The following is a 72,089-nucleotide window of genomic DNA, read 5'->3' on the forward strand; positions in this document are numbered from 1 at the left end:
TAATTAAAGTCTCTATTTAAATTAATAAACAAACCCTTATTTGGAATGTTAATATTAGGCAATATTCAGATACACAAGAGATGTGGTCTCAGGAAAAATAATTTTGCTGAAAGTCTGAGGATTAAAACTGTTCCCCTGCCCCTCCCAAAAGGAGAGTTTTATATTGCTCATTCGTTTGTCGGAGAAAAACAATTTCAAATGATTTCCCTACAGCAACAGTGCAGCTGGACAATGCAAAATGTGTGGGCTCATCTTTCCTAAAGCTACCTGGAATGATCTCACCATTGAGCTGTCATCAGCCATTTGCAAAGTGATTTATCTTCTTCTTCTAAAACCCACTCTGACATACAGTACACCATGGTCTTCCGTTCAGGCAGTAATCTAAGGGTGGCTTAGATCCTTCTTTCGTCTAGAACAGGGGTGTCAAAATCAATTTCATTGGGGGGTCGCATCAGGGTTGTGGTGAGGGCTGGATTTAGATGAAAAGAGGCCCTAGGCTATTCCACTTATGAGGCCCTTTCACCTCCCATTTTTAAGTTTGTAAATTACATGAGAGACAATAAAATACATCATTACTATGATATATATCAATATAGATCAATATATATATATAGCTGGCCTCCCGACGGAGGGCGGCTCTGCTCTGCGGCAAAGTCAGCGAGGCCAGCCGTCTCCCCTGCTGCGCTCAGCTGCCCGGCTCGGCCCCCTCGCCCTCACCTGCCTGGCCGCTGGTGGGCTCCGCGTCGACGGGGCGGCTACTGGGAGCGGCCACGCCTCTCGCCCGACCGCCGGTGCCGGGAACATGGGCGGGCTCCCCAACTGCCGCGGCGCTGGAACGATCTTAACCAATACATTTTTATGTTTGTTTATTAGTCATATGCGTAGAATTTCTCCTTATTTTCGGTTCAGTGTTTTAGTGTTCACGGTTTTTAGAATAGTGTAATTTTAATTTTGCTAACAATTTGAATGTAGGCCCCTCTTGATCTTGAGGCCCTAGGCTGAAGCCTAGTTAGCCTATAGGAAAATCCAGCCCTGGTTGTGGTTCTCTTCAGGGGGCCATCCGGACATGGCCAACTGGGTGGGCATGGCCAGCTTGACGCCACTGCCCAAACTGCTGGCATGTTTCCTCTTCTAACAAGCAGAATTCTAATGCTTTTTATGTTGTAGATTTGTGTCTGTGACAACTGTTCCCACAAGGAAACAACAGCATTTCCATAGGTGTTCTTGTCTGCAAAAGAACTTTGAAATGGGACTCAAGGAACAGACTATATGAACCGCATAGAAAAAGGCCCCTGATTTCCTGTTATAATATCTCCAGTTAGTTTACCATGTACATGAATTAAAAACAAGTAAATTTTGAATAAGAGATTTCATGTACAATTGTTCGGGGAAAAAAAAGTTATGTTTTTTTGAAAGGGTGGGGGAAGAAACTTCTCCCACGCAGGGAGCACAGCTGTGTGATGGTGCAACTCTAAATCATTTCAGTTTGCGGGACAGTTTTACTCTTGTGAAACTTTCATGGGGAGGATTTGAGACTTGTGCAAGAAGAGTGCTAATGGATGGATGAAGAAAGAAAGAGGAATGAGGAGAGGCAAGAGGATGTCGGTGGGCTGAATTGCTCGGATCTGTTTGATTCAGTGTGAACTCCCCAAAGTCCCTCAGCCAGTCCCCAATCACTGCAGAGAATTCTGTGGGCATCTGGGTTGGGAATGTATCAGCGGTGGGTTCCTACCAGTATGCACCTATTCGGTAGAACCGGTTCGTCAAATCTACCAACCCGGTTAGAAGAGGTTCCACCAGTGGACCTGGAAAGCAGGCCACACCTACGGAAGAGGTTCCAAAAATTTTTGAAACCCACCACTGAGAGAGAGAGAGAGAGGAGGAGAGAGAGAGGAGCGAGAGAGAGAGAGAGAGCGACAGACAGACAGACAGACTGACAGGAGGAGAGAGGAGAGAGAGAGAAAGGAAGGAAGAAAGAAGAAAGAAGAGAGGAGAGAGACAGTCAGACTGACAGAGAGAGAGAGAGAGAGAGAGAAAGAAGGAAGAAATAAATAAAGAAAGGAGAGAGAGAGAGAGAGAGAGACAGAGAGAGAGAGAGAGAGAGAGAGAGAAACACATGGCCCGGCAAGCCACTCCCACAGGTCACATGGCCGGCAAGCCACTCCCACAAAGGAGGCCAACATCCACAGAGTAGGTTCCAATTTTTTTGAAACCCACCACTGGAATTATGCTTTGAGGGGTTCCTCTATTCCTTAATCTACAAGTGAGTTATACCTTTTCAATTTTGGTAAGGTAATCAAGATTTTCTTTGATTCCAAGTATGTGTAATCGAGCAAGAGCCATTCAATGAATGAAAAGGACAGTGGTTGCCCTTGAAGTCTTGTAGACTTCAAAAATTGGTTCAGACATGTTGTAAGAGATTCTCCGTTGAGCATGGATTTACCCTAATGCTAACTGAAAGTATTTTCTCCATGTCCAGCACACATTATCAGTTAAAAGCAGGCAGGCTGCCTATAAACATGCCTTCTTTAAGGCTGTAATCATATACTGAACCTAGAGTTTAAATTGGTTACAAAACAGGCCTTATCAAGAATTATAGCTCTCCCTGTCTAATTTGAAGATTAACTAAAATCTTTCCTGATTTGACAGTGAGAAACAGAACAGCAATAGAAGTTAGACTTATATACCGCTTCATAGGGCTTTCAGCCCTCTCTAAGCGGTTTACAGAGTCAGCATATTGCTCCCACAGTCTGGGTCCTCATTTTACCCACCTCGGAAGGATGGAAGGCTGAGTCAACCTTGAGCCGGTGAGATTTGAACCGCCGAACTGCAGCTAACAGTCAGCTGAAGTGGCCTGTAGTACTGCACTCTAACCACCGCGCCACCTCGGCTCAGAAAAAGACATGTAACATAAACATCAAATCTAGATAATTTGGGATTCTTTGACATTTGTATTTCTATACATATTTGATTCCTTGAAAAACAAATAATGTATACCCACGGTGGAGGATTGGTTTATAAAAAGGATGACAGTTGAAGAAATGGCGAAAAAGCAATAAAGACCGTTTTGAAAGACTGGAAATTTTATATGGACTTTTTGTTGAAAGAATAAAGACTGAATTCATGATTATGGGACTACATAGGGTAAAAGAAAGAAGGGGGAAGGGAATGATATTATATCGAATACAGCTCGTCTGCCTGGAATCTACACTGTATATCGGACATTAATACGATCGAGTGGGTCCAGAGCAGGGGTGGGTTTCTCGCCCCGTTCCAACTGGTTCGGTTGGAACGGGGCCGGCGGCGTCCTCGTGCACGCGCGCGGTGCACGCATGCGTACTAGCATCTGCACGACACTCCAGCTGCTCTTGGAGGATCGCGCAGGTGCTGTATGCGTCCTGCGCATGTGTGGAAGCGCAGAACTCGTCAAAACCGGGTAAGGACCGCGGGCAAGCGGGCCCTTCGCCGTTCCCGGAAGTTACTTACTTTCGGGTTCGCCGACCAACCGGTTCGCAGAGACCGCCGCGAACCGGTTGAAACCCACCCCTTGTCCAGAGATATTTCACTAGAAGAATACTCCACTCCTCTGCTCACAATAGAATCCGTTATGCCACCTCGGAAGGATGGAAGGCTGAGTCGAACTTGAGCCGGTGAGATTTGAACCGCTGAACTGCAGATCACAGTCAGCTAAAGTGGCCTGTAGTACTGCACCCTAACCACTGTGCCACCTCGGCTCTTGAAAGTTAATCCCGAGAGAAATCCAAATCCAATTTTCAAGCATCAGGAAAATAAAGTTAAAAAGAAAGAGAAAGAAAATAGTTTTATCAGGGTGGGGATTGAGGAATTGCACAGCAACTTTCAGCACAGCGGTGCTATTAAGTATATTTAGCCCTGAGAAGAAAATTAAAAATAAGGGAGGAATAAGAGCTCAACCTGAAGGCTGTCAAACAGAAGGAAACCACAACCTATTTAATAAAAATATCAAAAAAAGAAGAAACCACAAGCAGTTAGGAATGCAGTACTTAAGTTATAGGAAGGCAGATTCTAATAGAATACAGGCAAAAATATCCTAAAATAAGATTAGTTCAGTGACCCAGGAAGGAGTTGGCTTCCCCATCACTGACTGTGTTCATAGGAATGCTAGGCAGGGGATTTTTTTAAATATATATTTTTATTCTTTTTCTTAAAAAAACAAAACAACACATACAAAACAAGAGCAAGAAAAAAAAAACCCAACTTTCTTCCATTTCATCAAGAATGTTGTTTGGCATTATGGTCAATTGAAAATATGAATGTATATATTATAAATCAATGGGAATTCTTTGTTCTGATCTCCGCCTTTTCTCCTTGGAGATAGGTGATATTATAATACTTTAAAGACTTATTGTTATTTGATAGATAATTATGAATTCAAGGGAACAAGGATTGTTACAAATGAAAGAATATTAATGGTAATTTGTACACATGACAGCGAAATATTCAGTTATATTCAATGCAAAAGCAGCTGGCTGGCCGGAGGCGCACGGACATGTGTGGTGGAGTTGGGCTGGGGTGACGGCTCGGGTGCCCGCAGAGAGGTCTCTGCGTGCCACCTGTGGCACACATGCCATAGGTTTGTCATCACAGCCCGGTACGCCCCGTATAATGGTGCCTGGTGGGAGCACCAAGTACTGTTCCAGTACGGTGCTCCGGAGGGCCCACCTGACCGCCCTCCTTACCTGTATTTGAGCTGATTGGGGCTTATGCACATGCACATGGAGTGTATGGAGCCTGCGTGATGCTCCACTGAGCAGCTAGAGCGTTGCAGAGCCGAGGTGGCGCAGTGGTTAAATGCAGCACTGCAGGCTACTTCAGTTGACTGCAGTTCTGCAGTTCGGCGGTTCAAATCTCACCGGCTCAGGGTTGACTCAGCCTTCCATCCATCCGAGGTGGGTAAAATGAGGACCCGGATTGTTGTTGGGGTCAATATGCTGACTCTGTAAACCGCTTAGAGAGGGCTGAAAGCCCTATGAAGCGGTACATAAGTCTAACTGCTATTGCTATTGCAGGCGGCAAGTATGCATGCATGCGTTGCATTGCATGCTGCCCACATGCATGTGGTGGACGCCATACCGGTTGCAACAGGATGCAGAACCCACCACTGTAACCATGACAACTTTGCAACCGGTGGACTTCAATTCCCAGAATTCCCGAGAATTCCATGCTGACCGAGGAATTCTGGGAATTGAAATCACAAGTCGCAAAGTTTGCCATAGTTCCCCCATCCTTTCCCTGTGCCAAGTCTCTTCTTTTAGGCACCCTTTGTAGTATGAACCCATTCCTCCCTGCTCAGAGGACAGGCTGAAATAATTTCAGATATTCTTCCATTACAAAGAAGGTACAATCCTTTATTGCAACCAAACACTCCTCTGCATCTTCATTCAGGGGATAGGAGATGCTGAACTCCAGCTACCCAAGGCAGAAAAATGTATTAAAATATTTTGAGCCTACTCTAGGTTGACAACCTTGTGGTTTGATATACCTGGCGTTGAAAATAAAGTGCTCAGGAACCAAAGGAGGGGGACAAAGGTATGAATGGCAACACTGAAGGATATCCTGAAAATATCGAACCTGTTGATGTGTGAAAAGCTTAGGATTGAGGCAGGAGTGGAGAAGACTCTGTTTTACTCCAGTGGAAAATCTTCTGTGGAGCTGACTTGAAGTGGATGGAAGATTTATATGGTTTTTTTTTAAAAAAGTGATTATTATTTATTAGATATTTATCCTAACTTTACTATTTTATAAGTAACTCAAGGCAGTGAACATACTTAATACTTCTCTGATTTTCGTTCAACAACAATCTTGTGAGGCGGGTTAAGCTAAAATTATATTAGATGATAGATAGATAGATAGATAGATAGATAGATAGATAGATAGATAGATAGATAGATAGACAGACAGACAGACAGACAGACAGACAGACAGACAGAGACAGAGACAGATATAGATTATAGAGATAGAGATAGAGATAGCGATAGCGATAGATAGATAGATAGATAGATAGATAGATAGATAGATAGATAGATAGATAGATAGATAGATATAGATATAGATATAGATAGATAGAGATAGAGATAGAGATAGAGATAGAGATATATAGATATAGATATAGATATGTAGAGATAGAGATAGATATATAGAGATAGAGATAGAGATAGAGATAGATAGATAGATAGATAGATAGATAGATAGATAGATAGATAGATAGATAGATAGATATAGAGAGAGAGATAGAAAGATAGATAGATAGATAGATAGATAGATAGATAGATATAGATAGATGTAGATGTAGATGTAGATGTAGATGTAGATGTAGATATAGATATATAGAGATAGAGATAGAGATAGAGATAGAGATAGATAGATAGATAGATGATAGATAGATAGATGATAGATAGATGATAGATAGATAGATAGATGATAGATAGATAGATAGATAGATAGATAGATAGATAGATAGATAGATAGATAGATAGATAGATAGATAGATGATAGATAGATGATAGGTAGATAGGTAGATAGGTAGATGATAGATAGATAGATAGATAGATAGATAGATAGATAGATAGATAGATAGATAGATAGATAGATAGATAGATAGATAGATAATTTTCTTTTTTTCCCTATTTTATATTTTATGGGGGCGGGCTTTTTATCAATTATTATCTTTCATTATTTTTTTCTTTCTGGAGAGAGAGGGAGGGAGGGAGGGAGGGAGGGAGGGAGGGAGGGAGGGAGAGAGAGAGAGAGAGAGAGAGAGAGAGAGAGAGAGAGAGAGAGAGAGAATAAACTGTTAATGACTTTTTCCTATTCTTCTCTAGTTAAATCTAAAGTGGTTTCTTGCTGCCACCTAGTGATAGCCAACTAAATTTCTTGAATCTCTCTGAACAAAAGTAGAGTTCCAGAGAATTGGTACAACATGGAATTAATATGAATTAAATAGTAGTCCGGTCCAGTATTGATAAGCAAACAGGTGCTTGCCATGCAGATCAGAACTCTGAACAATCTGTTGCTATCATAACAGAGCAGAAGGAAATGTTGGCCAATTCCCATGGCTAACTGGAAGATCTGTGTTTTAGTCCTGCTTTATGCACGAAAGCTGGTCAGTCCGTATCAGGGCTGGGTTTCGACCGGTTCGCACCGGTCCCTGCGATCCTGTTGGTCGCCGAACCCGGAAGTAAGTAACTTCCGGGAATGGCGAAGCCCCCCCCCGCGCCCGCGCGCGCCCGCACACCCACGCCCTCTCCTTACCCGGTTTTTTTGAATTTCGCGCTTTCCACGCATGCGCAGAATGCCTGCGCGATCCTCCAGGAGCAGCTGGAGCATCGCGCAGACGCTAGTACGCATGCGCGCGCCGATCCGGTTGGAACGGGGCGAGAAACCCACCCCTGGTCCGTATATCTCTCAGCCTAACCCACTCACAGGTTTGTTGTTGTGGGAAAAAGAGGAGGAGAAAAGAGGTTTAGGTATGTCGGATGCCTTGAGTTATTTATAAAAATTAGGGTGAGATATAAATAAATAAATAAAAATATGAATTGTTTAAAACCACTCTCATGTTTTCTTTTATTTAGAAAATAAAATAGGGTGTTACAGTCCTATTTTATTAATCTGTTATTCATACACACACACACACACACACACATACATATATACACACACACACACACACACATCCATCCATCCATCCATCCATACATACTTACATACATATACAGAGAGAGAGAGAGAGAGAGAGAGAGAGAGAGAATGACATAAATTTTACATTTTTTAAATTAAAGTTTACAAATATAAAGATAGAAGAGTAATGCAAACTACAGAAAATATTGTAGGAAGTTATCACCCAGCCCTCTCCCAGAAAAATGAAATATCCTAGGAAATATTGAAAAGGCAGAATATTTCTCTGGATGTGAAAAGAAAGAAACATGTTTTAAAAGACAGTATAGCTTCCTGTAGCTTCCTGCCCATCCCCACTTTGTTAATGGGCCATTAAGAAGACTAAGCTAGTCCACTTTACATAATAAAGATGTCTTCACTTCAGCTACAGGAAAGCATGATAATATTGGCCCCAACTGACCACATGGCATCTGAGAACTCAATCAAACCTGGATTCAAAACACAGCCTAGAGAGTTGCCCCTGCATGGCCCCATGGGAGTCTGACAACCAATCAGAATACATTTGTTACACAGGAACAGGAATCAGAGAGGTGGGACTAAACAGGGTATAAAAAGCCTAGCAAGCCCTTCCCTCAGCCCTTCTCTTCTTCTCCACCAACATTGAAGCATGTGATCACCTTTTCTGTTCAGGGCTCAAGCCATGTGGTCCTGTCCACCATTAAAACCATCTTTCCAAGCAGCCTCCATGTCTCCAGTGTCTTTTTCCCCACTTGGAGCCGAACCCAGAAGGACATTCCTTTCATCAATATGAAAAAGAAAAAAAATACAGAAAAGATTGAGAGAGGGTGAAAAAGGAAAACAAAAGATACACGACTCCTCCTCACTTCAGACAAGTATACACAATTTCAGTAGCTTAAAACTGTCTCTAGTATTTCAACAATAACAATAATGAAAAAGATATTTTCTTCCCAAATCTCATCCCTTATGAATAGTCAAATTATAGAAAAAAATTCAGTCCTAATCAGGAAAGGTTTATTAAGTGCTATCAGGAATACTAATATAAATATTTACCCTTAATCAAATAAATCTGATTTTCAGTCCAATTTATTACTTCCTCTAAAATATAAAACAAAAGAATTCTTTATAAACCATTCTTTAAAGCTTTGTTATTCAATCCAATATTCAGAAAGTGGAATTGCATGAATACCTACCAGAAACTCCAACATATACATTTTACCCTGGTGAGATAAATGCACTTTATAAATCTTTGTTTTCTTTTGAAAAGCTTGATCTTTGATACTGTCAAATAATGAGCCAGAAGTTGATTTCTTATCTTTTTTCTCTTTGTCTTCTTTCAGGAACAGCTTACTAAATTTAACACCTTATTTTGTAAATCCAAGATTTCCAAGCCACTCCTTTGATTTATCATTTGCATGTACCTTTTAATTATTAAAACATTAATAATTTAATGGTTTAATTTGCAAAATCCATTTTGGCATAATTTCCCATGTCGCTTTTACACGCTGGCATTTTAAAATCCATTTTCAGATCTTTCTACATCACTTTTGTAATCTATCATTTTTTTAATTGAAATCCACATTCAAATCAATCTCAGTCTTTGTTTTCATCGATTGTTTTCCTTCTGTAGTATCAGAGGTTCCTACCAGTTCGCACCTATTCGGTAGAACCGGTTCGTCAAATCTATCGAACCGGTTAGAAGAGGTTCCACCAGTGGACCCGGAAAGCAGGCCACACCTACAGAAGAGGTTCCAAAATTTTTTGAAACCCACCAGTGGTCCTTGGATATGATTATTCTACACTATCACGCTCATATTTATAAAACTCAGTGCCTCTGTGAAAGGTAAGGATGACTACTGCGTTTGTGGTGCAATCAGAACATTGCGTGTGTTGAAGCTGTTTTAACGCAAACCAAAGATGCCTTTTAAAAAACAAGTTTACATCATATTCTTATGCATGCCAGTGCTGTGTGTGGGAGGTAATTTAAGGTGGTTCTGACAAGTGTCGTCGGCATCTTCATATGGGGTCACATGGGCAGCAAGCCACTCCCATCCGGTCACATGGGCAGCAAGCCACTCCCATCCGGTCACATGGGCAGCAAGCCACTCCCACAAAGGAGACCACATCTACAGAGTAGGTTCAAACAATTTTTGAAACCCACCACTGGCACGCGCTCACAGCGTGCATCAAGCGCTCATGTGCAGCATTCTCACAAGCGAACCGGCAGTAGTGCCTGCTGGAATCCACCCCGATGCTTTGATGCTGGAACTAGTTGGGAGATATTATCCGTATGCTTTAACCTGGCCATTGCAGGGGAAAGGAGGACCAAAAGTTGGTCGACCTTCCTTCCTTTCCGATTTTAATCTAAACAATGAAATCAAAGCAGCGGCAAAGGGCAGCCCTCCAACCTAAAGGTCCTTTTTCCAATGCCAGGTCAGTTGCGTTTGATCAAACTCCATCTGATGCATCTGGCAATTTTTTTAATGAAAATTTTGAAGAAAAAAACTTTTACAAATATTTACTTCCCTCCCCCCCTCCAACCCCCCCCAACCCTCCCCCTCCCCAACTTCCCAGAACCAATACAGGGTATAGATCTTTAACAAAAACATTCTAAAATAAACTTTAAAAAAAAGTTAATATCATCTTTCATTTGAGCTTTAACTCCTCCGTGCTAGGCTAGCTCTAAACAAATTATATCATTCCTTGTTTCTTCAGTCATAAGCTATCTGGAATTTCTTAGTCCCATATTTATTTTGAGTATAGTCAATCCATCTTCTCCACTCCGTTTGAATGGTCCTTGAGATACGCTGATATTTTAGCCATCTCTGCTAACTTTGTTACTTTCAATGTCCATTCTTGAATAGTAAGCATCTGCCATTTTTTGAACCCTTGCTAAGTACAGGACTGTATGGGGATGCAAATCGGATCTGACATTTTGTAACAGCTGGAGATAGTGATCGGAAAGTGGATCAGCTCTCAGGAGTCTCACTGTCATAGAGGATCACCCTCTGGTCAGTTTTTTTGGTCTGGTGGCTGCTCTAAACATTTCCAGAGGGGGAGAACCAATTAAAACTGTCCAATTGTCCTGATGGATTTGAATGGTTTCCTGAATATGCTTAGCATCTCATTTCTCAGTGACACAATTGGCTAGCTGGTCTGAAAAAAAAAAGCATTGCCTTGATTTAGCAGGGAACAGAGAACCATGGGAGGAAAGGCAAAGGGATAATATAGAAATAGAGAAACTCTTGGGAGCAGTCAGGTCAAACACAGAGAAAGTCACATTTTAAGGCCTCTCCGGAATTTTCATTCATGACCATGAATGCCACAAGGAGAGCTCACTTCTCTGCCTCCATTGCAACTACATAGAACAGACCTGTGTTGGGATTCATATAATTTACCAACCAGTTCTCTGCCCTAATGACCAGCTGGGTGGGAGGGGCTCAGTGGTCATGTGATCATGTGGGCACGGCCAAGTCAATGTCACTCAGGTCGATGGGCACTTCGCCTTAGTTGTTACAATGGTAATAAGAGAGGCAGTTTCTGTAAGCAGGGCAATGAAGATGAGGCTAGAAACAACACCAGAATGTTTCCTTCCTGCCTTCCTTACAGGATTAGCCCTGGAAAGTGGGAAAAAACAAAAGGAGATTTCTTCCAACAATCGGTTCTCCGAACTGCTTAGAAAGTTGCCAACCGGTTCTCCCGAATAGGCGCGAACTGGCTGAATCCCACCACTGGAACAGACTGATAAAGCATCATCTCTAGCAGAAGGTGGGAGAGACGTCAGAGGTTTTCTGTAAGCAGGTTTCATTACCTTTTCAAACCAAGTTAAATCCATCGGGTCAGAACTCTGACAGTCTCACTTGGCTGGTCAGTAACTCCCCCCCCCCAAAAAACTAATATTGACTGGAACCAACCAAGAGGCCAAATTCTAAAAGGAATATAATTGCAGGCCTGACACTTGGCCTCAAACTTGACTGAATGGGACTAGATAATCCATTTCCTCCAGAGTTCTCATCAGCTTCAGGTTGATCACCTTCTCAAGAATCTTCCTGAAAATTGGATAGTTGGAGACTGGTGTTTGAAAACTGTTAGGCTCAAGGTCAGCCTCTTGAGGAAGGAACACTTGATCACATCTTTCAAGGCCAGTGGGTATCACTTTCTCCTTCAGAGTGGCTGACATCACAGCATGGATCGAACCACAGGTAACTTCTAGTACCTGGCCACTTTTAAGAGGGACCCAGATACAGTAAACAGATGGTCAGACTGCTGGCACATAGAACTCTCTTTGCTTCCATGGAAGTCAACATCTCAAACTCACACCAGATGACACCCTGGGACTGTGCCCCAGGAACCCCAGCCAGCTATGGCTGCCAGAGTCCCATTGACCTTACCGGCTGATAAATATGACAAGGTTGGAACTGGCTTCATGGTTAAGAAATTCCCGAATATTTTGGCTGGCAGCTTTTTAAACTAACTGTAACTGTGGCATGTTTTGGCCTTTGGAACACTACTTCACAATGGCTGTAGGGATTATCTGGCAATTTATTAGGGTGACCTGGTCAAGACCTTTATAGTTGGTAGATAAGATGAAGCAGCGAAATCAAGGGCTGTGAATTTTGCCCCAGAGCCTCTGGGTTGACTATGAGCACGAGGAGATTGAGGCAGGAGTGAGTTAAGAAAGGAAGAGATTTCTAAATGGCACCAGGAGGCCTTTAAAACTGCTGGCCTTAGTAAGGGATTTATGAGGTGAGGAAGGCTTTGGTTCAGGCAGCAAAATTTCTAACATTCCTCTCCGGATAAGAATTATGTCAAACAGCTGCGGTCTTGACTAAAAGCCTCAGATTCAGGAAATAGATACCCTTTGCTAAGTCTTGATATGCTTAACAAGGCATTCACTGGCACACGAACAATACAGGTCACTATATTAAAACTGTACCGATTAACGGTACAGTTCCTTATACAGGAGCAGAGGTGGGTTCCTACCAGTTCGCACCTATTCGGTAGAACCGGTTCGTCAAATCTACCGGATACCTGCAAGACCGCCTACTGCCACATACCTCCCAACGGCTGGTGAGATCCCACAAAGCGGGCCTCCTTCAGATGCCGTCAGCCAGACAGTGTCGGCTGGCGGCTCCCCGGAGGAGGGCCTTCTCCATGGCTACTCCGGCCCTTTGGAATGAGCTACCCCCAGAGATCCGGACCTCGCCCATTCTCATGGCCTTCCGAAAAGCTGTTAAAACCTGACTATTCCGGCAGGCCTGGGGCTGTTGACCTCACTGCTGAGGTCCAGCCCCAATCAGATTGGGTGTACGGGTGATGTTTTAAATTGTTTTCCTTATTTTTTCTTAATTAGTTTTCTTTTCACTTTGTAAGCCGCCCGGAGTCCTCCAGGATTGGGCGGCCTATAAATCTATTAAATAAATAATAAAATAAATAAAATAAATAAAATAAATAAAATGAATAAAATGAATAAAATAAATAAAATAAATAAAATAAATAAAATAAATAAAATAAATAAAATAAATAAAATAAATAAAATAAATAAAATAAATAAAATAAATAAAATAATAAATAAAATAAATAAAATAAATAAAATAAATAAAATAAATAAAATAAATAAAATAAATAAAATAAATAAAATAAATAAAATAAATAAAATAATAAATAAAATAAATAAAATAAATAAAATAAATAAAATAAATAAAATAAATAAAATAAATAAAATAATAAATAAAATAAATAAAATAATAAATAAAATAAATAAAATAAATAAAATAAATAAAATAAATAAAATAAATAAAATAAATAAATAAAATAAATAAAATAATACTTGTTACATCTACTTCTAAAATATCTTTTCTATCAGTAGATGGCGCTGTTTGCTAAACTGATTAATTTCTTTTTTTAATGTTCTATGAAAAGTTTGGGTAATATGTAGTCTGGTAGAATTTTATGGAGAGAATAGCCGAAACTTCTAGGGGCTTTAAAACAGTGGGGACACAATTAGAAAGGATTTGAACAGCAAATTATCTCCTGTGGTGGAGAGAAACTCATGTATGCCAAAATTTCCCTTAAGATTTAGTAAAATCCTGTGGATGTATATCCCTCTTATATACATCTATCTTTTTTGCGAAAGAGATTACTTTTCCTCTCAAGTTTTTTGCTAAGGTTATAACAAACGCTGCACTGAGTGCTAAATGACAACAAACTCCAGGTAGTGCTTGACTTACAAGAGTCCATTTAGTGACCATTCAGTTACAACGGCATCGAAAAATGTGACGTATGACCATTTTTCATAGTTATGACCTTTGCAGCCTCCTCATGATGCTGTGATCAAAATTCAGATGCTTGAAAAATGTCCTACTTACGTTTTAACTGAATGAGCTAAGTGATAATACAATTATGCTGTGAAATAGATTAACAACAATACAATGAAAGACTGATACATATATGAATTGAATACTTTAGAACTTTTTGTTTTAAAATGGATAACAATGAATGTATGTATACTTGATAGAGGATTGGTGATATAATGTATAACCCTAAGAATATATTATAAAGATATTTTGTTGTTGATAAATAATTTTAATAAGGAAGCAATTAAAAATTGGTATATATATATAAAGTGACTATTTAGGATACCTTGTTGAAAAATGAAGGAATATCCTTTTTGTTTGAAGGTGTGATGTACAAGGACAATAATGAACATAAGCATACTCGATAGTTGATTGGTGGAATTACACATAATTGAAAACAGTGATATACAAATATATAAGAATAAGAAATGTATTAGAGGTGAGAACTCACCTACAAGTAATATCAATAGACTACAGTGTTGAAAAAAACTTTGATGATCTGATAGGAGAAATCCGTTATGAATACCTGCATAGAATTAGTAACCTAGTTTTATGCTAGGCAAGGTGAGATGAACTATGTATACATATGTATGAATTTTTGCCGTTTGCGCTGTAAATATGTAATGAGTTCTATTTCTTTCTTTTTTTTGTATTTTGCAAATCTTGCCTTTTTTTATAACCTTCAATAAAAAATTATATATATAAAAAAACACCAAATATAAATGGTTGGTAAATCTTTTTCATATTGGGAACTGTGATTATATAAAGGTATATTGTTATTAAACAGACAATCAAGAATGTAAGGGAATTAGGTTTATTGGAAAAAAAAATTTAATTGCAATTGAATATACGTTGTACAATGAAAGTGGGGTATTTAGTTATATTAGATGAAAAATCTGTGATTGTAAATGTAATTGAGAATATGGATGCAAAAACACTTGTAACCAAACGACATGCTGTATGTAATGGATGAGATCATTTTTTAAAATATTGTTTTTCTTTTTAATGTTTAAAAATAAATAAAAAAACAGATGTGGAAAAAAAATCAGGTGCTTGGAAATGGGTTTGTATTTATGACCCCTGCAGTGCCCCGGGGTCATGTGATCCCCTTTTGTGAACTTTTGACAAGCAAAGTCAATGGGGAAGCCAGATTGACAGGTTATCAGTGATTCACTTCACAAGCTTGGCAAGGAAGGTCATAAAATGGGGCAAAACTCACTTAACGAATGTCTCACTTGACCACATAAATTTTGGGCTCAATTGTGGTCGTAAGTCAAGGACTACCTGTATTAACAAGACTCATCAGCCCTGTAGCTGGGTAGAGGGCAGTGGTGGGATTCAAATAATTTAACAACCGGTTCTCTGCCCTAATGACCAGCTGGGTAGGTGGGCTTGGTGGTCATGTGACTGGGTGGGCGTGGCCAACTCAATGTCAGTCACATTGATGGGCGCTTCGCCTTAGCTGTTACAATGTCATAAGGGTTAACCGGGGAGGCAGTTTCTGTAAGCAGGTCAATAAAGATTAGGCTAGAAACAACACCAGAATGTTTCCTTCCTTCCTGCCTTCCTTACAGGATTAGCTCTGGAAAGTGGGGAAAAATAAATTGAGATTTCTTCCAAAAACCAGTTCTCCGAACTGCTGAGAAAGTTACCAACCAGTTCTCCCGAATAGGTGCGAACTGGCTGAATCCCACCACTGGTGGAGGGTATATTTACCTTTTTTGCGGGGGAGGGGGCTCATATTATGGTTTATTACATAAGCCAGATAATTCGACAGGATTTGGAATTTTTATCAGCATATCAAGTCCTTCCCAAAGACTTTGGATAAGTAGATGTTGTTGTTTGACGGCGTTAAAAATATAATGGGAGGATGTAAGTTGTTCCAAGTTAAGATGCCTTTCGCAATTGACTGATGAGGATCTTGTCAATGGTGTTCAAGTGGAGCTTCAGAGGTTTCGGGATTGCACCCAAGGGGCCCATTACTGTTGGCACTGTCTTTGCTGTATTACATACAACGATGCGAAGCCACAACTGCCAGCTCTTCATAGCATCGAGTTTATCACAATAAGGGTGTCTTAATGTATTGGCTTAGGATATGTGCAGACTCAAGCGGCGTGGCCTTTTGTAATTGACAGATGGATATTTTGTCAGTGCATAGATTTTTCTAAGTGACATCCAAGATTTTTTTTTGGCTATGGCTCCCAGTACGTCAATGACCGCTGGGACTCCCCAAGGCCATTTTATGTATTTATGTAATTTTCCATTTTTAACTTGCATCAGTGCGTGTGCTTAGCTGTCTTTTACATAACCAGCCCAACTCCTGCTTTTTTCTTCTTTGACAGTTCGTTTGATCTCAAGTAAACCTCTGCCTCCATTTCTGCAGGGCAGGTGTAATCTATCAATATCATTATTGCAATTATCCCACGTATTTTAAACTAGCTGATAACCTGGCATTGCCCGGGTATTTATTTATCCTAATCCATACATCTGTCCTCAAAAATAATCCCAGAGCAAACGTAATTTCTAATGTTGTGTTTTCTCCCTTACAAGAGGGAGCCCCCTTGTGGAGTACTGTGAAGCCGATACCATGGCAACTCCACTGTGCTGTACAGTAGAAGCCATTTTTAAGCAGTATGGTAGGATCCATTTTAAGGCACAGCAGGTTGCATCTTAACCGAACACACACACTGAGGGGTGTTAGGGGTGCCTTACCCCCTCATTATTTGTTTCCAGTGGGTAAGTAATCTGTGTACCAAGTTTGGTTGAAATTGCTTGAGGCGTTTCAGAGTTATGCTGGAACATACACGCACACAGAGTCATATTTATATATGAATATATAAATAGTTTGAAATAGATCTATACCAGTCTCCCTTCATTTATTTATCAGCAAAAAATGTGTGTGTGTGTGTGTGTGTGTGTGAGAGAGAGAGAGAGAGAGAGAGAGAGAATTACATTATAATTTCACATTCACAATATTCATAACTCACATACTGCTTTTTCTTCTTTCAAATCTCAATTAGGAAAAGGGGAGGCAGGATGTTATTCAGTGGTGGGTTTCAAAAAAGTTTGGAACCTCTTCTGCAGGTGTGGCCTGCTTTCCGGGTCCAGTGGTGGAACCTCTTCTAACCGGTTCGGTAGATTTGACGAACCGGTTCTATCGAACCGGTACGAACCGGTAGGAACCCACCTCTGATGTTATTCTACTTTTTGAAATAATCATCATCTTCACCAACCATTCTTCCATTGTGGTAGTGCTGGACTTTCCCACTTAGAGCACATAATACTGTAATCTCACTGCAGGGAGCACATCTACATTTTCAAAGACTTGTGGAAGTCTTGTAGGATGGGAGCTGTGCAAATTTCTGGGGAGCTGCTCCTCTAGTGGGAAGGTCCTGTTTCTAGCAGTCGTGGTTCACGCATGTCCCTGAAGAAATAAAAACAAGAGAAAGGATGTGTAGTCATTACAACACTGCTAAGTGGAAAGCCAGAACCGATTGTCTCAGCTATAATAGAAACAGAATGGCACTACGGATTAATTGTAGAGCATAATTTATTGAACAATGGTAGAATCTTCATTTATTAATCCAAAAGATTTATATCCTGCCTTTTAATTAAAAGCCGACAGTAATAACCAGTAAAGTCAAAAACACATCCTTCCTCTCTCTTCCTTCCTTTCTTGCTTGGCAAACTGGACCGATTGTATCGGAGAAATTAATGCTGGAACTTCTCCTTGCCAGTGGATGTCAGTATGAGCCTTAATGTTGATATAGCTGAACTGCCCTGCAGAGAGATTTTTGCATAGGAAACCAAAGGAGAAAGATCACTCTTGCTAGCTTCCCCTTGGATATGGCTCGCTGTTTTGCAGAAGACCAAGCATCAATGACTTTTCCTAGAGAGGCTTTTAAAATATAACCATATTCCATATATTTTCAGGGAAGTTCATCAGTATTCCAAAAAAATAAAACAAAACACACGGTTTAAAACAAAATCAAGCCAAGCCAAGCCTTTGGTTAGGATTGCCACAATTATTGAAGATTTGTGGCATTGTTGCTAAGGATGTAATAGATGCCCAAATATTTCCTAGAGCTCTTTGGAGTGAGATCCATGAAGCTGTCCTCCTGTTGGCATTCCATAAGACGCTGAAGATCTGATTGTTCTTCCAGATCTTGTGATGTGACAAATAAGGCTCCTTGGTATGTCAGATATTTTGGCTTTCTGTTTGTATATTGTGCCCAGTTAACCCTCTTGTTTCCGGTTTGCATTGTTTTTTATGCTACTAATATGTTATTGATGAACTACTCGAAGTCCATATTGAATTACATAAATACAGTAAATAAAAACTCAGTTTTCTTAATCTTTTAGACATACGAATGCAGCATCAGCTTCCACTGATTTTAGATCAGTTGTCTTTCTACTTGAATGTAGGCTGAATATAATTCATGACTGTCTAGATCCAGACCAGACCTTCTTCCAGATAACATCGCTCACCACAGATCTGTTTTATCAGGTATCGTGTCTCCCTGAAAATAAGACAGGGTCTTATTTTCTTTTGACCCACGAAATAAGTGCTTGGCGTTATTTTTGGGGAGGTCTTATTATTTTTGAGGGGCCGGAGGACCCTTAACCCCGGCCTGCGGCCCACGGATCAGATGAGCCAGAGAGGGCCAGATATTCTGTCTCTGTTTCTGGCACACTCTTGCCAGCCCTAGCGTCACTAGCCCTGCCACTAAGAGAAGGGGCATGGTAGCTAGGGTTTGGGGGAGCAGCCTTCATGAGGCCGTTCTGTGTGGTTGGCAAGTGCATGTGGGGCCCATGGAGCATGTTCCTCCTTCGCCACCCATGAAATGGTGGGGACTGGCTGTGCATGTGTTTAAATATTTTAGGGGAGGGCTTATTTTAGCTCATGCGCTCAAAAGCCTGATTGGGCTTATTATCCAGAGAGGTCTTATTTTCGGGAAAACAGGATAGTTCAGTTTGCCTTCACGTTTACTGTAAAGATTCACAGAATAGCCTCCAGCCGAAATGGAACACTCTAATTCAAGATTGCAATAATTGTTTTTTTCATGGTAAAGAAGAGGTGCTACATTCTCTGGCTGTCATGACATTTAGGAAGATTGGGTGAGAAAGTATAGTGGAGTGTCAGATGTTTCACCTCAAACTAACCGGCTGAAGGTAGTTTTCTTCTTTTCCTGTTTATTTGTACTTGGACTTCCTCCAATGTAGAAAACTAAGCTATATAAGTATATGATTCTTCTGCCCAAGTTGCTCCCTAATAGCATAACAATAGCAATAGCAATAGCACAGTGTTTCCCAAACTTTTGACATATGTGTACCCCTTCTATAATTTTCGTAACGCTGAGTACCCCTCATAAAAAATACTGAGTACCCCTCATAACTACATAAAAAAATGTAGTTAATGATTTTCACACTTTCATCCAGAACTTTCTGTAGATCAGTGTGCATCTTACATGTTGCCAAAGCCTCTCTGTGTATGCAACAAAGTGTGGATATGACATTTGGAGCAACATTTTGAATTCTTATAACGAGTCCTTTATTAATTCCGACCATACTTTTTGCTTCATCTGTGCTTATTTCAACACATCTATTCCAATCCATTTTGTTCTCTTGCATAAATGTATTCATAACATTAAAGATATCTTCTCCTGTTGTGATATTCCCACGTGATCCCCATCAAACTCCGGTGCATCGCGTACCCCCACCAAACTCTTCCCATACCCCTGGGGATACGCGTACCACACTTTGGGAAACACTGCAATAGCAGTTAGACTTATATACCGCTTCATAGGGCTTTCAGCCCTCTCTAAGCGGTTTAGAGAGTCAGCATATCGCCCCCACAGTCTGGGTCCTCATTTCACCCACCTCGGAAGGATGGAAGGCTGAGTCAACCTTGAGCCGGTGAGATTAGAACCGCTGAACTGCAGATCACAGTCAGCTGAAGTGGCCTGCAGTACTGCACCCTAACCACTGCGCCACCTCGGCTCATAACTCCAAAGACTCTGACATATCCAGATAAGGTTGTCCTTCACACATCACCCAAGGACAAGCTCATGATTAAAACCAATCAAATTTAAAATATAAAAGGCATTTGTTTATATATAAAGGCAGTTGGGGACAGATGTATTTTGCAAGACTTGTAGACAATCCAAAAGATCTTATGCTCCATGGAACCCAGCTGGTAGTGTCATCTGCTGCCTTGAAGGACTGGCATGTATTTGGATAATACAATGATTCCCTTATGCTTCTCCCTGTTCTTTCAGTCTTGCAGCCAAGAAACTTTTGTTGCATTGCCTATATTCCTTAGGTAAGCTCATTGCTTCTGAATCCCAAAAGGAACTTCTTGGCTCAGCTGACTATCGCTACCAGGCCAATGGCAGCATTCAATTTCCCTTTTTTAAGTGAAACTCTACAGTCCAGTGGTGGGATTCAAAGAAAATTACTGCTGCTTCTGTGCTCGTGGCTTGGTGGCCATGACATGGCTTGGTGGGTATGGCTTGGTGGGCGTGGCAGGGGAAGGATACTGTGAAATCTCCATTCCCTCCCCACTCCAGGGGAAGGTTACTGCAAAATCCCATTTCCTCCCTATTAGCTGGGACTCGGGAGGCAGAGAATAGAGGGGGGCAGGGCCAGTCAGAGGTGGTATTTACTGGTTCTCTGAACTACTCAAAATTTCTGCTACCGGTTCTCTAGAACTGGTCAGAACCTGCTGAATACCACCTCTGCTACAGTCACTTTAGAACACTGTTTCTGAAAGTGTGGTTCAAGGACCTTTGGGAATTCCCCAAGACTCTCTCAAGGGTCCACAAGTTGTTTGTTATTGTTATTGTTCTTGTTATTGTTGTTCTTGTTCTTGTTCTTGTTCTTGTTGCTATTGCTATTGCTATTGTTATTGTTATTGTTATTGTTACATTTTATGTTAGTTTTTACATATTTAATAAATATTCTACAAATGCATCAATTTAAATTTTTAACAAGGTAATAATAAATATAAGCCATACAAACAAAAGCTCTTTTTTGAGGTCCTCCATAATTTTTAAATGTGGGAGGGGTCCTGAGAAGAAAAAAGAAAGAAACACTGCTATCAAATACTGTAATTGGGAGTTGGCTGGCAGCAGTCAATCAATCCATCAAATATTTCTCTTTCTCTCTCTCCCACAACTGGGAGCGTTGCATCCAATCAAGTCAACAGAGATAGCTTTCACTGATACTTAACTGCCCGCCACCATCTTCTTTCTTTATCCCCCCCCACCCCCCCCCCCCAAATTAGGGAGATAGAAGCAAGACTGTGAGAAGGAAAACACCTTAACCTTCCTCCTAATAAAGAAAAACACAAGGTCATTTTACAGAAACGTACAGATTCCAACCAGATGAAAAAACCCTAAGGGCTGAAGCTGGTACACAAAATGGTTGTTTAAAATAACATTGGCTTTGTGAGGGCATGCACAACCACAGAAAGAACATCGAGCGCTACAAGTTTAGGCCTAAATACTCTAAAGAAGGTGATCTCTGAAGTGCTGTTAATTTAGTGGGTGTCCTCTTAAACGTAGTTACATGGAAGCATAAGAGCAATTTTTTTTAAAGAGTCATGCCTGGCAGGGAAATTCTTGATCTATATTAAGACCATGGCCTGATTTCACATCAGAGATGAGAAACTAGGCCTCCAGTGGAGAATGAGACTCAGAGGTGGGTCGCTACCGATTTGCACCGGTTCAAGCGAACCGGCAGTGGAAATTGGCACTTGCCCACCAAACCGGTAGGGACGACAGGCTGGCCATGCCCCTGAACCAGTTCCCCATTGCTGGCTTGGTTTTTGATCATTTCTTAATGACTACCAACAATGGTGCCTAGAAAGATCTGCAAGAAGTGTCATTTGTCTGCAAGCAAGAACTGGTAGGGCCACAAAATAAAGTAATAGAAAATGAAGAAGCTAAAGTGCTCTGGGAAATTAGAATTCAAACAGACAGGCACCTGCCACATAACACCTTAGCAATTGTCAACAAGAAAGACATAGAGGTTCTGAATAGGGGGCATGGCGTTACCTGGAGACAACAGAATAGAAGAGAAAGAACTGGTGAAGATAACAAAATGCAAAGACCTGCAAATAGAAATAGAACGACTGTGGCAAAGGCAAGCAAGGGTAGTACCAGTAGTAACAGGAGTCTTGGGTGCAGTGGTGGGTTTCAAAAATTGTTGGAACCTACTCTGTAGGTGTGGCCTCCTTTGTGGGAGTGGATTGCCACCCATGTGACCAGATGGGAGTGGCTTGATGCCCATGTGACCGGATGGGAGTGGCTTGCCGCCCATGTGGCCGGATATGAAATTATGAATTAGTACTTAGGTCGGTCCAAGTAGCTATTCAGAAGTTAGTGGTTAGAAGCAATCGTAAAGCAAGATATGGAATTAAAACCAGAAATATTTTGTTGGCTATTTGAAAGGGAGTATAATATATATTTAATTTTACACATGTTAGCAGCTGATGGAATTGTGTTTGCACAACAGTGGAAAAACAGAGATATGTAAATGAATAAATATTACAATGTGCAGGAATAAATAAATTGACAATTAAAATCAAGAAGGCTTTGAATACTTTTTCACGTGGGATTGGTTTTAGCAATTGCCAACTAACGGAAACAGAAATTAGAAATCCAAAAGTATGAAAGAAAACACCAATTATGTAAGGAAAGGTCCCTAAAATGTATAAGGAAATATTATTAGATCATTATTAATGCGTAGATAACTGCGGGACATTACACACCCACCAGTGGTGGTTTCAAAAAATTTTGGAACCTCTTCTGTAGGTGTGACCTGCTTTCTGGGTCCACTGGTGGAACCTTTTCTAACCGGTTCGATAGATTTGACGAACCGGTTCTACCGAATAGGTGCAAACTGGTAGGAACCCACCTCTGCTTGGGTGCCATCCTAAAAGAACCAGAGGAGTAACACCATCGGCATTGATTAAGCCACCATCACTCAATTGTAAAAGGCAGCTTTACTTGGAAGAGTCTACATTCAGTGATGATACCTTTAACACCACCAGACATCCACATCTGCCTATTCCAGGACCTTAGGAAGGACTCAACAGGTTGATAAAAATGACAAAGCCAGTCTAAACTTCTGAATGATTGTGGGAACGAGCATCCTACTAAAAGTCAATAAGGACCGTGCTGAGTGTTGGAGTTTCTGGACCTCTGCTGACAAGTGGATTTAGGAATCAGAGCCAATACCACGAGAAAAATTCTTTACCCATTGCAAATATACAAAGATGGAAAACAAGAGGCACCTTTGGTTTAATGTTAAAACACCCGGAGCATCACCTTAATATAATCAGCACTGACAAAATCACCAGTTACAAAAGGCAGTGTTAATGAGAACAGCTCATATCCTGTACGATACTTTTAACAACATCAGGCAACAACTATGTTTCTATGCCAGGTCTTTGGGAAGGACTCCGTTGATGAGTAAAAATGCCAAATCCAGTTTAAATCTCTGGCTGATTGTGCGATGGACCCTAATAAATAGAAGCCTCTGATTTGCTTAAACAGCGGAACAACCATACATCATGGCAATTCTTATGTTGTTAAGTTGCACCTAAAAAATGTCAGACAGTGATAAATTTACTCCAGCTTGAATTCAGCCTTGTTTGTCAAGAAACAAGGATAAACTGAAATCATTACATTTTTCAGAAGTTTAGGGCCCAAACCACCTTGAAGTTTAAATCCCCAGAGCCTCATAAAGACAGTGTCTGCTTTTAAAATAATGCCACCCTAGGCACCCATTATCTTGGGGATGACATGCTGTCATTCAAGTTAACATATAGGTTTATGTTGCTTTGTTTTGCCAACTGAGGTGAGTGGACACAGTTCAGATTCTGAAGAAGGAATGATTGGCAGGTGCCCAAATGAGCAAAATTAGAAAAAGATTCGTTGATCAATTCTGCATATTTGCCTACAAAGTGTTACCCAAACACCTGTAGTGGGTGCAAAAGATCAGAAAAGGCTAACCTTGGCAACAGCTTTGCCTTCAGAAGTTGTGGGTGCTTCATCACTGGAGGTCTTTAAGAAGAGATTGGGCAGCCAGTTGCCTGAAATGGTATAGTCTCCTGCTTGAGCAGGGGATTGAACTAGAAGAAGGGTGTCAAACTGAAGGCCCGCAGGGTGCTTAGATCTGGCCCATGGGGCCTCCTTGGAAATAACAAAGGACCAGCCTGCGGTGCAGTGGTGGGTTTCAAAAATTTTTCGAACCTACTCTGTGGGTGTGGCCTCCTTTGTGGGAGTGGCTTGCCGGCCATGTATTCTCTCTCTCTCTCTCTCTCTCTCTCTCTCTCTCTCTCTCTCTTTCTCTCTCTCTCTCTCTTTCCTTTCTTCCTTTTGTCTCTCTGTCCCTTTTTCCTTTTTTTCTTTCATCTCTCTCTCACCTTTTCTTTCTTTTTTTCTTTTTTCTTTTTTCTTTTTTCTTTTTTCTTTTTTCTTTTTTCTTTTTTCTTTTTTCTTTCTTTCTTTCTTTCTTTCTTTCTTTCTTTCTTTCTTTCTTTCTTTCTTTCTTCCTTCCTTCCTTCCTTTCCTTCTCTTTCTCTCTCTGTGTGAGTCTGTCTATCTCTCTGTGTGTGTGTGTGTGTGTGTGTGTGTGTGTGTGTGTGTGTGTGGTGGGTTTCAAAAATTTTTGGAACCTCTTCTGTAGGTGCGGCCTGCTTTCTGGGTCCACAGGTGGAACCTCTTCTAACCGGTTCGGTAGATTTGACGAACCGGTTCTACCGAACTGGTGCAAACTGGTAGGAACCCACCTCTGCTGCGGTGCCTCTGCCAGCGAAAATGGAGCTTGTGTGGGCCATGCGTGGCTCTCCCGAGTGCCATTTTTGCTGGCAGAGTGCTCAGGCCACCATAGGCGCCCCCCAACACATATGATGTCAAGCTGGCAATATCCACCCTGGCCATGCCCCCTGAGATCAAATACGACCCTGATGTGGCTCTCAATGAAATCGAGTTTGACATCCTTGAACTAGGAGACCTCTAAGTGCCTTCCAGCTCTATTCTGACACAGATCTCTTAGTTGGGCAAGTTTTATAGTCCTTCAGTCTCTTCCCCCCTCCCCACATGCTTAAATTGTTTGGGGAAAATTAAGTCAGAAAATAACGGCATGGGCATTAGCCATGTGGGAGGGTTCCTTGGAGGCAGGAGGAAGATCATGCCGCAATTTCATCAGCTTTCGTTGTTAAATTGCATTAAATTAGGATGCCAATAGTACTGAATCAGAGGTGGGTTCCTACCAGTTCGCACCTATTCGGTAGAACCGGTTCATCAAATCTACCGAACCGGTTAGAAGAGGTTCCACCAGTGGACCCGGAAAGCAGGCCACACCTACAGAAGAGGTTCCAAAAAATTTTGAAACCCACCACTGGTCCTTGGATATGATTATTCTACACTATCATGCTCCTATTTATAAAACTCAGTGCCTCTGTGAAAGGTAAGGATGACTACTGCGTTTGTGGTGCAATCAGAACATTGCGTGTGTTGATGTTGTTTTAACGCAAACCAAAGATGCCTTTTAAAAAACAAGTTTACATCATATTCTTATGAATGCCAGTGCTGTGTGTGAGGTAATTTAAGGTGGTTCTGACAAGTGTCGTCGGCATCTTCATATCCGGTCACATGGGCGGCAAGCCACTCCCATCCGGTCACATGGGCGGCAAGCCACTCCCACAAAGGAGGCCACACCCACAGAGTAGGTTCGAACAATTTTTGAAACCCACCACTGTACTGAATGCTTTCTTTTTTAGCAGTGGAGGGAAATGTTTTCCTGTATGATCTGGTAAATAAAAGTAACCCTCAGTTTTGACATCCTTTTCTAATTTCCTTCTGTGTGCACAACACTTCCATCATTACTTAATGGAGTGTTTCATCAGAAAGAAATGTCATCTCTCATCCTTTTACAATGTTCTGAATGCATCTTTCAGTTTTACTTCCCTTCATCCTTTTAACCATTCCTTCTTATTCTTATTTGATTGCTTTTCTTATGCCTAACTGGACTCTCATTGTGCCTATAAATTGACAGGCTCCAATGAGTGTAATCATTCATTTAAAAATGAAATTTCAAGGCCAATAAAAAATAATACCCCACCCATTCCCTTGTGATCCAACAGCAATATATGTGATCAGGGGGATATGATCCAAGGCAGACATAAACCTAAACCAATGTCCATTATTCCTAACTCTTCCCTAACTTTGCCAACTTTCAAATGTGTGGACATCATTGGCCAAAGATCTCCACCCATTAATCTTTTTTCAAATAAGCAGAGAGTGCTTTTGCTAACTTCCCATTGGGGTTGATATTTTTGTTCTGACCCTTAAAAACCAAGAAGCGGAGTCTTGGTTCTGGCAAAACCCGTTTTATTTACATGACTGTGAATGCCTTTCATTCACAGTCAGCAAGGCTTAGCACATAGTCTTTCTCAGGAATATTTATCAACACAAACCTTATCTCGCTTGGAGTGCTGCCAAATAACTAGTTTCCAAATGCAGGGGAAGGAAATACTCGGCGCAGAGTCTCTTATAGTCACAAAGAGAACTTTCCACTCTTGAAACAACCAAATGAACGAATTGTTTCCTGCAAAAGACACCCCCCCCGTTCACTCTTTTGTTTCCAATGGGAGGGGCCAATCACCTCCAAGATGTGGCTTTACTCCTAAGTCGACCCTGCCTTGTTAATTGTTCTTGTCTTCTGGAAGCTCTGTGCATGTGCACACTGGGAACAGGCTCCAGCTGTTCCTCTGCCTCACTGCTGTCTAGCTCCCCCTCTGCCTCTGACACAGAGACCTTGTCTGAGCTTTCCTCAGACCCCAGGACTGGCCCATGTTCCTCCCCAACCTCCTTACTGTCCGACTCTGCTCCACTGGCAGGCCACAACATTTTTTTCTTACTTGCTGCAATAACAAACCCAATGCACGTTTAGGTTGCAGGTGAGTTGTATGTGGTCCTTCTAATGACTACCATTCCAGTCCCCTCTCAGTTACCTGGTGGGAATCCTGACCAGCATATAGCTATTTCACGGCAATATAAGCATAACAACAGTTTGGACAATCTAGAGGTGGGTTCCTACCAGTTTGCACCAGTTCGGTAGAACCGGTTTGTCAAATCTACCAAACCGGTTAGAAGAGGTTCCATCAGAAAGCAGGCCACACCTACAGAAGAGGTTCCAAATTTTTTTGAAATCCATCACTGAAACACACACACACACACACACAGACTCACAGAGAGAGAGAGAAAGGGAAAGGGAAAGGAAGGAAGAAAGAAATAAAAAAGAAAGAAAAAGAGAGAGAGATGAAAGAAGAAAAGGAAAAAGGGACAGAGAAACAAAAGGAAGGAAAGAGAGAGAGAGAAAACACATGGCCGGCAAGCCACTCCCACCAGGTCACATGGCCAGCAAGCCACTCCCATAAAGTAGGCCACACCCACAGAATAGGTTTGAAAATTTTTTGAAACCCACCACTGGGACAATCACAGGATGCTCTAAATCAGGTTGTCGGTATTTGGTTGAGGCAAAAATCTTGGTTGCGTAATTTTATGGCATGCCAGGTGGGAAAGGAAGCTGGTGTACTCTAGGTGAAGACATGAGAAGGTACATAATGTATGGATCAGCTGTTTGGAGGGGGAAAATGTACCTTCAAGTCAATTTTGACTCTTGCAGCTTTCTTAGCAGCATTTCTATTTGAACAGATGAATCCTAGGTATGACAAGAACAACTGGCCCAAGCTCACTCAGCTGCTTTAGTGAGTAAGGTGGGACTAGAACTCACCATCACCTAGTTTCTAGTCTGTTGCTTTTGTTAAAATATCCATGACTGGGAGAGACATGGGAACCAGGTCAGCCAATGAATAGGCGTGTCAACTAAGTCAGCCAATGGGAGCTTAAAACCTGAGTCTGTGCAAGGAATTGAAATGGAAACTTAAGAAGAAAGCAGTCTGCTGCTGTGAGAAGTAAACAAGCAGTCTGTCTGTGCTTGGCTGCTGAAATGAAGCTAACTGCTATGTTTGCCTGTAAATCTTCCCCCTTGTGTTTACTTGGAAGAACCCCCTGTTGGTATTGTACATTTATTCACCTATTCTTATGTATATAAAGAAGTTAATGAATCCTGCTGCATCTGTTATCTGTGTGTGCTTCTGGATTTGAATTCATGCAACAAACTCTGACAGCTTTACCCACTAAATCAAAGTGGCTCTTAGCAACAAGGGAGGGGATCTTAAAAAAAGAGAGAGATCTGCTCAAGATATCAGATATGCTAAGTACTACTTCCATGAATCAATAATGTTATTAATATTTAGGGGGTCACAAAGCTCCAGGAACAACCCTGATTGGAATATAAAAGATAAGGCACAGAAATAATTGGACCTCGGAAAGAAGAAGAGAAAGGCAAACTCAGCTCCCCTCACTGTATTTATGCATGTATTTTTTTTAATTTTTTATTTCTCATATATACATTCACAATTATATGATCTCATAACTGTTATTAATAATATGTATTTGTAACAATTTTTCTCCTCTACAGTTGACAATATACTTGAAATTGCTTTCTTACCATCCCATAAACCATCTTATCTTACAATAATCCTACTTCTTCTTCCTTCCTTCCCTCCTACTTTCCCTCCTTTCTTCTCTCCTTCTCTCCTTCCTTCCCTCCTTCCTTCCCTCCTTCCTTCCCTCCTTCCTTCTCTCATTCCTTTCCTCCTTCCTTTCCTCCTTCCTTCCCCCTTCCTTCTCTCCTGCATTCCCTCCTTCCTTCCCTCCTTTCTACTCTCCTTCTCTCCTTCCTTCCCTCCTTCCTTCCCTCCCTCCTTCCCCCTTCCCTCCCTCCTTTCTTCTCTCCTTCTCTCCTTCCCTCCCTCCCTCCTTCCCTCCTTCCTTCCCTCCTTCTCTCCTTCCTTTCCTCCTTCCTTCCCCCCTTCCTTCTCTCCTGCATTCCCTCCTTCCTTCCCCCCTCTCTTCTCTTTCTTCTCTCCTTCCTTCCTTCCTCCTCTCCTTTCCCTTCTCTCCTTCCCCTTCCTCCCCTCTACCCTTCCCCTTTTCTTCCCTTTCCTGCATGTATTCATTTTAAATATTTAACTCGGCTTCAATAATTAGCTTCATTCACACTCTCACTTTAAGGCTCTGTAGATGTAATCCGAAGCCGAAGAAAATTGGCAATTTTAAAGCTCATCTAATTTCCATTCAATCAGAACTCGCATCAAGTACCCAGGGGTCAGAGAAGGACTCAACATGGGGGAAACAGCTGGGAGAGGATGCTTCGTAAGGTTTCTGATCTGTTGAACCAACAACCCTGGAACACGCCTGACTACACAAAAACATTTTTTTCAGCTGGGCTGCCTGGTTTCTAGTCACACCTGCAATAAATAGAGGCAGTAATTGTAAAGATAAAACCCGTAATAGAAATCTGCTACTTTACAATTAACATTTCACAAACAGCCGTGAGTAAACTGCCATGGCAGAGCAGGCAACCTTTTGAAGCTGGAGGGGGTAAGAGGTGTACGAGAAGCTCTTACCTGCACACCTGCCAATGTATGCATGTGTGAACACTTACAAACATTTTCCTCTATGCAGAAATATCTCTGTGTTCACATATTGCTGAAAGCACCCTCACCTCCATGGGCATATACTTTTTCACAGATAAATAATACCCTGTCTACGGCCATTTGCTCACTCATTCAGAAACCTCCATGTACATCTACGTACTGCCTTTTCCTGAATTTTCTTTGTTCTCAAAATATCCATCTGGTTCTGTTCCAAGCCGGGAGAAAGACACTGGAAACATGGAGGCTGATTGGGAAGATGGTTTATTGATGAAGCAAAACTACAAGCCATGATTTACAGTAGGTTAGAGACAGAGACGTGCAGTCACTAGAGGCAAGGGAGGCAGGGCCTCACTAGTCTCCTGAGGGAAAGGAAAGAATTTTGAAGAATTTTTTAAAAATAATTAAAGCGAGGATAGCAATAGCAATATAGCAATAGCAGTAGACTTATATACCTCTTCATAGGCCTTTCAGGCCTCTCTAAGCGGTTTACAGAGAGTCAGCATATTGCCCCCAACAATCTGGGTCCTCATTTTTCCCACCTCGGAAGGATGGAAGGCTGAGTCAACCCTGAGCCGGTGAGATTTGAACCGCTGACCTGCTGATCTAGCAGTAGCCTGCAGTGCTGCATTTAACCACTGCGCCACCTTGGCTCAGGATAGTTGCTACCAGATTTCAAGTCACAGTGGCTTGGTGTCTGCTCTCAGTGTTAACTATAGGAGGAGGCTAGAGAACTCGGGGCCTCCTTTGCATAAGGAATTTTTCACCTTTTAAAAGTTAAGAAAGAGTTAAAAAGCAAAAAATTTCATATGCAAAGGAGGCACTGACTCTCCCACCTCCTGATCTGGGAGCAGCAAATCATGCCTCTGCAAGGGCACTTAAGCGACTGCGCATTCTAGCAGTTTCCATCGAGGGTGATTCTGGAGAGATTGCTCTGGGCCGCCAGCCGCCATTTCTTCAGCAGCAATTTCTTCTCTGCCCGGCATTTTCTTCTGGGCGGCTTGCCCCAGCCTGCAACCAGCCCAGCACCAAGGGAGGAGGAGGAGGAGGAGGAGGAGGAGGAGAGCGGTGAGTCCTTGTGCCGGCTGGCCAGCCAGGCGGGGAGCAGGTTGGGTGGGGGAGGGGTGGGCTGGCTGGCTGGGGAGGGGGATCATGGCCACTCAGGTGGCCCCCGCCACTGCCGACAGCAGCTTGGGTGTCCCAGCACCATCTGAGCTGCTTCTTGCCGCCGTTGCGCTCCACTGCTTTGCCCCCGCCTCCTCCGACAAACAATCCTGCTGCCCCGGCCTGCAGCCAGCCCAGCACCGAGCGGGGAGGAGGAGGAGGAGGAGGAGGAGGAGGAGGAGGAGGAGGAGGAGAACGGTTAGTCCTTGTGCCGGCTGGCCGGCCGGCCAGGTGGAGACCAGGTTGGGCGGGGGGGTGGGTTGGCTGCCTGGGGAGGGGGCCACCTGAGCAGCCATGATCCCCCCTCCCCAGCCAGCCAGCCCACCCACCCCCCGCCCGACCTGCTCCCTGCCTGGCCGGCCGGCCGGCATAAAAACTCACCGCTCTCCTCCTCCTCCTCGTCCTCCTCCTCGTCCTCCTCCTCCTCCTCCTCCTCCTCCTCCTCCTCCTCCTCCTCCTCCCCGCTCGGTGCTGGGCTGGCTGCAGGCCGGGGCAGCAGGATTATTCGTCAGAGGAGGCGGGGGAGGTAAAGCGGTGGAGCGCGACGGCAAGCAGCTTGGACGGAGCTGGGACACCCAAGCTGCTGGCAGTGGGGGCCACCTGAACGGCAATAATCCCGGCTCTGCTGCTCCTTGGAGGCATACTTTTGGAATGTCCTTTTGGAATGTCAGCGGGGATTGAGGAGGCGGGGGGCGAGGCGGCAGAGCACGGCAGCGGCGAGAAGCAACACCCCCACTGCTGTGTCCGACAGGCATCTTGCATTTATGTCCGCCATAAACGTGAGATGCCTGTTGGACACAGCGGTGGGGACGTTGCTTCTCGCCGCTGCTGCGCTCTTGCCTCACCAACGGTAACCCTCACCACACGTCACTGGTTAGAGAACAGTCCCCAACCTTTCTGGCACTAGAGATCAGTTTCGGAAGAAAAATTATCTTCTACAGATGGTGAGGGGGGAGTGGGGAATGGTTTCACCTGCCGTGTAGATCTCGCATATGTGCAGATGAAGCTTCATTTGCTCACCTGTACTTGTGTGGCCCACTTCCTAACAGGCCATGGATTGGCGCCCTGTTTCCCCGAAAATAAGACCTCCCCGGATAATAAGCCCAACCAGGCTTTGGAGAGCATGCTCTAAAATAAGCCCTCCCTTGAAAATAAGCCCTCTCCAAAAATATTGCAACACAGCAGCAGCCATGAGTTGACAACGCTCGCTGCCTCCTGCACCTCAAAAATAATAAGACCTCCCTGAAAATAAGGCCAAGCGCTTATTTCATGGGTCAAAAGAAACACGGGAAACACGGTATGCACATTATCGGGGGGGGGGGATGCAATTGAGCCTAGTGAGATTTATTTCTGAGCACACATTGCTATTTTTTGAACTAAGGTAATGTTATATTACAGCTTCAAAGACCTGTTCTCCTTTAAAACTGCCATGGGAACAGGGAGCAGTGATTAGGAGAAGAGGGAACATTGATCTTATAGTCTTCTTTCACACAAAGTGGTGACAATATGTGAAAATGCACAATCACATAACCCTCTTGGTCACCTTCTAAGAAAGATAACTGCAAGAACCTCACACTTCATTCTCAGGAATTAAATTAAATCACACTGTCTACTCATTTTTTTTAAAAAAATAAAGTGTGTTCTTTCCATTCAGATTGAGTACAGCCGGAATAAAATTGGAATAATTGCAATTATGCTAATAATAATTGTCAGATAAGAATAAAAGTGGAATTGTAATTGCAATTATGCCAGCGATAATTGTCAGATAACTAACTACGAACCTCTTATTGATAGGAGCTACTTGACAGTTATGGTCCTTTTTCCAATTCAAATGCTCGTCCCTTAAGAGGAAAGCTTTCCTGCTCTGACTGGCCTTGCCAAAAATTGTTAAGTTTTGTGAGAAAAGGAAGAGGGCCTTCTCTGTGGCTGCTCCGGCCCTTTGGAACAAGCTCCCCGTGGAGATTCGGACCCTCTCCACCCTTCGGGCCTTCCGGACGGCCGTGAAGACCTGGCTGTCCCAGCAAGCCTGGGGTTGAGTCCCCCCCCACTCGAATTTGCTGTGTCTGTTGTGCTTTTAAATTGTTCATATTGTCTGATTGTCTTTGTCTTACTTTTTGTAATTTCCCCTCCCTTGGCTTTTGTTCAGCCGCCCTGAGTCCCTTTGGGGAATAGGGCGGCCTACAAATCGAATAAACTCCAACTCCAAACTCCAAAAGGTTTTTCTCTTGTTTGATGCCTAAGAAACCTAGGCAGCAGTTCTGACTGAGTAACTTAGTATACAGTTACTATCAGAGGTGGAATTCTGCCGGTTTGCCCTGGTTTGGGCGAACCGGTAGTGGAAGCGGCGGGAGGCACCGTCCACCCGCTCAGACGTCATCACGGATGCTCTGCACATGCGCAGAAGGTTCTGTGAATACGTAGAAGCGCCCCGCGCACGTGCTCTCTCGAAGTTCCAAACTGGTAACAAAGGTGTTCTGACCCCCCTCGTCCTACACCAAAGCATGCTGAGACAAAGATACTGCAAGGATTTATTCCCACAGACAGGACCTTGGCAGCAAGCCAGCACAGTCCAGGTCTTGGCAGCAATCCAGCTCAGTCCAAGCCTTGGCAGCAATCCAGCACAGACAATATGGTGGAAGCAATCCAGCACAGACTAACCTTGGCAGCAATCCAACCTGCCAAGCTAGCCACAAAAAGTTCTCCAACTTTAGTGAATACGTTGACTCCTGAAAAAGGGTGTGTGCACAATCATTCCTTTTATAGTCTTGAGAAGAGCCTAATTACCACCAGCTGAGTGCAATTATCTCCTGTAACTGCGCAACTGTTCCTTACGCCTATTAGCTCTTCGGTGCCAGGCATCCAGAACAACTCCCTTGTCTCCTCCCATTGGTCCAAGGCTCAGGCGCCTCCTGGTGGCCAACCAGCTTCTCTGCACCCTGCTTGGAGTCGGAACCATATCCAGGGTCCTCCACATCCTCCAGAGCCAACTTATAGGGCCCCTCGGTGTCGGACTCTGGTGGCAACTCCAACAGCTCCTGTTGGGCCACAAGACAAAGGTAAGAGGATTTTATGCTTGGTTACTGTACTAATGCTACCTTTATCTTGCATTGCAGCTAGGGACATGTTTTATACTGGCAGAAAATCATTTTTATCAGGTACGCACCTGGCTTTAACCCATTTATTCCCTCTTTTTTCTAGAGAACACCATCTTGTGCCGTATTCCATCCCACTCTGGATGCTGAAAGCAGTTCCGTGGGGGGAAAGGGCAGGAAGAAAAATATGGATCGCCTGCCTTGAACCAGTGGAAACACTTCCTGCTAGTGCTCCGAATAAAACCCCTCATGTTTAATTCAACGCTTTAAGCAAAACTGAACATTAGAACGGAAAGACAATGCTTTCTTCTTTCTGCAGCCATCCTGAAATGTGCTGTATTTCTTTTAGTTTCGGCAGGCACCTAAGTGGTGATTTGGTAGCCTGGATGTTTTTATCCTCTGAATCAACCTAAGTTTGAAATCTGCTTGAGAGCATAGCCAGGGGCCATAATCTGGAGTTTTAAAAGTCTGCAGAGCAGCAATTTTGACTGTCGCCCTCCCCCCCCCCGCTGCTAACCAAGGCAATTCTACTGGATTGGGTCATTATTTATTTTTATGGTCTATATCCCATCTTTCTGCCTATGAGGCTCTCAGGAGGGCTAGTAATAAAAAAAAATTAAGTGCGAGTCCTTAAAATCTCATAAACACAGTTAAAATCACTGTCAAAGTACCTTGTTATGACTCTGGGATCTACCTCTCCCGTAGAGGTCCACTTCCAAGTTCTTGCTGCTTCTGGGTCCTGAAAAATGAATCCAAGCCGAGTTCATAATAAGGAATAACTCTAATTTGAAAAAGTCACCAAGAAAAGGATCATAGGGCTGAACAATTTAAGTCCCCCAATTCATTTTTTGTAGCTCCAAAATTTCTTGAGGGAGTTTTCCTGCTGAAACTCTGGACCAACGTGATATTTTCTCTTCCTTTTCTCCCCCCCCCCCCCAAACCCCAAATAACCCATAAAATAGGTGGGAATCTTAGTGGACTGAAAATGAAGTGGATGGATCTTTTTCCTTTCACTGCCTTGATTGGCATTTGTGAAAGCCAGAGGAAGCCTCTGAAACTACAGTCTTCCTACGCTTCCACTCAGTGTTTTTGGAACTTAGTATAAGGAAAGGTAAATGTAAAGGTTTCCCTTGCACATATGTGCTAGTTGTTCCCAACTCTACGGGGCACTGCTCATCTCCATTTCAAACATCTCCGTGATCAAGTGGTCGGCATGATTAAGTGCCAAAGGCTCAAGGAACGCTGTTACCTTCCCACCAAGGTGGTCCCTATTGTTCTACTTGCATTATTTACGTACTTTGGAACTGCTAGATAAAAGCTGGGACAAGTAACGGGAGCTCACTCTGTTACTCGGCGCTAGGGATTCAAACTGCCGAACTGCCAACATATCCGATCGACAAGCTCAGCGTCTTATCCACCGAGCCACCACGTCCCTATTAAGAAAAGGTTACTCACGCATAAATGCCGCTTTACTGCCCTACTGTAAGGGCTGGTTGAGCAAGGACAATAAAACAAATTTCCCCGCGAAGGCAAATTGTGCCACGTCTTTGCCTTAACAAAGATAAATTACATTGTCTCTACAGCATGAATCTATTAATGAGGTAAGTTCAAGGCATTTCACCTAGACCTTTTGTGCCTGCAGAAGGTTTTCACAATAAGACAGACTTTTAAAATAATAATCACAGAAACATCATGTATTACTTCATTCCTAGAAGTGGTTACATTTGCCAAGGAGTCACGCCAACAAGCCTAAAGAGCCGAGGTGGCGCAGTGGTTAAATGCAACACTGCAGGCTACTTCAGCTGACTGCAGTTCTGCAGTTCGGCTGTTCAAATCTCACCGGCTCAGGGTTGACTCAGCCTTCCATCCTTCCGAGGTGGGTAAAATGAGGACCCGGATTGTTGTTGGGGGCAATATGCTGACTCTGTAAAACTGCTTAGAGAGGGCTGAAAGCCCCATGAAGCGGTATATAAGTCTAACTGCTATTGCTATTGCTACTGCTATTGCTAAAAGCTGTAAAAAGCAAATGATCACAGAAGGGAGCACTTTCCAAACTTTAATAAGAACTTATATTTTAAACAGATGTTGAATTTTTTAAAAAAGCTTTTAGGTTGGAGGAAGATACTTTTTGCGTGCCACTTTAGCGCGACTTCACTATAAGCTATTTGTGCTAATAAATTTGTGCTGGTTGTGACTCTAAATATATACCTTCTTCCCTGGCTTCAGCTGATAAGGAGGAGACCTGTGGCTTAATGGCTAAGATGTTTGCCTAAGATGCAATACAGCACAGGTTCGAATCCCAATAAGGGTATGGCTAGCTGATGAGAGCTAAATAGCTTGAAATAGATCTATACTAGTCTCCCTTTATTTATTTATCAGCACAAATAAAAACAAACAAAAACACACACACACACACACACACACACACACACACACACACACACACACACACACACACACATATATATATATATATATATATATATATATATATATATATATATATATATATAAGATTTTTACAACCCCTGGTAAGCCCCAATTATGGGAGGAAGCTAACTGCTTCCATCATCTGTCAATCGGCTCGTCACAAGAGTCCATCACGACAGAAACCCAATATTTTTACTGTTGCCTTTGTTATATTTGTGTTTTTTTTTAATAAAATAATTTTTTTAAATACATTCACACACACACACACACACACACACACACACACACACACACACACACATATATATATATATATATAATCTTCATCTGGCAGAGCTCTCCTCTCTTTCCAAAAGCCTAAGCCCCATTCTAAACATTGCTTTCTAAACCAAAATGATGTATGAGTAACTTATACCAAATTAAACCAATTTTTAGGGTTCAGTGACACCCTGAACTGTAAAATAATCATATGGGCTCACACAATATTCTAGGTTGAAATGCCTTGCCAAATTGTTAAATGTGGTTTAATGTCTTGTACATAGTTAAAGACTACTACCAATTGACTACTACCTAATTCAGTGTTCTTGGCTTTTCTGTCATGTTTCTTTTTGGCATATAATAGAATCCACTGTAGTCGGACAATATGTTCTTCCTGTGTAAGTGGCTACTTAGATGCAATCTTTCACCTCAAATGATCTAATTAGTCGTTTTTTGCTATGAATATGCTATATCGGTTCCAAGAATAGTGGAAATAAGAAGCAAGGATTTTAAATACACAAATGTGACACATTAACTTAAGGAGCATAATTTCTGATATCTGCTATAAATGTTGAAGAGTCTATCCAATAAAATGTTCTAATAATTGCCACCTCGACTCTAATTCACATCAGAGCAAGAGCAGAGAGCAGGAGCCAAACATTTATTTTTTTAACTTAAATATTGCTGCTGTCAGGCCTGAAGCCATCTTTTCTTTTGGATCTTTATTATCCTACTCCACATTTTCTATTGTGGGAAAATGGGAGGGGGGATTGTAGGAGTTAGATGTTATGTAGCCATAACAAAATTCTTTCTAGAAAGATCAAGGTCATCCTCTGTCTTTGCACCTCTGCACCTGACCGGAACTGGATGAGTGGAACTGCCAGCATGGCAGTGGAAGATTGGACCATGTGATGGACTTGTGGATGTGGGGCAGAAGTGGATTCCTACCAGTTCTCACCTATTCGGTAGAACCGGTTCATCAAATCTACCTAACCGGTTAGAAGAGGTTCCACCAGTGGACCCGGAAAGCAGGCCACACCTACAGAAGAGGTTCTGAAATTTTTTGAAACCCACCACTGGTCCTTGGATATGATTATTCTACTCTATCATGCTCATATTTATAAAACTCAGTGCCTCTGTGAAAGGTAAGGATGACTACTGCGTTTGTGGTGCAATCAGAACATTGCGTGTGTTGAAGTTGTTTTAACGCAAACCAAAGATGCCTTTTAAAAAACAAGTTTACATCATATTCTTATGCATGCAGTGCTGTGTGTGAGGTAATTTAAGGTGGTTCTGACAAGTGTCGTCGGCATCTTCATATCTGGTCACATGGGCAGCAAGTCACTCCCATCCAGTCACATGGGTGGCAAGCCACTCCCACAAAGGAGGCCACACCCACAGAGTAGGTTCGAACAATTTTTGAAACCCACCACTGATGTGGGGGTAAGATCTTGAATTTTCAACTAGGTGGGGAAAACTGGAAAACTTTCAGATTCGGGTTTTCCCAGATGTGCCAATATGGCTCTTTTAATAAATTGGAACTTTGAGCAATACTTTGCCTTGGACTCTGATTTATTTTTGAATGCTATTTGGAATCCTGACAGCTGCTTCGTTAAATATTCCTAAGTAACATATGGAAAATACTTATCTGCTGCATTTGGAGACCTAGAACAAACTTGAAAAAGAAGCGTTGCTTAGAAAATCATATACTCATATGAAGCTTTTCATCCAAATCCATCAGTTTACTTAATTTTGTGTAGAATAGTTGCTTTGGGGAATATAATTACTATATTTCCATTGTTCAGAAGTGGCTGAATAACAGCAGTTATTATTCCAAGACCATTACGCCTGAGTTTATAATAACTGAAATAAAATGTCTACATCACATTAGAAAAAGGCAACTACATATCTGAACAGATGTGAGTAATATCTATTAAGTGCCATTAGAAAATATAAAAGCTATGCTTTTATATAAAGAGAAAAAGGTGTGCCTCAAATGCAAATCAAAGTAAATCAAAAGTCAGAAAGAAGCTGTCAAAAACATGAAATATGCCCTCCAATTTTTGGAAAGTTGTTTTCCTGTGAACCAAGCCACTATTTCTTTATTTCACTTACAATACATTTTAAAATTATTTCATTGTCCTTTTTCCACTTTAATCATTTTGACTTTGCACTTCAAGTTCCTTCAGCTTGTTTATAGAGAGTGATAAGGAGAAGAGCACGGGTGTTTATATGTTTATACAGGTGCACTTTGGGAACTTCATTGGCAGCTGGAGAGAAGTGAAAACAAAGCCTTGTTTTGAAAGATTATAAATGAACTTGCATCAAATCTAATAAAAAGTTTTGAAAGCTAGAGTGGCAGTGTTTGCCATTTGGAAGAATGGCACAACATCAAAAAGAAACCTTAACTTGGACTTCCTGGGAGGAGCCTACTGGTGGAGGCAGCAAAAAATCAGCTGCCTCCGAATTCCTGGCTACGTACCTGTTTAGAGGATCTTCCATCTGACGTCTTATCAGGTTTTCTTATCCTTCAGGCAAGAAGGAAAGAAGAAACTGTTTTGCTGGCAAATGCTCTTCGATTTTTGCAGCTTTTGTGCTTGCAAGGAAAGGGGGGCTAGCCCAAGGCAGAACGGCTGTCTGTGCTGGGAACTTCAAACTGCCTTGTGCAGGACAAAGTAGGTCTCTCCCACTCTGCTCAAAGTTTTGTTTGATTTATTCTTATCACGAGCTGAATCCGTTTACTGTGGACAATAATTGCTTATCAACATTTTAGCTTCTTTTCTTTTTCTCCTCCGAAAAATTATTTACTCAGAGGCTTCTAAAATGGCGCCGAGCAGGCTGGTTTCTCCGGTAATAACGAACACTTTTTGCTAAATCCTCACAAGAATTCAAAACAAAAGAGATTGCTTATCATTTGTTTTGGTTTCACAATAGAAGAATTTTACTCCTTCATTAACCTTGCTTATTTGGAAGTTAAATGGTGATGAATCTGCTGAATGGTCTTGTTACAATGTTTACTCACTGAAAGTTTTGCCAAGCCTTAAACTTCAAAATAAAAGCCTCTTTACTTAAAGCTGCATATTCAGGCAATAGAGTTTCATTAACTGCAGGCAGATAAATTTTGAAATGGCCTCAAAACCAAATATTAACTTGAAGTCGTCACCCTCTACTTCCAGGGGCACATCCTCAGTGCCTGGCACAAAGCTGCAGCCTCCGCTTCCTACGCCCCCTGCTGGGGATGTGTTAACGAAAGAATTTTTCCTGAGTAATCTAAGCGAGGCTCTTAATGCACAGACAATTAAAATGGAAGATAAGTTTAGAGATAATAGAGAGGTGGTAAAGCAGGAGAGAAAAGAGGAAATAAAAGAAATGAAAGAAGAAATTAAAAGTGAAATAAAAGGACTTAAACAGGAGCTGTATGAGAAATTTGATGCTAAGGTTGATAAAATTAGAGATGACATGCTGAGTCTTGTAACTGTATTAACAGAACATATTTCTGGAGAGGAAGATACTGTAGAGGTTCTTAATGATGCCAATGCTAACTTAACAGTGAAAACAGAGGTGGTGGAACAAAAAGTGGAAAATGCTGAAAAAGAAATTATTATAATACAGTACCGACAAATGGAGTTCGCATTAAGAGTAAGGGGGCTGCGTGAGGAGAAACAGGAGAACCTGAAACAGATCCTATCGGAAGCTTTTGACCGCCTGATGGGAAGACCAGGGACCAATCAAGACTGGCAAATTGACAAAGCTTACCGCGTTAACTCCTGGCTGGCAAAGCAGAAGCAGCTTCCTCGAGACATCGTTATATACTTTACTACAAGAGAGTTTAGAAATATGGTACTGCAAGCATCTTATAACACTAAGCTTCAAATTGGCGGTCAAGACCTGGCTGTTTTGAAAGAGATACCACCTGAAATGTTAAGAGCCAGGAGAGACTACGCTTTTTTGGTCGAAGAACTCAGAAATCGTCAGATACAGTATAGATGGGATGCACCATTTGGCATCATATTTACATTTGATAAGCAAAGGTACCGCCTCAACTCTGTATGGAAAGCCCGAGATTTTTATTATAATATATTGAAGGCCGGACACCCTGCACCATCTGGACCTAGAGAAAGACCACAAGAAGGACAGGATAGACAGCAAACTACACAACCACCAGATAAGATGGAGCATCTCTCTTCTCTAGAAGTGCAAGGTGCTATGGAACCAAGACCAAGCCGCATGACTACTAGACGTATGGAGAAACAAGCTAAAAAGCAACAGCATCAACAATCATCGGCCATCGATCAAGGATCTACAACAACAAATCTGGAAGCAATGGGAGGAGCTAGACCTAAGGTTAAACAGGCCGTGCAGGAAGCTCTAAAAATGCTTCAACCAACCAAAGATGACAACTAAGATTTTAACATGGAATGTCAACGGACTGAACTCTCCACAGAAGAGGAAGAAAATATTTCATTATCTCAAACAGTTTAAGAACGATGTAATTTGTTTGCAAGAAACTCATATCAAGTCAACTGATCAAAAATATTTGATCAACTCAAAACTTGGTCAACATTTTGCAGCTTCTGCTATGGAAAAGAAGAATGGTATAGTTGTATACTTAAGAAAAGATATGAAAGCTGAATTAATAGAAGCAGATCCCTTCGGAAGATATATTGCTTTAGACTTAATCTTAGAAGGGAAAAAGACATTACTTTTGGGAATTTATGCTCCCAATCAACAGCAAGATAGATTCTATAGAAATCTTCATGCTAAATTAGTACAGTGGGACTATAGTTCCTGTATACTGTTGGGTGACTGGAATGGAGTGATAGACACTAAGAGAGATAAGAAGATTTCCCGCCTAAATACCAAGATGCGAGCAAAGTTACCCAAATCTTTCTTTGACATTATGGATGATTTTGAATTGAGAGATATTTGGCGAGAAAGAAATGCAGAGGAATGTGACTTCACTTTCTTCTCGGACAGGCATCAATCCCTCTCAAGGATTGATTTTATTCTAACCACTAATGATTTGCTTTCTAGGGTCAAGAAAACAAAGATTGCAGCTAGGATCCTTTCGGACCATAACCCAGTTTGGATGGAGTTGGGAAGGGTAGTGCAGGCAAGAAGGTCTTGGAGATTGAACGAAAACTTATTTAGATATGAAAAGTATATTAATGATTGTAAAAAATTACTATCTGAATATTTTGTTTTGAATATGAATAAGGGTACATCTATGGAATTTGTATGGGACGCAAGCAAAGCGTATATGAGAGGAGTTTTGATGAATATAAATAAAACACATAGAAATAAGCAAGGGTTAAAACGAACAGAACTGGAAGAGGAAATTAAGAGAAAAGAGCTGGAGTTAACAATGAACCCAGACGATACAAAGGTTAAGGAAGCTATTAACATATTAAAATCTCAATTTGACATGTTGATCTCTGACCAGGTGGCTACTAATCTATTATATGCAAAACACAATACTTTTTGTAATGCAAACAAACCTGGCAGATGGTTAGCTTATCAGATTAGGAAAAAAAGGAAAACTCGAAATATATCTAAACTGATTTACAGAGGGAAGGAGGTGTTTCAACAGGAAGAGATTCAAAAGGCTTTCGGGGAATTTTTTACAGAACTGTATAAAGGGGATAAAATTAATGGTTTAGACATAGAGAAATATTTAGACAAAGAGAAAATACCTTCAGTTAGAGAAGAACACAGGCAAAAATTGAATCAACCAATAACCTCGGGGGAAATCCTGCAGGTAATTAAGCAATTAAAGTCAGGGAAAGCACCAGGTACAGATGGCTTGACAGCGGTTTACTATAAAAACTTACAGTTAGAAATGGTAGAACCTCTTAGAGAATTATTTAATATGATTCAAATGGAAGGTAAAGTCCCTCCATCTTGGAAGACAGCGTTTATATCTTTGATACCCAAAGAAGATCAAGATACTACTCAACCCAAAAATTATAGACCTATTTCATTACTGAATGTAGATTATAAAATTTTTACTAAAATATTAGCAAATAGGTTAATGTTGGTCACTCAACAATTGATACATACGGACCAAACAGGTTTTATACAAGGGAGACAGATGAAAAGTAATGTTAGATTAATTATTAATGCATTAGAATATTTGGGAAAGAACAACCAGATCCCTGCTGCGTTTATATTTTTGGATGCTGAGAAGGCCTTTGATCGAGTTAACTGGCAATTTCTGTTGAAGATATTGCAAAAAATGCAGATAGGAGATAATTTTTTACAGTCAATTAAAGCAATATACCAACAGCAAACAGCACAAATCATAGTCAATGGAAGTTTAACAGACTCTTTTCAAATTGGAAAAGGTACAAGACAGGGCTGTCCTTTGTCCCCATTATTGTTTATTATAACTTTGGAAGTATTGTTGAATAAAATACGGGGCTTGGATGGTTTAAAAGGGATCAAGATTAGGCAGCAAGAATATAGAGTCCGCGCTTTTGCGGATGATTTGGTCATAATATTGGAACAACCGCAGGAATCCAGTATGGTTTTAATGAATATGATTAATCAATATGGTCAAGTGTCGGGCTTTAAAATAAACTTAGGAAAAACCAAAATATTAGCTATAAATATGAATATTAAACAAAAGGAAGAATTAGGATTGATGCTAGGATGTGAGGTAGTTAAAAAAGTCAAATATCTTGGAGTTAACATTTTAACTTCAAATGGGAAATTATATAAGCATAATTATGAACCACTTTGGCATAGCATACAGACAGAGATGAAAAAATGGGAGAAATTGCACTTATCTTTGCTGGGTAGGATAGCGGCAGTGAAAATGAACATTTTACCAAAATTTTTATTTCTCTTCCAAATGTTACCTATACTTAAAAAAGATGCGAACCTTTTAGAATGGCAGAAGGGTATCAATAAATTTGTGTGGGCAGGAAAGAAGCCGAGGGTAAAGATGAAAATAATGCAAGATGTACGTGAGAGAGGAGGATTGAAGCTACCTAATTTAAAACTATATTATGATGCAGTGGCATTATCTGTAATTAGTGATTGGATTCACTTAACCAATGATAGAATATTGAACATTGAGGGACACGATCTGGTATTTGGTTGGCATGCTTACCTGTTATTCAACAAAAAATTGGATAAGAACTTTAAAAGTCATATTTTAAGCAATGCTTTATTGCGGGTCTGGAAGAAATACCAATATAAATTAAATGACAAGTTACCCATGTGGGCAATTCCTAGACACGCAATTGAAAATATGAATACAGCACAAAAACAGGACAGAATTACCTACAGACAGCTTCTTACCTCGGAAAGGGGGGTATTACAATTAAAATCTTTAGAGGTATTAAAAGAGGAGAAGGTAGTTCAAACATGGTTCCAGTATGGGCAATTACAGGCTAGGTGGAAAATAGATCAAAAAATTGGTTTTATTCAAGTTGAGGATAATCTGTTTAAACAAATAAGAGATCAAAGCTTAATGCATATAAAGAGGATATATAATGTATTAATACAGATGGATTCGGAAACAGAATTAGTTAAAGATTGTATGATAAAATGGGCTCAAAATATTGAGGAACCAATAATGTTGGATACATGGGAAAGAATCTGGGTAAGAAATGTGAAATTTACACAAGCTCAAAATCTGAGAGAAAATTTTTACAAGATGTTCTATAGATGGCATTTATATCCTAAAAAGTTGGCTTCTATGTATCCGAATGTACAGCCTAAATGTTGGAGGTGTGGTTCTCTCGATGCTACATATTATCATATATGGTGGACCTGCCAAAAGGTTAAGGCATTTTGGATAAAAATATGCTGGGTCATGCAAAATGTTTTTAAAAGAAGGATAAAGTTTAGTCCTCAGTTATTTTTACTAGGTATATGTACTGACTTTACAGTGGTAGAGACCAATTTGACTCTGCACCTGATAACTGCAGCAAGACTGTTGGTGGCGCAATATTGGAAGAAGGAAGACTTGCCTACAATCCAAGAATGGACATTGAAAGTAACAAACTTAGCTGAAATAGCTAAAATATCGGCATATCTCAAAGATCATTCAAATGAGAGATATAAACGAGACTGGAAAAAATGGATTGACTATATACAAAATAAATACGGGACTAAGAAATTCCAGTTAGCCTATGCTTAAGATCAGAAATGATTTAAACTGTTAAAAGTCAGTTCAGTAAGAAGAAGCTAAGGTCAATCTAGAATGTTATTAATTTCTTTATTTCTTTTTTCTCAATAGATTTTAGACTGTGTTAGTTAAAAATCCATACCGTGTACGGGTTCTGGGAAGTCGGGGGGGGGAAGGAGGAAGGGGGGTGGGGGGGTGGAGGGAGGGAGGGGTACACACAACAAAAAAAAATTGTACTTCAATGTCTTAATGATTGACAAATGATGACATATTTGTGTTTTTTTTTAAAGAAAAATAAAAAAGTTCTGTTCTGGAAAAAAAAAAAAAAGAAACCTTAACTTTATGTTTGAAATTCAAATATTATTAGAAGTAACAGAGAAAATTGAGTAGAGATTGTAAAACATAGATTGTAAAACACTAAAATTTGATGGAGAAATTGAAGATGTTCATCAAATGGAAAAAGTGGAGGTTAGAGTCCTAAAAATTGTAGGGAAAAATGAACAAAGAGACAAGATAATTGCTGATAGCAATAGTGAACTGAGTGTGATTGGAAATGAAAAGAGTGGAACATGGAAAGGGGAGATAGACAGACAGGAGTTCTACCCCAGATTTCAAGGTATAGAAGAAGAAAAAAGAGAATAATTGATGGATCAAAGGAGAGAAATTTTGTCAGAAAAACTACTGATAACCAAAGATAAGCTGATTAAAGAAGCAAATGGAGGGTTTCGAGATTATATAAGATATGCAACAAGCAACAAGTTGTGAAGAGAAGTCCATACAAATCTTATTAAGGAAACATCCAGAAGACTATTCCCACAAATGGCAAAAGACTGCTCTATTACTGGAAAGACACAGGTTGATATATGAAAGCTTATAATAAAAAAAGTCAAATTTAATTAAATTTAGAGCATTATGTAAAAAATGAAGTGATAATGGATATAGTTAAATAAATAAATAATAATGATAATACATATTAAATTCTGTTAAGTATGAAAGCTTATAATAAAAAAGTCAAATTTAGTTAAAAATAATGTATGTATGTATGTATGTATATATGTATGTATGTATTGGTTTGATAAAAGGGAATTGGATATAAATTGTAAACAGTGAACCCTAACCCTAACCCTAACCCTAACCCTAACCCTAGCCCTAGCCCTAAACCTAAAACTAAACCTAAACCTAAACCTAAACCTAAACCTAGCCCTAAAGCAAACCCCTAAACCTAATCCTAACCTTAATTTAAATCGGCTTTCTGCCGCCGCGCTGTTTTAAAGCGCCCTTCTGTCGCAGCGCTGTTGTCACGGCGGTGATGATGCGCAGTGATGAAGTCGTGGCTTTAGCGACGCAGTTTTATCACCGCTATTTTGACGAGCGCGGTTTTGTCGTGCCACGTTCAGTATGGAGGGAAAAAAACTCTCCATCATTTTGTAAAAGTCTTTGGTCATCTACAACTCTAAATCTCATTTATTAGTTCATCACTGGAGCCAGAGGTATTTGGCCCATGAGTGTAAAGCAGCGTTTCGTGCACACCTGTGGCGGGATTCAGCCAGTTTGCACCTATTCGGGAGAACCAGTTGGTAACTTTCTAAGTTCAGAAAACCGGTTGTTGGAAGAAATCTCCTTTTGTTTTTTTCCCACTTTTCAGGGCTAATCCTGTAAGGAAGGCAGGAAGGAAACATTCTAGTGCTGTTTCTAGCCTAATCTTTATTGACCTGCTTACAGATATAACTCTTCTTACATTGTAACAGCTAAGGCGAAGCGCCCATCGACCTGAGTGACCTTGAGTTGGCCACTCCCACCCAGTCACATGACCACCGAGTCCCACCTACCCAGCTGGTCATTAGGGCAGAGAACCGGTTGTTAAATTATTTGAATCCCACCCAGGGGTGGGTTTCAAAAATTGTTCGAACCACCTCTGTGGGCGTGGCCTCCTTTGTGGGAGTGGCTTGCCGCCCATGTGACCGGATGGGAGTGGCTTGCCGCCCATGTGACCGGATGGGAGTGGCTTGCCGCCCATGTGACCGGATGGGAGTGGCCTGCCACCCATGTGACCTGGTGGGAGTGGCCAAGACGATGTTATTACTAGATATTACTAATTACTAGATATTATTAATATTACTAGATCATTATTAATGCATAGATAACTGTGGGACATTACACACCACCCACACCCACAAACTATGACAGTGCTAGGAAAACACCAAAAAAATAAAAATCCCCCCCCCCCCAAAAAAGAAAGACTGCCAATGAAACCAGTTTTTTTTTCCTAAGCCTAAGAACAGGAAAGACTAAGTCACTGGAATAAAAACCATCAAGGCAATGTGGAAAATTATAAAGGACAGGCACTCACAGAACCATCAACCACCTCAGAATTACCTAAACAAGTAAGGTGACCAGATTTTCAGATTGGTAAAGAGGGACACCATTGACCGGGGGGGGGGAGCTAGGCCACGGCAGTTACTGCCAGCCTGCGACCTTGCTAGGGACGTCTGGTCACCTTAATTATATACATCCTCTCTCTCTCTATCCATCCATCCGTCTGTCTGTCTATCTGCCTATCTAGTTATGGTATCCCTCTCCCTCTTTCCCCACTCTCTTTCTCCATCCATCTATCTGCTTGCCTACCTATCTCTCTCTCTTTCTCTCTATCCATCCGTCTATCTGCCTGCCTAACTGTCTATCTAGTTATGGTCTCTCTCTCTCTCTCCCTCTCCCTCCCTCATTATCATCTATCTCAGTGTTTCTCCACCTTTTTATAAAAATATTTTTTTTTATTTTTTTTGTTACATAGACAACACATACCCACAACAATAAAAACAAAACAAAACAAAAAGAAAAAAACCCATCATCACATATAGCATGTCGTTTGGTTACAAGTGTTTTAACATTTATCATTCTTATACATTTATTATTTCATTTAATAGGTTATAATATGCATCTTGGGTTGCTTTGTTTACCATCCCTTCCTCCTGTTATAACACCACCTTATTTTCCCTTTCTTTTCTCCCTTCCTCCCTTCTCTACTTTCTTCCTTCCTCCTCTCCTTTCCCTTCCTTCTTCCTGTACCTTTCTCCTACTCCCGCTCTTCCTCATCCCCTTCCTACCCTCTCTCCTCCTCTTTCTCTCCTTTCCATCCTCCTCTCCTTACCTCTTTCTTTTCACCCTCCCTCCCTTCTCTACTTTCCTCCTTCCTCCTCTCCTTCCCCTTCCTTCTTCCCTTCCCTTTCTCTTACTCCTGCTCTTCCTCTTCCCCTTTCTACCCTCTCTCCCCCTCTTTCTCTCCTTTCCATCCTCCTCTCCTTACCTCTTTCTTCTTTCCCCCATCTTCCTTTCATTCTCTCTTCCTTTCTCCCTTTCTCCCAACTCCCTTTCTGGGAGTTGAAGTCCACACACTTTCAAGTCTCCAAGGTGGAGAAAGACTGATCTATCTAATTAATATAATTATTTCTCCCTCTCTTTTTCACTCTCTTTCCAGCGCACACACGCAAATGCATAGGGCAGCCCACCTCACACACAGGTAACTCCAGGCGGCTTACGGGAAGAGGACAGCCGACCACTCACCCACGCGGGGGGGGGCAGGATTTCGCCAAGAAAAGTTAACTTTCCTGCGAAAGGGGCCGGCAGCCTCTCAGCTCTTCCCGGCCGGGAAGACCTCCCCCCACTTCCACTCCTGCTGCGACCCTCCTCCCGCCTCCTCGGAGCTTCAAGCAAGCTAACTGGGAAGGCTGGGGAAGAAGAAGAAACGGAGGCGCGAGGTCAGCGGTCCTTGGGGGCGTGGCGGAAGCGCTGCAAAAGCGCCCCTTTCCCAGCTCGGCTGCCGTTGCTGCTGCTCATGGCAGAAGGGGAGGAGGAGGAGGAGGAAGAGAAAGCGACGGGGCGGTCCCTGCAGCCGCCGACGCGGGAAAGGTGCGCTTTGACAGGGCTTCCACAGCCCTGCTAAAGCGCCCCTTTCCCAGCTCGGCTGCCGTTGTTGCTGCTCATGGCAGAAGGGGAAGAGGAGGAGGAGGAAGAGAAAGCGGCGGGGCGGTCCCTGCAGCCGCCGACGCGGGAAAGGTGCGCTTTGACAGGGCTCCCACAGCCCTGCCAAAGCGCCCCTTTCCCAGCTCGGCTGCCGTTGCTGCTGCTCATGGCAGAAGGGGAAGAGGAGGAGGAGGAAGAGAAAGCGACGGGGCAGTCCCTGCAGCCGCCGACGTGGGAAAGGTGCGCTTTGACAGGGCTCCCACAGCCCTGCTAAAGCGCCCCTTTCCCAGCTCGGCTGCCGTTGCTGCTGCTCATGGCAGAAGGGGAAGAGGAGGAGGAGGAAGAGAAAGCGACGGGGCGGTCCCTGCAGCCGCCGACGTGGGAAAGGTGCGCTTTGACAGGGCTCCCACAGCCCTGCCAAAGCGCCCCTTTCCCAGCTCGGCTGCCGTTGTTGCTGCTCATGGCAGAAGGGGAAGAGGAGGAGGAAGAGAAAGCGGCGGGGCGGTCCCTGCAGCCGCTGATGCGGGAAAGGTGCGCTTTGACAGCGCTCCCACAGCCCTGCCAAAGCGCCCCTTTCCCAGCTCAGCTGCCGTTGCTGCTGCTCATGGCAGAAGGGGAAGAGGAGGAGGAAGAGAAAGCGACGGGGCGGTCCCTGCAGCCGCTGATGTGGGAAAGGTGCGCTTTGACAGGGCTCCCACAGCCCTGCCAAAGCGCCCCTTTCCCAGCTCGGCTGCCGTTGTTGCTGCTCATGGCAGAAGGGGAAGAGGAGGAGGAGGAAGAGAAAGCGGCGGGGCGGTCCCTGCAGCCGCCGACGCGGGAAAGGTGCGCTTTGACAGGGCTCCCACAGCCCTGCTAAAGCGCCCCTTTCCCAGCTCGGCTGCCATTGCTGCTGCTCATGGCAGAAGGGGAAGAGGAGGAGGAGGAAGAGAAAGCGGCGGGGCGGTCCCTGCAGCCGCCGACGCGGGAAAGGTGCGCTTTGACAGGGCTCCCACAGCCCTGCCAAAGCGCCCCTTTCCCAGCTCGGCTGCCGTTGCTGCTGCTCATGGCAGAAGGGGAAGAGGAGGAGGAAGAGAAAGCGACGGGGCGGTCCCTGCAGCCGCCGACGTGGGAAAGGTGCGCTTTGACAGGGCTCCCACAGCCCTGCCAAAGCGCCCCTTTCCCAGCTCGGCTGCCGTTGCTGCTACTCATGGCAGAAGGGGAAGAGGAGGAGGAGGAAGAGAAAGCGGCGGGGCGGTCCCTGCAGCCGCCGACGCGGGAAAGGTGCGCTTTGACAGGGCTCCCACAGCCCTGCCAAAGCGCCCCTTTCCCAGCTCGGCTGCCGTTGCTGCTGCTCATGGCAGAAGGGGAAGAGGAGGAGGAGGAAGAGAAAGCGGCGGGGCGGTCCCTGCAGCCGCTGATGCCGGAAAGGTGCGCTTTGACAGGGCTCCCACAGCCCTGCCAAAGCGCCCCTTTCCCAGCTCGGCTGCCGTTGCTGCTGCTCATGGCAGAAGGGGAAGAGGAGGAGGAAGAGAAAGCGGCGGGGCGGTCCCTGCAGCCGCTGATGCCGGAAAGGTGCGCTTTGACAGGGCTCCCACAGCCCTGCCAAAGCGCCCCTTTCCCAGCTCGGCTGCCGTTGCTGCTGCTGTGGGCGGAAGGGGAGGAGGAGGAGGAGGAAGATAAAGCAGCGGGGCGGTCCCTGCAGCCGCTGAGGCAGGAAAGGTGCGCTTTGACAGGGCTTCCTCTCCGGAGAGGTGTTTTTTAAAAAGAAAAACCCTGCAGGCACCCAGCGACAGGGGCTAGGAACCCGGAAGTTAATTACTTCCGGGTTCACTGACGAACCGGATCGCAAGAACCGGTGCGAACCGGGAGGAACCCACCCCTGATCCCACCACTGCTGCACACACACACACAGTTCTGGAAGTGAGGAAAACTCTTGAAATAGCATAACCAAATGGCCTGAAATTAATTTTCATGGCCTGCACGTTTTCACTGCTATCTATCATATCCTGTCATGGGATAGCTAATGTTTAATTGAGTTCCTTCATTGGTTTTGTATTGCTTTTGTGGTGTCTGGGGCAGCTTTCATTTATCTTTATAAATTGAACTCTTCTATGAAGGCTGGTGCAGTTAAGTATTATAAAGAGGGCTCATTCACAGCACGGATTCAGATCGTCTCCGTGGCATTCCGAGCAAAGGAATAAAACGGTTGCAATTCAGACTTAGTCCCTGTACTCCTAATAAATGAAGAGGTACCTCAGTCACTGAGCAAATTCTCCAAAGTGTCAGTGATTTCTGGACAAAATCAGAATTTCATTCCATTCTCTTCCTGACAAACGGCACCAATTTATTTCTTTAAAAGAGGCGCAAGAAAGTACATAACATAAATTTGATGACCGGGGAAGTGAGTAATGAAAGTACTATCACCTCGGAATTTATTATTTATAGATGAAGGAACAAAAGTAGGGGTTATTACACGTAGTCCTCCAGTTACGACCACAACTGAGCCCAAAATTTATGTTGCTAAATGAAGCATTTGTTCAATGAGTGTTGCTCCATTTTACGAGAGCCGAGGTGGCGCAGTGGTTAAATGCAGCACTGCAGGCCACTTCAGCTGACTGCAGTTCTGCAGTTCAGCGGTTCTAATCTCACCGGCTCAAGGTTGACTCAGCCTTCCATCCTTCCGAGGTGGGTAAAATGAGGACCCGGATTGTTGTTGGGGGCAATAGGCTGACTCTGTAAACCGCTTAGAGAGGGCTGAAAGCCCTATGAAGCGCTATATAAGTCTAACTGCTATTGCTATTGCTACGAACTTTCTCGCCACATTTGTTGGCGGAATCACTGTCGTTGTTAAATTAGTCACATGGTTGTTAAAGGAATCTGGCTTCCCCGTTGACTTGGCTTGTTGCAAAAGGTGATCACATGATCCAGGACGCTGCAACCGTCATAAATATGAGTCAGTTGCCGAGCATCTGAACATTGATCGGGTGACCGCGGGGATGCGGCAACGGTTGTAAATGTGAAAAAAGTGCCATAGGTCACTTTTTTTACTTCCTCTTTTTGCAACTTTGAATGGTGACTAAATGAACTGCTATAAGTCAAGGACTACCTGGGTTGTCCTTTTTAAAGCAATGCTTCATTAGAGTGGGATTTTCTAAGGTAGAAAGAGAGCAGGGCTGCACACAAAAACTACAGTCAAGCTGATCATTCATGGAGAAGCTTGCCAACTTCATAGGGGTACATGCATGCCATCCTGGTGAATGGTGACAGAGTGTTTTGTTTCATGGAAGCTCCTTGGAGAGCAGCCAGAAGAGCCAAAATTATGTGGTGGGCAAGCTATGCCTCTTTTATTCTCTACCACCCCAAAGGCCTACCTATACAGTACTGTTGTGGCCCAGCAGGAGCCGTTGGAGCTGCCACCAGACTCCAATAGTGAGGGGCCCTATAAGTCAGCCCTGGAGGATGTGGAGGACTCTGGACAGGGTTCCGACTCTGAGCAGGGTGCAGAGAGACTGGTTGGCCACCAGGTGGCACATGAGCCTTGGATCAGTGGGGAGGAGACAAGGGAGAGTGATCCAGAAACCAGGAGTGAGTTGTTCCTGGATGCACGCCATCGAAGAACTACTCGGCGTCAGGAACAATTACGTAATTAGAGGAGGTAATTGTGCTCAGCTGGTGGTCATTAGGCTCCTCTCCAGACTATAAAAAAGACTGGTGACACGCCCTTCTTGCAGAAGTCAACGCTTTGACTAAAGAGAACGTAACTAACTTGGCAGGCTGGATTGCTGCCAAGGTTTGTCGGACTTGCTGCCAATTTCCTTATCTGTTTCTTTGCTTGGCTTTCAGCCACCGAGATTCTGGTCTTGCTATTAAAGGACATTCTAAGTAAGCTGGTCTCGGCTTTTGTTACTGGACGGAGGAGGAGGGTCAGAACACAGTACCTAGTTGAAGAGACTCAAATAAGTACCATGTTATTGGATGATAGGTGTCAGGTGACTCCGTACTCAGAGACTTATGAAATCATGGTAAGATAATAAGCATGCATATTAGGAAAATATGCACTTAGCAATTTTTTATCTCTACTGTGCTATATGCCAGGCTATTTATTTATATTTATTTTTTATATTTATACGATCAATGTCTACCCTGCCCAACTCACCTAAGTGAACCCAACAATGATGGTATTCAGCCGGTTTGGACTGGTTCTGGTGAACAGGTAGTGGTGACTTGCAGATGGGCCCACTCCAGAGGTGGGTTCTTACTGGTTTGGGCCAGTTCGGCCGAATAGGTAGTAACTTGGCCAGACACGTAACTGTACTGGTTCCATCCTGGGTGCCACCATCTTTATTTTCTGTTCTGCACATGCACAGAACAATCTTCATTGAAAAATTTGATTTCCCCCCCTTTTTAATGGTGTGCGCATGCCAGTCCCAGAGAGGTCTCAGAGATGGGGCATTTTTCGCAAAAACCAAGGCGTTTTTGCCTTCCCTCAGCCTCCAGAACACTTTGCAGGCTTCAGCAGGGCTGGGGGAAGGAAAAAAATCCCTCTGTTTTTGCGAAAATCAGGCCATTTTCTGCCCATTTTTTGCAAAAACAGGAGCTTTTTTGCCTTCCCCCAGGCCTGCTGAAGCCTGCAGAGTGTTCTTGGGGGCCGAGAACAAAAACCTTTTTTTTCTTAATGAGTAGTTTGCAGGTACTCCCTTAGCTCTGGAAAGGCTGGAGTTCCCCCCCCCCCAAATCAAAACTTTTCACCACCGTTTCAGTGGGCGTGGCTTGGTGCGGAGGTCATGTGACTGAGTGTGAGTGATGTCAAGTTGGCCACACCCACTCAGTCACATGCCACCCTCCCTCTAGCCATGCCTGCCGAACCAGTAGTAAAAAATTTTGAAGTCCACCCTTGGCCCGCTAACCTGCCCCAGCTCTATGCTGTCCTATTTAGCCATGTTTACTAAGCCCCGTGCATGCATGCAAGCTGCATGCGTTAGCAAAGTGCATGTGCGGAATGCTGCATGCATGCACAGAAGGCTCATGAAGTGTGCACGTGTGCGCTCACTATTTTGGTGTGCGGTGAACTGGTGATAAAATTATGTGAAATCCACCTGTGAATCCCAAGTATACAAACTTCCTTCTTTTTCTACAATACCTTGAGAGGAAGGGGCTACACCTACACTTAACATAAAAGGAATGTGTTTTACATTATCATTTTACAGTACGAGACAGTTTTCTCCAACCCATATCTGCCAATTGAATTAGATTACACCTTCCTTCATCTCTAAGCACCATGGACATTTTTGTCAAACTAGGTAGACGTTAGAAAAGACCGAAATAAATTTTAAAGCTGGGATTCTTCAGTAACTGATTAGAGAGTTTCCTTACAAAAATCCTAGGTGGTATTTTTCTGTGAAAACTAGTCATTCTTTTAATCTAAAGTTATACAGACCCTATGCTGCACCTCAGTCGTAACATGTTCCTTGTGTTTTGCCGAAATGTAATTTTGTCTCTGCATTTCTGCCTTACTCTTGGTAGCTCAACTTTTTAATCATCCAGTGAAGGCTATCAGAAGGCAATTAGCCAAACCAAGCTATGGTTTTAGATCAGGGATGTGCAGTCAGGGGAGGCAGGGGAGGCAGGGCCTCACCACTGTCATCATGAAAAGAAAAAAAATTAAAAGGAAAAAGGCTGAGCTAGTTGCTGCCAGAGTCATAGTGGATGACTCTGCTTAGTGCTTAACTGTTTAAAAAATCCTCTAAAAATTGTCCTCTACAGGAGGAGGCGAGAGAACCACGCGCCTCCTCTACATAAGGAATTTTTCAGCTTTTAACCCTTGCTTAACTGATCGCTCAAGTGATCATAAAGATAAGAACATTGGAGGCTCTGGCAGCAGCTAACCCAGCCTGACCTCAGCAGCTCTTGCCTTTTTCTTTTTCTGCTCTGCCGCCTTGCCCTCCCGCCTCCTCTGACGAACAATCCCCCGCTTTCTTCAGCCTGGACGGAGCCGGGACACCCAAGCTGCTGGCGGTGGCCGGCGGGAGCCACCTGAGCAGCCATGATCCCCCCTCCCCAGCCAGCCAGCCCACCCCCCGCCACCCGACCTACTCCCTGCGTCTCACGTCTATGGTGGACACAGCACCGGGGCGTCCGAACGCCCTGCTGCTGTGTCCGATATAGGGCGGCTTTTGCCTGTTTGCCTCACCAACTATAAACCTCAGTGCACGTCACTGTTTTAGATACACCTGCAAGAAAATTAGGCCCAGTGAATGTATTTGATCTTTCTTTGGGACTTAAAATATTTTAAAATGTACCTATAAGTACCTCACAAAGTGAACGTTTATGGCGACAAGATTATTGATGCAGTATCTGATGGTGTAGTAGTTATGAGGGACACCACTGCCTAGCCCATGTATTCAGAACAGATTATCCATTTCTGACACTTTTAATTAAACATGTTCCTTCATTTCACATGTAGGTTTTGTGACAAAAAAGGGCGACAGATTAGGCTTTCAAGCAACAAACCACTGGGTTACATACAGCTAGGCAATTTAAATCATTTAATAAGCTCAGAATTGAATCAATTTTGCACAAACATTTATTTCAGTTATACTCTGCCTTTCATTCAACTGACACAATAGACACACCAATACAGTAACATGATAAAGCACACATATAACAAATCAAACATGGCCACTGAGGAAAACCAACAAATACATTCAATTTATGGGTTCAACTTCCTCCTGACCTCCATCCCTGAGAGAAAAAAAAATGTTTCTTTAAGGGTTTATGAAAGGCCAACGGGGTTGAGGCTAATCTAATTATGGGGAAAATAATGCAGGTCTCAGGTATATTTGAATTTTGTTCCAGGCATTTTGAAAACATTTTCATTTATTCCTTCTCATTCCCCTGACAGAGATATTCAGTTGAAACACATTGGGATTTTTTAAAATATAATTAAGATATGGAAAAGGGAGTTTTCTTCTCACCATCTTCTGTGCATGCTGGTGGCCGATGTTTGAGCCTGGTCAAGGTAGGGTTTATTTTTTGGGAGGGCTTATTTTAGCGCATGATTGGGCTTATTATCCGAGGAGGTATTATTTGAAGGGAAACAGGGCACCAATTCTTGCCCCTTTAGGAAGTGGGCTGCACAAGTAGAGATGAGCAAATGAAGCTTCATCTGCACATACTCAAGATCTACACTGCAGGTGAAACCATTCCCTACTTTCCCCTCACCATCTGTAGAAGACAATTTTTCTTCCGAAACTGATCTCTAGTGCCAGAAAGGTTGGGGACTGCTTCTCTAACCTACTGTAAATCATGGCTACAAGCAGCTTCGACTTATATTCCAAGGTGGCCTTCAGTTAACATACGTAATGTACTCATCAAGAACACAAAATTCTCCCTTCCCTTTTGTATATCTATGAACATACACAGCAGTGGTGGGTTTCAAAAATTGTTCGAACCTACTCTGGGGGTGTGGCCTCCTTTGTGGGAGTGGCTTGCTGCCCATGTGACCAGATGGGAGTGGCTTGCCGCCCATGTGACCAGAACCACCTTAAATTACCGCACACACAGCACTGGCATGCATAAGAATAGGATGTAAACTTGTTTTTTAAAAGGCATCTTTGGTTTGCGTTAAAACGACTTCAACACACGCAATGTTCTGATTGCACCACAAACACAGAAGTCATCCTTTCCTTTCACAGAGGCACTGAGTTTTATAAATATGAGCATGATAGTGTAGAATAATCATATCCAAGGACCAGTGGTGGGTTTCAAAAAAGTTTGGAACCTCTTCTGTAAGTGTGGCCTGCTTTCCGGGTCCACTTGTGGAACCTCTTCTAACCGGTTCGGTAGATTTGACGAACCGGTTCTACCGAATAGGTGCAAACTGGTAGGAACCCACCTTTAATACACAGACACCATGCACAAAATAGTAGCTTAAAGAATATGTTGTTAGAAAGAGAAAGTCTTGTTTCAGAAGCAAAAGTTCAATCTTTCAATATCAGATTAGCTCTTAAAGAGATCAATGATACTGGTATCAGCTGAGTAAAGCACAGGAAGCTTATTAAACTATTAAAATGACTTGTTACGATACTGACGATAAGCCTAATCTTTCTGGTATAATCTGTTGGGTGTAATCACTCCCTCTTCAATTTTAAATTATGCTATCATTGGTTTTGATCTTCTCAAAGCCGGGCTTTGTGACAAATTTTTGTCTATGTAGACCGACTTTTTATCAAGGGTTGTTTTCTTTCTAGTTATCTGCTTTGGGTTAATTCTGCTATAAGTTACATCTGGCCCTTTTAGCAATAGCAATAGCAGTTAGACTTATATACCGTTTCATAGGGCTTTCAGCCCTCTCTAAGTAGTTTACAGAGTCAGCATATTGCCCCCGCAGTCTGTGTCCTCATTTCACCCACCTCGGAAGGATGGAAGGCTGAGTCAACCTTGAGGTGGTGAGATTTGAACAGCCGAACTGCAGTCAGCTGAAGTAGCCTGCAGTGCTGCATTTAACCACTGCGCCACCTCGGCTCTTTAAAGGCCCTTTTGTGCCTTTAAAAGCTCACGCAAAATACAGACACGTTGGGAAATGATGCCATTTCTCATACGTGCTGGAGAATTAGATTGAAACACAATTATATTTTTATTTTAATAAAAAATAATAATAACTGAGCCACCCTGTTAAGCACAAAGAATCAGCATTCTTTGTTTTTCCTGCTTTGCATCAACTAAATGACTAATCTGCCTCCATGTTTCAGTGTGAGTCATTTTATTATTATTCTTATCTTGGCTGTAAAGTTCAGCACGCTATTATTATAAAATATTAATAATGGATGGGGAGTACTATTTTTGAGATTTTTCCTCCCAACCGAGATGGTTTGACTTTGAGGCACCTGACGTTAGTAAATGCTTATATGTTCATCCTTAAAACGACTCGGCACTTGTATTTGAGGAGCTGAAAGCACATTCAAAATGTTAAAAGCATTGCTCACCTCATGTCAAGGCAGAGCATTATTTTTCTTGTAAATCAACTATTTAGCATCAGACGCTGTAAAAACAAAATAGAGTTGTGTGGAAAAATGGACTGGGGAGACAGAGCGGCTTCCGCTTCCTGCATTTTAATCTTAACCAGGGGTGTGCTGCTTGGGTTCAGAGGGGTTTGGGAGAACCTCTAGCTAAGATTCTGTGCAGAGAACCCCCAAATCCCACTCCTGGCTGGCCCTGCCCACCCCTCCCCTCCCCTCCCAGGAGTCTCCATGAGGCCCGATTTGGATGTAGGTAAATGTAGCGCACTCGCAGAGGCTCGGGGAGGGAGAAAAATGGGCCTACCAGAAGTTCGAGAAGTGGGCCCATTTCCGGCCTCCACAGGGCCTCTGGAGCCTGGGGAGGCAGTTTTTACCCTCCTGGAGGCTCAAGGAAAACCTTCGGAATCCGGAGACGGCAAAAACGCACCCCCTGCCATGGTGCAGGAGGCCAACTAGGCCACGCCCACCCAGCAACCGGGCAGAGAACCCCTTGCTAAATTTTTGAAGCCCACCCCTGATCTTAACCCAAGTATCGTCCAAACACATATACCAGTGAGTAGGTGGAATTCCTGTGACGGAGTTTAAGGCATTGGTTTCTACTTCCATGTAGAGATTGGCCACAATGGGTGACCCAGGTGAGCCCATGGCGCAGCCAAGTTTTTTGTCTGTCGAAGGCCTTTGAGAAGCTTATGAAATTGCAACTAAGGGAAAATCTTAGTATCAGTATATATCAGGAATACAAATGACACCAAATATTGAGCAATATAAGAATCTTGCCGTTCAAGGATACATCTTTTTATTTCATATACTAAATCCCTTGGGGGAAAAAAAGGAAAAGAAAACCCCAAGAGTTCATTTAAAAGTCTGCCATACCATATAAATTGCAGAATTTCTCATTGTTCTCATGTGAACTCTATACTCAGACAAGGAAGTCGTAGTCCAGATGGAAGATGGCAAAATAGACTAACTCCAGGTTGTCAAGAAGTGAGAGAAGGCAGTGTTTTTTATTCTCTATTTATTTATTCAATAGCAATAGCAATTAGACTTATATACCACTTCATAGGGCTTTCAGCCCTCTCTAAGCAGTTTACAGAGTCAGCATATCGCCCCCAACAACAATCCGGTTCCTCATTTTACCCACCTCGGAAGGATGGAAGGCTGAGTCAACCCTGAGCCAGTGAGAGTTGAACAGATGAACTGCTGAACTGTAGTCAGCTGAAGTAGCCTGCAGTGCTGCACTCTAACCACTGCACCTCAACCTATACGAGGAATACAGACTGAAAGAAACTGGAATGGAAGAAGAGAAGCATACGTTAAAACAGAAGGAAGAAACTTCAATAATCTGCAGTATGCAGACCATACTACTCCGAGAGCTGAAAATGCAGTGATTTGCAAACTCTAGCAACAAATATCGAGGTAAACATGAAACATGGGGTTAAAATTAAATTTAGAGAAGACCAAACTAATGACAACAAATATAGGAAACAGCCTAAGAATTGACCATAGAAATATTGAAGTGACGGATGGCTTCTGGTTTTTATGCTACATCTTCAACAGTAAAGGCCCCAACAGTCAATAAATCACTGCAGTCTATCACTTTTTATTTCTCTTTTCCTTTTTTAGAGATTCATCTGTTTTTTTGGGGGGGATGTCTAGTAATAAATTCTTGTTCATATTGTTCTCAGATAGACTTTGTTACATAACTTTTTCTTACATAACGGCATCTTCTGGGACCAGGTTGTTCCCAAAAAGATAAAACACATTTGTTTGATTTTTTTTTATTCTGTGCACTTTCAGTCTAGTGAGTTTTGGGTCCACAGTACCCTTTTACAGGTAGCCTTCATTTAGCAACCACAGATGGGACTGGAAACTCAGTTGTTAAGTGAAGTAGTCACTAAGTTAAATTGTGTTTATGATCGTATTTCAGCTTTCCTTTGCTTTACAGGAAATCTGCAAAAGCTGAAAATGGGAGAACTGGTTGTAATGTTACTTTTTCATCTCTATCTACCATTGCAACTGTGAATGATCAATAAATAAGGCAATCGTTAATTGAGGACTACCTATAATGCAGTGGTGGGATTCAAATAATTTAACAACCGGTTCTCTGCCCTAATAACCAGCTGGGTAGGCGTGGGTTTGTGGTCCTGTGCCTTTGTGGGCATGGCCAACTCAACGTCACTCCCATCGATGGGTGCTTCACCTTAGCTGTTACAATGTAATAAGGGTTAATCAGAGATGCAGTTTTTGTAAGCAGGGCAATAAAGATTAGACTAGAAACAGCACCAGAATGTTTCCTTCCTGTCTTCCTTACAGGATTAGCCCTGTAAAGTGGGAAAAAAATATAAGATTTCTTCCAGCAACTGGTTCTCCCAACTGCTTAGAAAGTTAACAACCGGTTCTCCCAAATCAGTGCGAACTGGCTGAATCCCACCACTGCTATAATGTTATTCAGGACTGTAGTACCTTCTTATAATTTTATTTATTGCTACTTTTTTCAGTAGCTACTATGGGAAATTTTGGTGCAGTGATTAAGTTTTTGAACTTAGAAGATTTAAGTTACAGTATTTCTTCTACCATGGATGACTTTGGGCTCTGCCCAGGAATACTGCTGTTGAATGACCGCTCGTATAAGCTCATATAAACTAGGTAACATCATCAGTAACTAGCATTGATAATGTTACCTGGTTTAAGTAATGAAATATCTGCAAGAAAATATCCAAGTTCAGAGACCACCAATGACCCCTCATTTCAACCTTTCAACATTTTCTCCTTTATTGGAAGCATATTAACTCTCTTAATTCAGGCCATAACAGTACTTACCAGGAAGTAAAATACAGAGTGATATCTCTCTCTCTCTCTCTCTCTCTCTCTCTCTCTCTCTCTCTGTGTGTGTGTGTGTGTGTGTGTGTGTGTGTGTGTCAGTGGTGGGTTTCAAAAATTGTTGGAACCTACTCTGTGGGTGTGGCCTCCTTTGTGGGAGTGGCTTGCCACCCATGTGACCAGATGGGAGTGGCTTGCCACCCATGTGACCGGATATGAAATTATGAATTAGTACTTAGGTCAGTCCAAGTAGCTATTCAGAAACTCTGGCATTGAAGCATGCAAGTCTTAAAACTGTCAAGTTACAAGATCCTTGCCAGTGGTGGGTTTCAAAAATTTTTGGAACCTCTTCTGTAGGTGTGGCCTGCTTTCCGGGTCCACTGGTGGAACCTCTTCTAACCGGTCCGGTAGATTTGACGAACCGGTTCTACCGAATAGGTGCGAACTGGTAGGAACCCACCTCTGGGATGTGTGTGTGTGTGAAAATTGTGTGTTAATTCTCCTTGGCTCAAATTTGAAAAGAAAAAAAATATAAGGCACTCCCTGAGTCAAATTTCCTCTCCTCCCATCCCCCCCCTCCTGGTGGAAAATGAGGTGTTCCTGAGAACAGAGTTATTAGTTGGATTAAAGATTTGGTCACCTGTGAAATTTTCTGAGAGGAATAAATATTCTCATATCCAGCATATCTGACAGCCTATATATCTAAAAATAAAGATGGCAAGGGATGACAGTTCATTCATGACCACAATTACAAAGAATCTGGAAAGCTCAGTTAAGTTTAATCTTGTGAACAGGCCATCCATATTTTATGCTGTTTTTAGTAGTGTGTTGCCTGAGCGCCATCAAGTATCTCTGAAGTATCTTAAACTTTTGAAAACACTGCAATAAAACAGATATAAAGCCATCTGCAGAAGAGCTAGTTCAAGTATACAGAACAACTTTCGCATATGAATGGAAATAATAAAATTAAAGCCACTTATTCATCTCAAGTGACAAATAGAAATGCCACTGTCGTTGTCACTAAAACTAACACATGACAAGAGACTGAAAACTAACACATGACAAGAGGCATGTCTGAACCACAGGAAATTTTCATTTTATCCTGCTCTGTGCAAAAGAGACCATTATGGAAACTCTCTAGCCACAACAAGGTGCTTTTCGCCCTGGATGAATTCAGTACGCAGGGAGAAAGTTAAGGGCCTACTTTAATCTCTCCCTTTGAAAATCACAGGACATGAAGAGCTTTGACAGGGAGGGGTCCTGCTCATGGATTATACACCATGTACATTATTTCCTCGAGTAAACTTCCACTGGAAATAAAAGGCACCGATAACTCCTGCAATCACAGGTCAGAACAGAGGTGGGTTCCTACCAGTTCGCACCTATTCGGTAGAACCAGTTCGTCAAATCTACCGAACCGGTTAGAAGAGGTTCCACCAGTGGACCCGGAAAGCAGGCCACACCTACAGAAGAGCTTCCAAAATTTTTTGAAACCCACCTCTGCATTGCTGCATCTTTTGTTGCACTTTCCAGGCTTCATCAAGCAACATGTATACATGTGGGCTCATGGGCATATGTGTCCAGGGATCATTGATAAAATAGGTGGGGGGGGTGTTGGATAAAAAAAAGTTTAAAATCCTCAACTCCCCCAAATCTTTGGAACATAATGTCTAGGGAAAGTGCATCGATTTTGCAATCTGTCAAATTTGAACCACTAAGTGGCAGCAAAGAGTTAATTGTCTGTGTATCTTTGCTGCCATCTAATCACAATGTGGATTATTGCAGTCCAAATCTGATTGGAAATTAGGCTTCTTTTTTCTTAAAAAAAAGAAATGGGCCTGTGGTTGGGTTTGGACAGAGCTGAATGACATTTATCTCAGAGACAAAATATTGCAGTCGTTCCCAGCTGAGCAGTGATGAGAAGGAAGACTTCTGTCAATTTCTCTCCTATTTCTCCCTTCTTTTCCTTTAGTACTACAGAAGAGCCTAGAAGTACTGCAATGACTTTCTTTATCCCTGTGGGTCCTCTGTATGGTTGAAATTACATACTTTTAGAGGAAAAGGTATGCCAGTTAAAATGTTTTCCTATCACTGGGCAGTAGTCCAAGTCAAGTAAAAATAGAGTTCATTTCATACTTCAAGAGAATAAATCAAGAGAATACACAGTGGAAAAAAAAATCAGACCAGAGAGATATTGCAAGTTATATGGCATACCACAAACAACTACAATAGAATCGGAGGGCAATGCTTCATAATGTATATTTTTGAAATCCATTGATTCATTTGGGGCTTTAAATAAAAAGTTTAAGTTTATTAGACCACCCTAAATGATTTTTTTCATAAAACAAAAGTAGATTAGACAAGCAAGTTGAAGAGGAAGATATCAGTTCATTAGATTATACCAACCTAATTACCGTATTTTTCAGAGTATAAGATGCTCCGAAGTATAAGACACACCTAGCTTTTGGGGAGGAAAACAAGGAGGGGGGGGGAAATCTGCCTGTGCCATCCATCAATTTGCCTCCGTTACTCTCTGCTATTTAAAAGAAGATACAATAGCACTGGGCTCCTTCAAATCAAGCATTTATTTTTAAAAACTTCTTCATTTTGTTAGGTTGTCCAGAACAATAATAAAGCAGTCTTTTAAAAATAAGTCTAATAATTCGAACAGTCTATAGGCATTTATTATTGACTTACTTCCTTGCAGCAAACAGCAAACAGCCTGTTTCAGTTTAGGCTGATTAGCACAAGAAAAAAACAATCTGCCTCGGCCTGCCAGCAATTTGCCTCCTTGCAGCAAAAAGCCCGTTTCAGTTTCAATTTCAGCTTCAGCACCCGGCCTCCCGATGATCAGCTGTTTCAGGCTGCAGGGATTGCCATAGCCTATTGTCACCTCCGCAAGCCCCATTTTCCCTCTTTGCTGCAAGGAGGTAAATTTCTGGGAGGCAGAGGCCAAAGGGCGGGGGGAGGGGCAGCGGTGGGCAGGGCTACATTTGGTGTATAAGACGCACCAAAATTTTCACCCCCTTTTGGGGGGTGGGAAGTTCATCTTATACTCCAAAAAATATGGTACAAACCAGTGGTGGGTTTCAAAAATTGTTCGAACCTACTCTGTGGGTGTGGCCTCCTTTGTGGGAGTGGCTTGCCGCCCATGTGACCGGATGGGAGTGGCTTGCCACCAATGTGAGTGGATATGAAGATGCCGTCAGAACCACCTCAAATTACCTCCCACACAGCACTGGCATGCATAAGAATATGATGTAAACTTGTTTTTTAAAAGGCATCTTTGGTTTGCGTTAAAACAACTTCAACACACGCAATGTTCTGATTGCACCACAAACGCAGTAGTCATCCTTACCTTTCACAGAGGCTCTGAGTTTTATAAATATGAGCATGACAGTGTAGAATAATCATATCCAAGGACCAGTGGTGGGTTTCAAAATTTTTTGAAACCTCTTCTGTAGGTGTGGCCTGCTTTCCGGGTCCACTGGTGGAACCTCTTCTAACCGGTTTGGTAGATTTGACGAACCGGTTCTACCGAATAGGTGCGAACTGGTAGGAACCCACCTCTGGTACAAACCATATATTCATTCATTCATTCATTTTATTAACTTATATGCCGCCCACTCTCGGAAGACTCAGGGCGGCTTACAAATAAAAAAGGGAAAGGGGAATATAAAAAATAAAAAACAGCAGTTAAAAATACAACAACATTCATAACACAAGATGGGGCTGAATAATTCAGCAGCCCCAGGCCTGCCGGAACAGCCAGGTCTTGGTTGCTTTGCGGAAGGCCGGAAGGGTAGTGAGAGTCCGGATCTCAACGTGGAGATCGTTCCAGAGGGCCGGAGCAGCAACAGAGAAGGCCCTCCCCCGGGGGGGTCACCAGCCGACATTGGCCAGCAGATGGAATCCGGAGGAGGCCTAGTCTGTGCGATCTAATAGGTCTCAGGGAGGTAATTGGCAGGCTATTTCACCCTATTTTTCCACAGAATGAAATTTAGCCCTTGGCAAATATTTTGAGCTAGTCACTGGCAATGATAAATAATTCCTCATTGCTCAGCAGAGCTGCACTTCTACAGCAAGGCCCCCATGATGTATCATCACATTCTATGGCTGGCCCTTGAATGATCTGCCATTCAGGGCAACGTGATGCATTTTATATTAATTGTTTAGCTCGGGCAATTCAGCTTGCCTCCGAACATCGTCTCTCCAGTTAGATTTTATCCCATAGGAGAGGAAATCACTTTTTACTTGGTGGAAAACACAGAGCTCAACTCTGCTGTCCAGATCGCAAAAGATTTGACAGATAAAAAAATAATGAAATTTGTAAAGCACTCGAGGAACAAGGCACCCTCTTCCATCTCCAAATGTAATATTCATGCAGCCAACAGATGTGATACATGTAGTCGCAGCGTGGATGAATTTGCTTTGTTACTCCCCAGTAATGAGCAATTACTTTGGCAAACGCACAGTGCTTGTTGACAGGAACTGTATCTGAACGCATCAAATAAATCAAAGTGCACACTCAAACATCCGTTGAAAGGCTTCCCCTCAGCTTTAAGGTTTGAGGAAAAAGGGAAAGGAAAGGAAAGGAAATTGCCATTTCGGAAGGCAATAAATCTTCTTTGCAAACACTGGGAATTCTGTTTTACCTTCAGCACATTCTGTGCAAGAAAGAAATGTACAGATGGTACTGAAGAGAATGGTATTGATTCAGACAATCAATTCGGCCTCTCACAACATGTCCTGACTTTTATCATCATTTTACAGTGAGAAAGTAGCTACAGTTACATTGCAACAATGGAGAAGTCCTGCTAAGAAACTTAGTCCTAGCCTATCCTTCCTATCCTATCCTGTTCTGACCCCCTCCTCCGTCCAGTAATGAATGCCAAGACAAGCTTAACTGGAATGTACTTTAATAGCAAGACAACAAAACTTCGGTGGCTGAAACCCAAACAGAACAAACAGATAAGGACCTTGGCAGCAACTCAGACAAACTCAGGCAGCAATAAACACAGATAAGGCTTGGCAGAAATCCAGCCAGCCAAGCTCACAGTAATGTCCTCCGACATTCAATCCTGCGTTGACTTCTGCAAAGAGGGTCGTGTGCACAAGTAGCTTTTTATAGTCTGGAGAGAAGCCTAATGACCACCAGCTGAGTACAATCACTTCCTGTAATTGCGTAATTGTTCCTGACGCCTAGTAGCTCTTCGATGGCCTATATCCAGGAACAACTCACTCTCCAGCTCACTCTCCCTTGTCTCCTCCCCACTGGTCCAAGACTCAAGCGCCACCTGGTGGCCAACCAGTCTCTCTGCGCCCTGCTCGGAGTTGGAACCCTGTCCAGGGTCCTCCACATCCTCCAGAGCCGACTCACAAGTCCCCTCGCTGTTGGAGTCTGGTGGCAGCTCCAACGGCTCCTGCTGGGCCACAACACTATCCTATCCTATCCTATCCCCTTACCACCACATGGTTGGACTGCTGCACTGTGCTACATATGACCATGCCTTTAAAAGTGAGCTAGGAGCAACTACTGGTACAAGCAGCAGAAGCCAAGCTATTGGGAGGATGTCATTCTATTGCAGAATGACTTCTATTTTGGGGTTACTGCACTGGGTCTCTAGAAGCTTCTGGACAATTGGAAGCTGCTGCTTATTATTTAGAAAAACAGGGGCAGGTTATTTAAAACTGGACTCACCAACCCTTGGTCCAGGGCCTGTTAGAAACCAGGCTGTGTGAGAGCACCATCATCTGCGTAGGCACAGATCTAGGTTGCACACAAAAAATATACCCCCTCCCCCTCCTGCCCTGTCTGTGGAAAAATTGTCTTTCAAAAAACTGGTACCTGGTACTAGAAAGATTGGTGATTGCTGGCATAAAAAATGGCCTCCTCCAGAAAAATGCTGGTCTGCCTATGAGAACTTTCAAGAGAGACCTGCTGAAGGTTTTACCTTGGAAAGGACAAAGGCCTTTTTAAGGCTATCCCTATATTATGGAACATACCTCTCTAGAGAGTAGCCACTGCTTCAGTCATGTCTGGCATTCAGGGATGTGCAGTCAGGGGAGGCAGGAGAGGCAGAGCCTCACCACTGTCATCATGAAAAGAAAAATAATGTAAAAGGAAAAAGGCAAGAGCTGAGGTCAGGCTGAGCTAGTTGCTGCCAGAGTCACCATGGGTGACTCTGCTTAGTGCTGAACTGTTTAAAAAAGCCTCTAAAAAGCGCCCTCTACAGGAGGAGGCAGGAGAACGACGTGCCTCATCTAGTCTGACTTTTTATGATCGCTCGAGTAGAGTTAAGCAAGAGTTAAAAGCTGAAAAAAATCCTGATGTAGATGAGGCACGTCATTCTCCCGCCTCCTCCTGTAGAGGGTGCTCTTTTAGAGGCTTTTTAAACAGTTAAGCAGAGTCATCCACGATGACTCTGGCAGCAACTAGCCCAGCCTGACCTCAGCTCTTGCCTTTTTCCTTTTACATTTTTTTCTTCTTTTCATGATGACAGGCAAGAGCAGAGTTGAAATCCTCTCTGAAACAGCTGGAAAAGGTATGTGTGGGTCGGAGGGTGTGGGAGGAATTCAAACTTCATCCTCCTGGTGCAACTTTGTGTGTGTGTGTGTGTGTGTGTGTTTGTTTGAGAGAGAGGGGAGGGAGGGAGGAAGGGAGGAAGGAGGGGAAGGGAGAAGAAAAAGAAAGAAGGAAACTTATTTAGCAAAGGAGAAAAACAAATGCTGTCGCTTTAAATCGGAACTGAGCATGCCTGGCTGTGGAATTCTGGGAGTTGAACTCCACAAGTCTAAAAAAAATGGCTGCCTCACCAGCCATAAACCTCACCGCACGTCACTGCTGGCATTCAGGAGGGTTAAAATTTTCCTTTCTAAACAAGCTTTTCATACATACTGTAGCTCTATTAGCAGACCTTATTGTAACATTATCATTTGTCTTTAAATGCAGAAATTTTGGGATGCTTCCATTATGTTGTAACTGCCCAGAAACTCTGGATTAGGCAGTATAAAAATAATTGTAATATATAATACATGTGGACTATTTTTTTTTATTTCAAAAATAAAAGTTTACTGATATGACTTATCCGTTGAATTTTAGCCAGGCCATATTCACTACTGAGAAAATGTGATTTCCCCCATCCCCAGTTGCAGGAGCTATCATGACTATCATTAAAGCAATTTGCACTCTTGTCTTAATTGCAAAGATTTATTGGGCAAAATGAGATATAAATGCTCACAATACAAATTTTAAAAATCTTGGCTTATAAATCTATCAGCAATATGATATTATATAAAATAACTCTGCCAAAATGTATCTGTGGGAAACCAACATTATTAACTCTTGCTTATGGAATTGGATAGAGAACTATTCCGAAAATGGTGTTTGGGAGAAGCAGGGCCAAAGTAGGTAACTGAACATTTCTGCACTAGCAATTTATAGCATCACTCAGCCTTGTGGTATAAAACCTGTCTTCATTAGTGATATATCTCCACAGCAAGAACTGGATGAAGCTATAAATTGCCACTGAGGAAATGTTCACTGATTGCAATAGCAGTAGGAAAAATTTTAAGGAAAAGGAAGAAAATAGTTACAATTGCAAGTATTTTTCCAAGGAAACCTCTGGCTTTAAAGATTAATAATTTTCTCAGTTCTGAAAAGTATTTTTTTTAGAATCTCCAGCCCATTTCAAGCGGCCGTTTAAAATCACAATCTTGTTTGGGGTATCAATCTGATATTATTTGCCTAGGTGATCTTCATGTCTTGCCCATGTTGACCCAGCTATGTTGCTATGGCATCACGTTCAACTTTTCAGATTGGCGTACAACACATTGGAGAATTTATTGTGAATAGAATCGTCAAGGAACTGAAGTCCTCTGGAGTCAGGATTCCCACATGGGCAAAAACCTGGAGATATTCTGCGGGTTATCCATAGATTTCCAATTTCCAGGTTGTCTTTTCTTAATTTGGGGATGGCAGAAGCATAGCTACACTGAGAAGAGAGCTCCTGTGCTAAAATAGGTTGCTTGTAGTCAATCCACCAAATCTATGAAAATCTCCAGTGGGCAAAGATAACAACAGCAAAGAATCATTATACCAAAGGAAATCAACATGCAGTCCAACAGGGGTGGGTTTCTCGCCCCGTTCCAACCGGTTCGGTTGGAACGGGGCCGGCGGCGTCCTCGTGCATGCCCACGGTGTGCGCATGCGTACTAGCATCTGTGCGATGCTCCAGCTGCTCCTGGAGGATCACGCAGGCGCTGTATGCATCCTGCGCATGCGTGGAAGCGCAGAACTCATCAAAACCGGGTAAGGAGCGCGGGCAGGCGGGTGGTCCCTTCGCCGTTCCCGGAAGTTACTTACTTCCGGGTTCACCAATCAACCGGTTTGCAGGGACCGCCGCGAACCGGTTGAAACCCACCCCTGCAGTCCAAGTAGAAAACACAAAGGTAACTCATGCCCAGGGACGTGCAGTCACTAGAGGCAGGGGAGGCATTTTGCCTTTTAAGAGATAACCAAGGGTTAAAATGGGAAGAATTCCTTATGCAAATGAGGCACGTATTCTCTCGTCTCCTGCAGAGGGCATTTTTAGAGGCTTTTTAGAGTTCTCTGGGAGCAACTAGCTCAGTCTGACTCAGAGCTCTGGCCTTTCATGAGGGCAGGGCAGGGCAGGCAGAAGCAGAGTTGAAATCGTCTCTGAAACAGCTGGAAAAAGGTGCGTGTGTGGGGAGGGGGGAGGAATTCAAAAAGTTTGATCGGAAGGCAGCAGGGGAAGGTGGGGTATGGCAGAGGAGCTGCTTTCAAGCCTTTGGAAAATATATCCAATCCAACTTCTGTGTTTGTCTTTGTTTGAGAGTGAGTGAGGGATCCAATTTCTCTGTGTGCATGTGTCTGTTTGAGAGAGGGGGGAGGGAGGGGGAGAGGGAGGAAGGAGGGGGAGGGAGAAGAAAAAAAAAGGGAAAACTTATTTTGCAAGGGGGAAAAATGCTGTCGCTTTAAATCGGAACTGAGCATGCCTGGCTGTGGAATCCTGGGAGTTGAAGTCCACAAGTCTAAAAAGTGCCTCACCAGGCCTAAAGCTGACCGCACGTCACTGCTCATGCCATAAGCAACAAATGAGAATTCCTAGAAACAACTGCTTTCAAACTGAGAGACTGCTGCTGTGGCTATAACTAGATATCTCATGCTGCTACCTTTTAAGCCTGATCTGGGTAAAAGACTGGCTAGGTTTACTGAATTAAATTAATTCAGCTGGGACTAGCCCAGTGGTGGGATTCAAATAATTTACCAACCAGTGCTCTGCCCTAATGACCAGCTGGGTGGGCGGGGCTCGGTGGTCATGTGATCATGTGGGCGTGGCCAAGTCAATGTCACTCAGGTCGATGGGCACTTCGCCTTAGCTGTTACAGTGGTAATAAGGGTTAACTGGAGAGGCAGTTTCTGTAAGCAAGAAAGATTAGGCTAGAAACAACACCAGAATGTTTTCTTCCTGCCTTCCTTACAGGATTAGTCCTGGAAAGTGGACGGAAATAAAAGATTTCTTGCAACAACCGGTTCTCCGAACTGCTTAGAAAGTTACCAACCGGTTATCCCAAATAGGTGCGAACTGGCTGAATCCCACCACTGGACTAGCCAAACTTGATTTGCCTGCCAAAGACATTCAACATGCTGGTGCCTATTGTGGATTTTTGTGTCTATATTCCCTTCTTTAGACAAGTATTTAACCTAGTGCCATTCAGTTGGTCTGGATGCTTCTTGGCACCACTGAAGGAAAATACAGTGTATAAGATCCATATATTATCGGGTTTTTTGTTTCTTTGAGTCAATGATGATTTCTAACAACAGTTTGGACTAGTTCCTGAAGTTTTCTTAGCAAGAGTTTGAAAACTGCTTGCTGGTTAATTCAATTATCTCAAACTAGCCACCTATCTCAAGCAAACATCTCTGGGGTGTTTAATTTTGTACTATATCGCAACTGTTTTTAATTGTTTCATCATTGTTTTATGATTGTTCAACCCCAGCGTTACATATATATATAGGGCTGAAAGAGACAGAGAGTGGCTTAAGATCATCTAGCTGGCTATGTGCCTCAGGTGGGACTAGAGCAGGGGTGGGTTTCTCGCCCCGTTCCAACCAGTTCGGTTGGAACGGGGCCGGCAGCGTCCTCGTGCATGCGTGCAGTGCATGCATGCGTACTAGCGTCTGTGCGATGCTCCAGCTGCTCCTGGAGGATCGCGCAGGCGCTGTATGCGTCCTGCGCATGCGTGGAAGCGCAGAACTCGTCAAAACCGGGTAAGAAATGCGGGCGGGTGGACCCTTTGGTGTTCCTGGAAGTTACTTACCGGTTCGCTGACCAACCGGTTTGCGGGGACTGCCGCGAACCGCCTGAAACCCACCCCTGGACTAGAGGTCATAATCACCCAATTTCTAGTCTGGTGAACTACACCAGTCTAACTAAACCCTAACCCTATGTCAATTGACTCGTGTATATAAATGTTGAAAGAAATGTCCTTCTGGGTTCAGCTCCAAGTGGGGGAAAAGACACTGGAAACATGGAGGCTGCATGGAAAGATGATTTAATGGTGGACAGGATCACATGTCTTGAGTTCCTGAACAGAAAAGGGGGATCACATCTTCCAGATGTTGGGTGAAGAAGAAAAGAGCGAGAGGCTGAAAGTTCCTGGCTTTATACTTTCTGTTCGGCCCCACCTCTCTGTTTCCTGTTCCTGTGTAAGAAATGTATTCTGATTGGTTGTCAGACTCCCATGGGGCCATGCAGGGGCAACTCTGTAGGCTGTGTTTTGAGTCCAAGTTTGGTTGAGCATTGCTTCTTCCCAGGCGCCCTGTGGTGAGTTTATGTAGAACGCTAGTCCTATCTTTGTTATGTAGAGTAGACTAGCAGGGCCCCTAATGGTCCATTGAGAAAAGTGGGGGCTATTAAGAGTGAGTCTGTTTACATAAAGCATGCAAACCTCTCTAGATCTGACACGATTGCATTCACTCTCTGCTTATCACATTTTAACCTTTCATAGTTTTATCATTTCCATTTAGCCACACATTGAAGCTCAATTTCTTTGCATTGTCACATTTTTTTTAACATTGCATTCTCTAAGAGTCACAATAAGCATTCTTGGCTTGTCTGATCCTTTCCCCATTATCAGTGAAATGTTTAAGAATAGATGGATCAACACCAGCACATTTATCTTGAGGATTGTATGATAATGTTGGCTTCGGTGTTAATTGAACTTATGTGAAGAAACATAATGGCATTCATAACCCTTGAAAAGATTTTCCAGGGAGCAGAAAGCTATGTCAGATATATTTGGCATATGGAAGGATCACCTAAATGTTTTTGGAAGAATTTTGCTCTAGCAAAGATTCTATACAAAAAGTTTGAGATTAGCATTACTAATAAGAACTCTGATGCTTTTATAACAATAGGATATCAGGTTATATTTCTGAAAATTTATGTTGAAAATCACTGTTTCTTGATTTCCTCTAACATCAGAGCAGTGGTGGGTTTCAAAAATTGTTCGAACCTACTCTGTGGGTGTGGCCTCCTTTGGGGGAGTGGCTTGCCACCCATGTGACCGGATATGAAGATGCCGACGACACTTGTCAGAACCACC

Source organism: Thamnophis elegans, chromosome 3 (assembly GCF_009769535.1).
Source record: "Thamnophis elegans isolate rThaEle1 chromosome 3, rThaEle1.pri, whole genome shotgun sequence".
NCBI classification, from domain to species: Eukaryota; Metazoa; Chordata; class Lepidosauria; order Squamata; family Colubridae; genus Thamnophis; species Thamnophis elegans.